This window comes from Mytilus californianus, unplaced genomic scaffold (assembly GCF_021869535.1).
Source record: "Mytilus californianus isolate M0D057914Y unplaced genomic scaffold, xbMytCali1.0.p SCAF_8, whole genome shotgun sequence".
Lineage (NCBI taxonomy): Eukaryota > Metazoa > Mollusca > Bivalvia > Mytilida > Mytilidae > Mytilus > Mytilus californianus.
The window spans coordinates 34023195-34095283 of record NW_026262734.1 but is presented as its reverse complement, the minus strand read 5'-3'; the positions used below and the strand labels follow the sequence as shown (position 1 = coordinate 34095283).

The window sequence follows — 72089 nt, the reverse complement described above, 5'->3', positions numbered from 1 at the left end:
CGACTATATGATAAACGATTGTCGCTTCTAGTTTTGTTAGGTACTTGTGAATTTTGCAAATACTTGAACAATTTCAATAAATGTCATTATTTGAAGTGTTTACGTTCAAGTTGGTATGAAGTATAATACTTTAAGCAATTCTAATTGTTGTGTAGCATTATGAATTTAAAAATAGACCTGGTTAGATTGATATATTTCTTGTGTTTAATAAACGCCTCTCTGTAATGCAAACATATCACAAAATGACAAATAACTTGAAAAAGAATAAGAGAAACAAATTTTAAAGAGACTGATTATATTTACTCATATATAGAAAATAATACGTGAGTAACTTATTATACAAAAAAAAAATTGCATAGCTGGTATTCGTTAACTCACTTAGATTGTAACTTAAACTCTGAATATAATGGATACTGCTTCAGAAATGGTGAGTGTTCCTCGTCGATTTCAGAAAGACTGTAGTTTTTTCTTTTGTCTTTTTTAACGTTTTATCTTGTTTTGTTAGAAAGATGGTTATTTCGTCCTCTATCGACTTCTTATGATTAGAAAAATCAATAAATTGTCCTATTCGTAGAAACGCTCCAAAATAACGCTTTGCAATTTCATTAGCCTGCAGAAGGTCGTAATTAACAATGATTATTTCCCTGTTCAGGTCATGTGAATAATTGTGCCAGGCATGTTTCCATTCTTTTTCATTCCAACGAATTTGTCCCTGGTACTCTTCACTCAAAATGATGATAAAGATTCGAGTACTTGACATCACTTGTATCATTTCCTGTTCGCGGGCTATTCCTGGTTCACTATCTCTGCAGGGCCAAAACACCTTAAGCATTTTATGCTCTTCTAGATTTGGGAGTAGATTCGATGTCAGCCACAGACAAATCTTTTCATCTTCTTCATTGCACGCAATATATCCGTCGTAACAAAATGACAAAGGATAAGAAGTCTCCCTAAAATATTTTATGAATTTTCGACCAATTATAAAAATCTCCAATCGAAAGAAAAATAGTATTACCGAAAGTAAAACGACAATTAAGAACGAAGCGATGATCATTGTACTTATCCATAGGAAATTTGTATCCGGTATTCTACACCCAAGGTCTTTCTTTGTCATAATTGATATGGAAATTAATTGTCCATGAATCCGGCACATTACTTGTATATTGTTTCTACATTTTGAATCATTCTTTGGAAGCCATTGTTGTAACCAAATATCTTTACATGTGCATTGCATTATTATAGTGTCCAGATAAATGTTGCAAGGGTTAAGTTCCCCAATATATCTGTGTAACGAATAAATATTGTTTCCTCTTAAATCTATTTCCGCTGTCCTTAAACGAAACAAATGTGAGCGTGGTAATACATGAATTTTGTTGTTTGAAACATTTGATAAACGTATACGGTCATAGTAATCTTCTTGTCTGAAATGAATTTGTAGATTTTGTAAGTAGTTATTTAATCAATCAACCTCTAACACTTTGTAATCAGGGAGTATGCTTGGAAACGTTGTAAGATTCGACGCAGAACACTCAATCACAGTCCTATTTCTAATAGCTGGTTGATATATACAGCGGCATTTAGGAGGACATTGTTCTGCTAAAGACAAATTAAAAATTAAACCATCATATCCGCGTTTTTTGATGATTGTAAATATTGATATATCCTTTAAACTTTTCGGGGTAAAACATTTAACGTCGAAGTAATCTCGTGTCATTATATGCGCAAGTCCTTCTGCTGCAATTGCAACTGGATAAATATTACAATCACAATTCCATGTGTTATCTCTACAGTCAAATCCATACGAAAACAATATTCTGATAAATAGAGGGTTTTCAAAGCCTAAGAAACGCAACGTTTTGGCATACAAAAACGATGAAAAGGAATTAAATGACGCATCCACCATTTCTCCATTTCCAAGGGAGGTATTGGTTTTAAATTTCCATGATAGTTCATTTGTAATTGATTTTATTGCATTGTGGAAATAATCTACCATACAAAAATACTGCTGTTTAGATGCCAATCCATTAGTGACATCCATGTGGCTATATATCATATTTGACTTTCGTTTATTGTTTCGTACATACACCAGTCCGTTTTATTTTTCTCATTTGAATTGATTTACATTCGTCAATGTCCTTTTGTTTTGTTGGTTTTTTTTTTTTGTAGCTTGCTTTGTGGTATGGGTTTGCTACTTATTGATGAATTTTACTTACTAACCTTCTACGCCACATGTTTGGTCTATGGAAAAGTCAATGAGCTGAGAAAAAAATGTATTATTTTTTAAATATTGTATTATTTTTTAAATATTGAACTTTGTTCCCACGTAGCAAAAGAGTGTCCAAGTTTGTCAAACACGAAATTTCATCTATACTCTTAATCTTGTTGAAGGAAAAATCAATAATAAACAATCCATTAAAGTTACAAATGTTATTTGGGAGAATTTTAAGATTGCCATATCGCTGATACAGCGAATAAAGTTCATGTTTACCTCCAAGATTCACAATTTTAGAATTATACTGACCTTCTTTGTATAAAATTGATAAATTTGTCAGGTTTTCAATATTTGATTTGGAATTGCAAATACAACAAGACATCTGATGATATGTAAGCCTTTGATTATTACATGTCATAGGACATGTCAAATCAGTTCTGTTAAACAATGAGTTCATGTCATTTTCGACATAATTATACGGCAACCCTTGCACTATTATGTAAAGTAGAAAGATGAATGGTGTCCAGAAAGTGTTAATAGTCATCCTTGCAGACTCACTTCCACATATTTTGAATATTGCTTCCTTTTCAAATAATGAAATGCTACACTGCTTTAATGATGTTAAAGACTTATAATTCACGTGACTTCTTTATACTTTAAAAGATTAAAGATTATACATCTTTAAATATCTTATTTATAATGATACATGCACTCCACTTTCAATAAATAAATTAACTGGACTTTTTATCAATTGTAATAAATTTGATATAAATGTGTATTGAAATCATTAATGAATGATGCTGAACTTTGAAATGATCGTCGTGGATACTAGTTTGACTGATCAATTGTCCGATATATTGATTGCTATTGTTAACCTTGAAAACATTCAAATTCTACAAAATTTCAAACATTGTCACTTCGACGAGATTAAGAAGATCAGGGTAGTGTACTGTAGATAAGGTCTTTATACACCAACTAAACTACCGGTTAACCGGTTAATCACGCCCTGTTACCGGTTAACCGGTTAATCACGCCCTGTATTTGGGGGGGGGGGGGGGGGGGGGGTGGATCGTGTTGTTCAGTGTTTAGTTTTTTATAGCGTGTTTTGTAGACTTTTTTGTTTTTTCGGGTTTTTTCGGGGGGTTTTTTTACGAACTCTTCAACTTGTGCACCTCTACTGTTTGGATGAGTCGGATGTTTGGTGTAGATGTGGCATGGTGTACTGTTCAATATGTTTGGTAATTATAGCAAGGAATGAATTGTCTTTCGATTGTATCGTCTTTTTTGCTTGTTAACAGATTAATACATTCCTTCTGTGTGTATAAGCATCACAACAAGAAGGGCCTTTATAAACAAAAAATAGGTTCATAACGTTTTTTTAAACGAGGGACGTGTAAAATTCATTAAATATAAATATGTTAATCGAGCTGTGACGCGAATTTAAGTTCCGGACCACTTTATCTATTTAATATCATGTGTAGCTAGTTGACGCGTCGATTAATGAATACGGTGTCAATCAGGGTGCAATTAATACATATTATTACTATCCATGAAAATAAGATAAATACCTACACATCATAAATAACGATTTATGAATGATAAGAAAATAATGTACACTATATGAAAATCACCAAAAAACAAAATCTCGTCACATATAACTAATAAGTTTAAATTTATGACAGCCATTGTATAACGTTTTGGAGACGACGTGAAAAGTTACACAAAGCTTTTGCATTTAGTATACGATACAAGTTATATCAAAATTTCAAAAACATTTTAAACACATTTAACAGTTCTTTTTTGTAACTATCATAAAAACACTTTGTACAAACCATGGGTGAAAACAGCCTCTTCCGCTTAAAAGTTGTGTTATTTTCGGATAAGTATCGAATATCAAATTTTGTGTTTAACGTCAAACATGCGAAAACTAATCTGAAATATCTTGAAAGGAATGTCAAAAAAACAATATTTATTTTTCATTCCATTTTTCGTGAGTGCACATCAATCATGACCTTCTGTATGTGCCTGTCCCAAATCTTGAGCCTGTAATTCAGTGATTGCTTGTGTGGCTATATATCATATTTGACTTTCGTTTATTGTTTCGTACATACACCAGTTTGTTTTTTTTTTCTCATTTGAATTGATTTACATTTGTCAATGTCCTTTTGTTTTGTTGTTTTTTTTTTGTAGCTTGCTTTGTGGTATGGGTTTGCTACTTATTGATGAATTTTACTTACTAACCTTCTACGCCACATGTTTGGTCTATGGAAAGTCAATGAGCTGAGAAAATGCGATATAGTTATGACAAAACAATATATTTCAATAACCATAGAACTTGTAAAGAAAAGATTTCATTTTATCTTTCTCATTTCCTTTTTGACACAGTTTTGACTTAAAAAAATACAGAATATACTTATCTCATTAGTCGGAGAATAACCGACACACTAATGACATAAAACTTAAAACGACGAAAAGACAAACAACTGTCTACAAAACCGTGTGTGATTTGAGGTGCTCAGTTAAGATTTGATATATAGGTTCAAATGATTTAGTCATAATTACAAACCTTTATCTGGACTATGTCATCATAAACTCGAGCATATGATTAATACTACACACAATATTGAAATGTTGTGAAAAAAAACCCATCGCTTTTAGTATGTAATATAAAAAAAAATGGAGTTGTCCATCATTGTATTAAAAATGGTACCCGAAAATGTTGTCAATATTTATTTATCAAGATACGATGGGGAGGAACATTCTAACTTTAAAATATATCGTCCTCTTTCATCAAGTGTCTCCTTATGAAGCTCCAGATGAAAGGACATTATCAAAGAGTGATATATATATACTTAAATAAAAATCATAAAGAGTTTTATATTTAAGATGTTAAATTCAGGAAATAAAAACACTAAGCACTTGGGAAGATACTTAATAGTTAAACATAAATCTTTACTAATATATTACTAACGCCTATCTTCGTCATTTTTAGTCTTTTAAGTTTGTAGAGTCATGGCGCATGTTCAAGATATATTACGATTGGTTCATTTGTGGTATATAAAAAAAGTGTGTCTCCGGCTAAAGACGCTTGATATTCCGCAAGATGATTCCCAATCATGTGTTCTTAGGCTACGTTTCGATTATTCTTTCAGTGCAGACGGAAAATCCGACATGGTTTAACTTGCCAGAACATCTTCGTCCATTATTACAACTTCTAAATCCTGAGCAAGCCTCAAAACCAATAGCACAAACTTTGCAGGAAGTGCTACAAGCACAATTTCAACGAAATGATTTAAGATGCAGTTCATTTTCGCGTAGCATACGTTATTGCATTTGCACTACATATCAGAAATTAGATGACATAGATGTGTTATTTGTTGAGATGGATACCAGTAACAAGAGCATACTGATAGTAGGTTGGACGTCTTATCATTCATACTATCACATATACACCATTAATAATGATTTACATAGTTTTCCGAGTAATATTTGTGATTTTCCAAAAATTGTTCTGATAGATTTATCATTCAATAAAATTAAAGACATCGATCTTGTATCATGCATTACATTCTTAGATACATTTATACTACATCATAACCTGGTGGAATACCTTAGTAATACAACATTTCTTCACTTGAAATTTATTCGTGTGATTGACTTGTCTCACAACCGACTGAAATATATCGAGCCTGGATTTTTAATTAACGTGAATGGAAGTTTGTTCGAATTTGATGTGTCTTACAATTTTCTTACTACCCTTGATATTACAAACATATTATGGACACAAATCATATTTTGTCAAGCAGATTTTTCACATAATTCCATAAATTCTTTTACGAACATACTGAATTGGAAAAGTCAAGACAATTCCACGTTTTCGTTTCACGGAGTACTGGATGGATCGTTTAATAACTTGACATACTTTTCAATGTTTAATGAAAATGGTCTTAACCTGAAACATGCAGGAAAATTAAATAATTGGGCGGTATACGCAAAAGGTAATCGTTGGATTTGCGACTGTAAAGTATACCCGTTTGTCAAATCAATTGAACTTGTTGTTCCATTGATCCATCAGTTGCACTTTTACATGACTTGTGATTCGCCACACCAGCTTAAACATAAAACTTTTTTTGACATCGTAGCTGCTTCTGAGCTTGATCAATTAATTTGTAACCTGTCATTAGCTGAACGTTGTCCTCCAAAATGTCGCTGTTTCTATCAACCTGCTTTAGAGAATAGAACAGTAGTTGATTGTTCTGGGTCTAGACTAACAAGATTTTATTCAGTTCTTCCTTTATATGGACATTTGGAAATTGATTTTTCAAATAATAGCTTAAGAAATTTGAAATTGATTGAACGGAGTCAGTTAGATAATTTTAAACGTATAAGAAAATTTGATCTTTCAAACAACAACATTGAAATACTTTCAAATATAGTGCTTTATAGGTTTAGAAAACTACAACTAGTAAACATGACAGGCAATGCTATTAAAAGGATTCCACGTTCTTTACAGATGTTGAAACCATGTCAGATTTCATTGGGACAAATTATTATGAAATGCACGTGCGAAGATGTTTGGTTGAAAATATGGTTACCGTTAGAATACCAAAACTGCGCGAACAGCACACAGGTTGTATGCAATAATGATGGACTGCTTCGTTCTATTAATGAAATAGAAAGAGAAGATCTTGGCTGCTCAGCGTCAGTTATAAATATTTCATTGGTAAACAGTTCGATCTGCGCAGCATTTTTTGCAGTAATCACATGTGCAATAATTATATACAAGCTTAGGTTTGAACTATTCATATTAACAAGAACAGTTATAACTTTCTTCAGGAAACCGTTATCACCAACCTCGGTAATACACGACATATACATTTCTTCCAATGAAGACGATGAACTTATTCGTAAATGGTTGTTATCTTCGTTAGTTCCTTGTCTTGAGAAAAAAGGTTTCGATGTGTTTTTATTTTTCAGGGACAGTTCAATCGGAGAACCTCGGGAACAAGAGACGATTGACGTCATTTCAAAAAGTCGCAATTTTATAATACTTCTCAGTGACGATACAAACGGAACTCAACAATGGAATAAGAGGGAGTGGAAATATGCCTGGAATTATTACAAGTGGGACTTAAGCCGCGAATTAATCATAATAAATTACGATTTGCTTACATATGATGATGTTGTCAAACATTTCTTCAGAGGATTTTTCACTCTGAGGAAAGTCATAGATTTCTCTAATTTTAACAACAAAATAGAGGAAGATATCGTTGCGCTGTTGAAATAACGACATATTTTGTTACAGACGATTAACTGTTCTATTTATATATTTATAAATCGTTTCGATAAAAGTAAATTTAAAGATTTCATGCGTTATTGTAATGTTGTTTTTATATTTTAAAACATCTAATATCTCTTGTAACGCCGTTAATTATATAATAATATTAGATCAATTATATTATTTATAAATAGCATAAAAAGACATTTACCATAATGATGTTTTTGTAATTTTAAAAAGGAGACAATAAACCCTGACCCTTCACTTTATGGAATACTTTTATATGTAATTTTATACCAGTTCCTATTTCAAGTTATCCATGTCAGGATTTGTCTCCGTCTTCATCGATTCCGAGAGGAATACTTTGATATATATTTTTATTACGAAATTCAGCAATCAATTAACGTTTTTACGAATGATCGGTTTAATGGTGTTATATGGATATTTGACATTATTTTTCGAACAATTCTGTTTTTAGACTTATCGTTGTTTTCGATATTTCATGTAATTATCGTGAATACTGTTATTTAAGAGTTACAGAAGTTGTTAACAGGTTGATAATAACGCATGGGTTGTTTAATATATACCTTCTTAGTTACGTCTTGCCGATCTGATGAGTCTATTCATTTCTAACTGATTTTCAGGGTTTGTTCTTTTATTGTGCTGTTTCGATTCCTCACTAGTAATTCCTATGTTAAGGAAAAGATTAAGCGCTCACAAACAGATTTTTCGCGCTACATTACCTGTCAAAAAATCAAAGGCCTGTACTTCAGTGACTGGCATTGGTTGATGTCTTTCATAATTGGTTTTCGTTCATTGTTATAGAATAGATCACACCGGTTATTTTCGTGGTTCTGTTTTTGTAATGTCGGAGTCTTTTATAACTTTTTAATCGGTATATGTATAGAACATTGTTGAATGTAGAACGTTGATCTACAATTGCATACACCAATTTCATCAAGTCTCTGATTGATAGTTGTCTCATTGAAATTCGTACGACCTAAATGTATCTCCTTATACTTTTATATAATGAGTTGATGTTGGACGAAAGAAGTTGTTTCACATAAACGTGTTAAGCCAAGTTAGATGAAAACATGTAATAATGTATAAGCCAACTATTTTTCATTCCTTACATATGTCGCTTGTCTGGTAGACTTATATAGCAAACCATGAAAATAATCGTTTACAGTAATTGCAGCATCAGTGGAAGCACTCCTGTCATTCAAAACGATAATGGATATATAGTAATCAGATTTGGTTGTTATTCTTCTTATTCACTAACTTACTTTGGGGCGTTTATATGGTCTGTCGATATACAATGTTTTAGAGGCTTGTATAATTGGCCATACCGGGAAAATCTTTCCAAATGAACAAGATTGATTGTTGTTTATCTAATGTTCGGTTAAGATTGATACATTAACGTGTTAATGAAAATATTTCATGCATATTACGGAGGAGAACAAATTGAATAATACATCAAATAATTAAGCTGTGTAAAGTTGGTTCACTTAGGTGAATAACTGAAAACTTGGGCTGTCATTGGATAAAGGTGAATAATATTTGCATTACTACATGCATCTACAGAATTCAGACATTGAAGTTACATGAATTATTTAGGTTATTAATACATATACTGAACGTGTCAATGTACATGTATGTATAAAGATGCAGCTGGAAAGTATTATAATAAATAGTTGTAATGCAATAACTGTTCACATCTTCATCTTCAATCATCAACTTTTCCCCTATTCATTAAAATTAAAAATGCTGAAACCAACTGCTACGCTTTCCTACATGTGAACTATGGATGGAACGACGTGTGTACGAGCAGCATTTTTCATTTAGGGACGGAAGTGTAATCATTCTCACTAATTGAGAAATCAAAAACAAACCGATTGTCATTAAGACCAAACATACAGTACGAATAAATGAAATTCACTGTCAAAAATATACAATATTCCTGATTCGAAAAATGAAATTTATTTGTCTATGTTTTAGAACCTGAAACACAACATGTACTTCGACATATCATATTGAAAAGTCATTTATGCGTACCCATAATGTAATCATATTTAGCCACTCCCAACCTCATAATATCAGTTCTACAACTACATGGATCTAAGGAAAATTGAAAAAGATCAGTATAGAATTCAATACATTCTAACAAATAATAAAACTTTGTCAACATATTTTCAACACAATAAAACAAATTTGCACTATCTAAATATCATATAGTCGGTAAAGCAAATATGATCTGAAATTATAGAGCTAGTTCAATGATGTTTTTTTTCATAAACGGTTAAGGAATCTTAAACGGGCATTAGCTATGATTTCAAAAAAATATTCAAATATGATTTTTTTTTCTGTTTCAAACATTTATAAAAACGAAATATAGAAATAATATTTAGCTATGAGCTGTCAGTTTGGTTTAATTTCGTAAAAAAAAAGCTAAACAAAAATCGCTGATGTATTTTTTATTAGAAAAATCTTCTTTATACGATTGCACGTGGTTGTCTGTATATTTATATCTACGTGTATGCTTATATCGGGTTATTTGACTATTGACAGTCTTCGAAGGTCATCTCGATGGATAATTAGACATTGTTAGATAGGTCACCGTACGGCCTTCAACAATGAGCAAAACCCATACACATAGTCAGCTATAAAAGTTCCCGAAATGACAAATGTTAAACAAATAAAACGAGAAAACTAACAGCCTGATGTATGTAAACAAACAATGAACGAAATACAAATATGATATACAGCAACAAACGACAACCACTGAATTACAGGATTCTGACTTGGGACAGGCACATACAGAATGGGGCCGGGTAAAACATGTTAGCGGGCGCCCCACGCTCCCCTAACCTGGGACAGTGGTGTAACAGTACAACATATGAACAAACTATTAAAATCAACAACTGACATCTACCTAAGTTCTTTGGTTTTCTTTGTAAGTTGCAGTTGAATAAATCTGAATTATCGCTATGACTTAATTGTTATCGGTCGATAGAATCGTCAAACAAGACCGAAGAATATATACCCTCAAAACCTAAAGTATACGAACAAATCATATGCTACATTTATTTTTTAGATTTGTTAGTGGAAAATACTACACGTTTTTATTATCTTATTAAAGGGTGCTATGAGATATCCTTGTGTTCCTTCTGTGTTCCGATCCATATATTGGTAGATGCAAAATTGTGATTATTTCCTATATAATTAAACATTGTTAAATAAGTGATATGTGATTCTTAAGATAAATACATGGAGCTGTTATACTGTGGATTTAAGAAATTAAAGATCGTAAAACTTCTTTTGTTTTTGTTTTGGAGATATCAAAGGAGATAGTTAACCTCTTTGCAGATTCTTACTCTTTTCATGTACCTAGTCTCATTCTCTTAGGAGTAACTTACTCTGCTATTACATCTTGTCTCACTCTGCTTGGAGTTAATTACTCTTGATAACCTCGTCTCACTCTGTTTTGAGTTGCTTATTCTGTTGATGAATCTCGTCTCACTCTGTTTGAGTTACTTACTCTGTTGATGAACTTCGTCTCACTCTGTTTTGAGTTGCTTACTCTGTTGATGAACTTCGTCTCACTCTGTTTTGAGTTACTTACTCTGTTGATGATCCTCGTCTCACTCTGTTTTGAGTTACTTACTCTGTTGATGTACCTCGTCTCACTATGTTTTGAGTTACTTACTCTGTTGATAAACCTCGTCTTCTTTGTTTTGAGTTACTTACTCTGTTCATGTACCTCGTCTTACTCTGTTTTGTGTTACTTACTCTGTTGATGAACTTCTTCTCACTCTGTTTTGAGTTGCTTACTCTGTTGATGAACTTCGTCTCACTCTGTTTTGAGTTACTTACTCTGTTGATGATCCTCGTCTCACTCTGTTTTGAGTTACTTACTCTGTTGATGTACCTCGTCTCACTATGTTTTGAGTTACTTACTCTGTTGATAAACCTCGTCTTACTATGTTTTGAGTTACTTACTCTGTTCATGTACCTCGTCTTACTCTGTTTTGTGTTACTTACTCTGTTGATGTACCTAGTCTCATTCTGTTTTAAGACACCCATTCTGTTGAAGCTTCTAGTAATATCCTGTTTGGAGATACTTATTCTATTAATGCATTTAGTCTCATTCTGTTTGGAGACACTTAGTCTGCCGATGCACTTTATCTCATTCTGATTGGAGACAACCATTCTGTTGATGCACCTAGCCTCATTCCGTTTGGAGATACTTATTCTGTTGATGTTCCGAGTCTCATTCTATATGGAGACACTTAGGCTTTTGATGCACCTAGTCTCATTCTGATTGAAGACACTCATTATATTGATGCACCTAGTCTCATTTTGTTTGGAGATTTTTATTATGTTGATGTATCTAGTCTCATTCTGTTTGGAGATACTTATTTTGTTGATGCACCTAGTCTCATTTTGTTTGGAGATATTTATTCTGTTGATGTTCCTAGTCTCATTCTATTTAGAGACACTTAGGCTTTTGATGCACCTAGTCTCATTCTGATTGGAGACACTTAGGCTTTTGATGCACCTAGTCTCATTCTGATTAGAGACACTCATTATATTGATGCACCTAATCTCATTTTGTTTGGAGATATTTATTATATTGATGCATGTAGTATCCTTCCGTTGGTTTCTGTTGATGAACCTAGTTTCATTCTGTTGATGTATCTAGTCTCACTTCTTTTGAAGATACTTACTCATGTTCAGTTATAGATAATATATGGCAGGACTTAGAATATGGAAACACGCTTGTTGTTTACTAAGACAATTCATACAGCGTCGAGATATAACTAACTACTACATGTAAGTTTTACGGCGATTGCCCAGCAACCTTTTTGCATACTAAAACTTAAAAGGTTATATTTCAGTTAATTTCTAGAGTAGTATCAAACTAATGCTGTAATGAATATAACAAAACTCTTTATATGGGCTTTTGAAGAACTGTTAGAATTGTAACACTTCAAAAATGACCTGTACATGTCAGTTTATTTGACAGACAGTGTTCGACTGTTTAGAGTATTAGGTAATATAACTAGCATAGATACACCATTAAAAGTTCCTCATCAGATAAAAGATCAAAAACAATATTGCACATTTCGTAACTTCTTCCCACTATAAAAATACATTACATTCGAACAGTTCGTAGAGATAGTGCATAACTGGTATAGTTTTCAAATTTTCAGCCAATTTTAAATGTTGAGTATGTATTGCATAAATGTTTGATGCATCAATTTGATTTGGTGCAAATACAGTAACGGACAAGAGTAATTATTGATAAAAAAAAATATAGCTGTAATTCATACCTGACGATATGTCTTCAGGTTTTGAGTTTTTAATTGTGGGTTTAAATTTTCATTATGCCTGATGTAACAATCTCATTTCGAGCAAATACAGTGATAGATAATACAAATATATGACTGCTGAGGTTGATACTTACTGATGTTTATTTAAAGACTTTTAATGATGTCTTATAGCTCTTTTGTAATGAGCCGAAATTGCATATGAAATATTCAGGAGATTATGTTTCATTAGTTTAGTCGAAAATACCTCCTTATTTTAAAGATCAGTCTGTACCAATAATTTCTTATACCTATACCAAACCAATTGCAACTAAAATTTTTAATTACAAACACGTGTTGCAGGATATCAACATTGACGACTTCAAGTCTAAACCTCCTGATTGCACCTGTGCTAGTTCCAATTTCACATATAATCCGGCTGGCCACGTTATTACCGGAGACCTCAACATTGTCAATAACACTTCCCTGCGAAATTTGTTATCCAAAGGTCCGAAATATCGTGAGCCTAAATCCATCAATTGGAAATACAACTTCAAAACACTGATGGATTCAGTCGAGGATTATGCCAGGCAATGGGCTAAACGTGAGAAAGAAGACGTAGATACTCTTTCCAAATGGATTAAGGCTGTGAGGTCGTTGATACAAATCCGAATTAGGAAACTAAATGGGTTTATCAATACCCACGCTACGTCAATTTTTAAAGACCCAAATGTTGCAAAACACTTGTCCTACTTCCATGACAAATATGTTGTTGTCCCCGCAGATAAAGCCCCAAACAACATCGTTTTTGTGTGTAAATATCATTACATAAACTGCTTGATAAATGAATTAGGTATTGAAAATTCACTTGGAAACTCAACATATACCCTCACGACACTTACCAAAGAGGAAATCCTGGATAATCATAGATCTGTTCTATGTTCCTTTGGAATTTCAACCAAAGATGAAGAACTGGATCTTCCTTCACTGTATTGGATACCTAAACTACATAAGTGTCCTTATAAACAACGGTATATTGCTGGGTCTTCCAAGTGCTCCACGAAACCTCATTCTAAATTATTAACATCTATTTTATCAGCAATCAAAGCGGGGCTCCAAAGTTATTGTGAAACTGCCTATTCAAGAGGTGGCGTGAATCAGATGTGGATACTAAAAAATTCCAAAGAATGTTTAGAGTACATACAATCGAAGACTCTCTCATCTTGCAATGGTATTAAAACATTTGACTTTTCTACACTTTACACAAGTATTCCCCATTCCAAACTAAAAGACAAATTGAAAGAGTTGGTATAACTTTGTTTCATTAAAAAGAATGGCAAACGTAGATACAAGTATCTTGTCTTGGGGAGGGATAAATCCTACTTTGTAAAGAATCACTCTGATTCAAACACAAAATTTTCTGAAACTGACATTATCAAGATGCTTGATTTCTTGATTGACAACATATTTGTTACGTTTGGAGGACGCGTTTTTCAACAGACTGTCGGAATTCCAATGGGAACCAATTGTGCCCCTCTTCTTGCCGACTTGTTTCTTTATTATTATGAGGCAGACTTCATACAGGATCTCTTTAGGAAGAAAGATAAAAAGTTAGCAATATCCTTTAACTTTACGTTCCGCTATATAGATGATGTTCTCTCACTAAATAATACAAAATTTGGTGACTATGTTGAACGAATCTATTCCATCGAACTAGAGATAAAGGATACTACAGATACAGTTAAGTCTGCCTCATATCTTGACTTACATCTAGAAATTGACAATGAGGGTCAGTTGAAAACAAAACTTTATGACAAAAGAGATGATTTCAGCTTCCCAATTGTGAACTTTCCATTTCTATGTAGCAACATTCCAGCAGCGCCTGCATACGGAGTACATATCTTGCAATTGATACAATATTCCCGGGCTTGTATTTCCTATCATGATTTCCTTGATAGAGGATTGCTGCTCACAAGAAAGCTATTAAACCAAGAGTTCCAAATGGTAAAGTTGAATCATCCCTTCGTAAATTTTACGGACGCCATCACGAGTTGGTTGACCGTTATGAAATAACCGTTTTACAGATGATATCGGATATGTTCCTTATGTCGTAACTACAATACCCTTCCTTTTTCACGAATGTGACCTACCGAATTAGACTATCTACCGGATTTGTAATAACATAAGCAACACGACGGGTGCCACATGCGGAGCAGGATCTGCTTACCCTTCCGGAGCACATGAAATCACCCCCAGTTTTTGGTGGGGTTCGTGTTCCTTAGTCTTTAGTTTTCTATGTTGTGTCATCTGTACTATTATTTGTCTGTTTTGTCTTTTCATTTTTGGCCATGGCGTTGTCAGTTTGTTTTCGATCTATGAGTTTAACTGTCCCTCTGGTATCTTTCGTCCCTCTTTCATGATATTCAGTTAGAGTAAGGGTTAACGTAGAAATATTTATCAAAGGGTTCGTTATAATTATATTTTTTATGTAAATTTCAAGTTATCAATTCAAAATTCCTTGATTATTTGTCTTTTCAATAAATTAATTTGGATTTTTTTTTCTGATTTGTTGTCAAAAAATTGTATTTTATTTCTTGTTAAATAAACAACTTTATGTATCCTCTAATTGCCTCTGGACTTGTTTACATAGAATGTACAAATTTCATGAGGTCACTCACTTTTTATCTGTGCACATTACTTGGTGATAAAATACAGACTAGATATCTTTGAAGTCAGTAATATTTTTTTTTGTATTCATTCTACATAATCCTTAAATGAGTGATAAGAAAGAAACAATTGAATTAAGTGATCCTCAGGTAAATACTATTAAAAATTTGTTTGTGCATATTTATTGAGAAATTTAAATTCTTGATGACTCTGCTGTTACTATTTAAAAAGGCGGGAATGCACGAGATCCATAGATGACGATAGAACAGAGCACTCAAACAGGCAATACTGAGCAAGATGAAAACAATGATCTACCTGGATGAAAGAAGATTCTATGACCAGGGACCACAGAACGATATGACTGGCATAATAGAGAAATTATGCCAAAATGTGTTGTGACACTTGTTCGTTATTGGTTTTCAAATCCTGGTGGGTTTCCGTACATGGGACACATATGGGAATAATTTGTTTTATTCTGCTGCAGGATTTTTATTAATTTAACTGAAAGTCCTTTGATCTGTTTATACCACAAATTTGGAGGAAAATAATTGTGACCAGATAAAATATAATATTATGGCTGTAATGCATATTCATGTATTTATATGAATTATGAAAGAAAAATATATAGAATATAGGGATTACTTAGGGATGGAATAATATGAACACAACAGGTAAGGTGTTTATTGCTACTTTGCACATAGATGCATCGCAACATTGTTTTCCTGTGGAAACAAAAAAGAAACAATGTTTGGATCCGCCAAGCTATCATCAAAGTATATTTCAAATGAAAAATACCTCTGCTTCATGGTTTATTTGAATAAAACAGTATAGAATTAGTTTCTTTTCTTTTTTTTTTAGTTTATCCTGCAACAGATTAGTATACAGTTCAGTTCTAGGTTATGTGATAATTGTTTTATGAAAATCACCTTTTTAACAAGGATATTCCCAAAAATATGTCCCTGACATGAATGTGGCAAAGAAATGTAAATTCCCCACTATTTCATTCATTGGCTGCTATTTATATCCTTTCTTCGGCCTTTAACGTTATAACACAAAATTTTATTTTCAATACTTTTCCGAAAAAATAACACATCTTTCAAATGGAAAGAGATAATTCTATCACTGGGGTTTTCCTAAGTGTTTTTTTTTTAATTTATAAGCATCTAAGGCAATCCATGAAATGAACGCTGAAAGTTATAAACACTATATAAATAACACATAGCTGAGAGGGTGATAGAGCAGATTGTTACCCCGAGAAAACATTGTCAACCGCGGCGAAGCCAAGAGTGACAATGCTTTTTCGAGGGGTACAAATCTGCTCTATCACCCTCTCAGCTATGTGTTATTTAATTTATTATACTGAATGTCCTATCATTATTGTCAGTTATAGATTAATTTTATTGTAAAAGTATTTTCTATGACGTCACGTACATGACAACGTTACGGGTAAAAAAACAACAAAAGTGATGCAAGATGTTTTTTTTTTATTTTGACAGTCAACTAATATAATCTGAGCCAAAACGTAGAACTTAAGCATTGTATTTAATTACTTGATGTAAATTCAATTCATTGTCCTTTAAATTATCGATTTTTGATTGGTTTGGACGAGAGGGTGACATTCAAAAAAATTGTCACCTGCTCAGCCATGTGATAGAGTAAATTAACACCCTCGTATTAGCCAATCAAAATATGGCATTTTAACGTGAAGTATAAAATATCATACAATTAGTGGTAAATAAAGCTGTAGACAATTTTCATGTCAATACAAATGCTTCGAGAAAACAATCTGTCGTCGATTTTTATCTTTCAATTTCGAAAAAACATTCTTGAAGTAGGACAAAATCGATTGCAAAAGAATAAATAAACTCATCATAGTACAAAATGGGGTTACATGTGTTAATTTTTTATGCTAGAAATATAAACCTAATTTTTTTAATGCTTAACATCCATTTTCTTATGTTGACGCTAAATTACATTGCAATGTATTCGTACTGCAACATTGTTGATCAGCCTTTCCCGTCGTACATCAAAACGATATACGAATTACTGTCATAAACGAATTATTGATGGTAGAAAAGTTTAACATTTTTATTTGATTTTAATTTGATGCCCTCGCAGTAAATTTTGCGTGCATAAATATAGAACATGTTCGTTTTCATTTGCATAGCCGTTCAAATTTACGTCGCCAATTTGATGATGTTATAGGTTTTTTGCGAATTTTGATTGCTTATCAGTAGCAACGTTGTAAAAATAACGAGTACAAATTAGACGCATTATTATCTGCCCTTGACTCTGTCTCGTATGCCCTTCACAAATCTAACCATCATGCGAGTTTTCCATTAGGTTGGCTATATAAACACACCGGAGGAAAAACAAAGTGTTTTTCAAACTGTATGCATATGATTGATATTATAGATATTAATTGGGTCAAATTTTGAACACAAAGACGGGGAAAAAAATCAGTTTTATTGTTACAATCTTTAGGTGACAGACAATTTGTAATAAATCAAGATACTGTTTCGTGTGTATGGGTGGGTTGTGATTCCTATCAACAATATAACTCGAAGCTTGGAATTTATTTAGGGGTTGTCCGGGAATTGTTTATGTTTCTTGTACCAAGCAGTCAATGTCAGCATGGTCATCTCGTGATCAGAGTCAAGATAAGCTATCATTGGTTATTTATAATCTAATTGACAAATGCTGATTAAGTGCATAATAGTTTTCACGTGTAACTGTATGTGCGAGTATTCTCGCAATTACATGGAATGCTACCGAATGCCATATCTGTTTACTAAACAAAGTGAAGGTTCTAAATTCCCGAAAACCAACAGCCCTTGATAAGTTAAAATGTATATATATATTGATGAGTATTTTCTTCTTTGATTGTGCATTACTTATCTATTACTTATCTTTATTAAATTATTATCAACGGTGGTAATATTTATTCATAACCATTAATAGAAAATGATGTCATCTGTAGCGAAAGTTTTGTCTACTGCACATGTGAACATTACACAAATTCAAACCAGCGTAAAAGGATCTATAGGCGGTGTTATTGACTTCGATTAATCATTGTAGCAAATAGCAAAAACATGGCAGAAATAGAGAGATTAGCGAAAATCGTAAAGACAATTAATTCATAGATCACTTTAAACCCGTGTAGTAAGTTCTAAACGGCCCCGTCGTGAATTATGGTGAACCAATACAAACGAGAAAAACCATATGCCCGAGTTCAGCTAAATTAATAACGAAAAATAAATATGCCAGACAGCAACCAGCGACACATCACTTATTGACTCATAAGCTCGGCATGTAGCACTACAAACTACTAACAAATAAAGAAAAGACACAAAGTGCCGATCTAATAGTACTAGCAGGCACTGACCATGCTGACAGTCTGATCAAAGCAAATTACAAATGATAGATTAGTCATATTTTCCCAGACTACAATAATTTAAGTTAAGAAGTGATATCGCCATAATGAGAACATGTTCTGGTATGTCTTATCAACTGACTTTCGCAAAGACAATGTTACAAAACTACAGAAAGACTAAAAATTTGACAAAATGGAAACTGAAATTATTTCTCAGGATTAACTTAGTTTTCAGTTGTGTATAACAAGATAAGATATTTACATGCGAAAATATTATAGATTTTTTATGCTGACGGATAAATTATTCATCTTATACATAAACATATCTTCCTCATTCATCAAGTGGGTGCTTACGATGCAAGGATCAAAAAGATAAAAGGTAATTTACATATAATATATTACTGAGCATAAGTTATGAATTATCACTAAGGAATGATGTACTTGAAAGCACTTGCGAAGATACTAAAGAGATATATATATAAATATTTTCTTATATATGTAGATCATTTAATCCTATACTCATCCTCTTACAAATGTACAAGTGTTCGAGATAAAAAATAATCATATATCATAATTGCCATAAAAACAATTAAGTCGGTGTCATGTTTTATATGATGATTCGGATAAATATGTTTTGGGGATTCATTTTGGTGATTCTTTTTGTGCATACGGATCAATATCCGAAATTAGATAATTTACCTCAATATTTAATTCCATTATTATATCCTGATCCAGACTAAAAACCTATAGCGAACATTTTACAAGAAGCACAATTCCAACGAAATAATTTATTGTGTAGCTCATTGTCTCGTTATGTAGCAGATTGCATTTGCACTACCTATCAGAAGTTAGATAGCATCGGCATGCTATCTATTGACACAAAGACTGGCTACAAAAGTGAAGCAATTGTTAGATCGACGTTGCGTCATTCACAATATTACATAGAAAGCCGTCATAATAACTTGCAGGTTTTTCCGAGTAATATTAGTATTTGTGAATTTCCAGATATTGCACAAATGCATTTGTCCTACAACAAAATCAAGGAGAGCGATCTTGTGTCATGCATGACATTCTTAGATACATTAAAACTGCAACATAACCTAGTGGAATACTTGAGAAATGAAACATTTCTTCACATGAGAATCCTTCGTGTAATTGACTTGTCTCATAACAGACTGATTTATCCAACCTGGATTTCTAATTAACGTGAATGGAAGTTTGTTTGAATTTGATATTTCAAACAGTTATCTTACTACGCTTGATATTACAAACATATCATGGAAACAGATCATATTTTGTAAGGCAGATTTTTCACATAACTCCATAAGCTCTATAACGAACAAATTAAATATGAAAGTCAAGGAAATTCGGAGTTTTCTTTTTTCGGATCGCTGGATGGATCATATAATAATCTAACATACTTTTCATCTTTTAACGAAAGTGGACTGAGCGTTAAACGTATAGGAAAATTATATGGCCGGCGGATATATGCATTTGGAAATCGGTGGATTTGCAATTGTAAGATATATCCATTTGCAAAGTCATCTGAAATGGTTGTGAGAGTTTTCATACAATTAGTTTTTTTTATGACTTGTGATTCTCCCAGACACCTAAAGAAGAGAACATTGTTCGACATCAAAGTTAATTCCGAGCTTGATTATTTGATTTGTAACTTGTCATTAGCTGCACGTTGTCCACCACAATGCCATTGTTTCTATCAGCCTGCTATAGGCAACAGAACAGTTGTTGATTGTTCTGGATCTGGATTAACCAGATTTCCTTCAGTTCTACCTAAGTATGCAAATCTTCATATTGATTTCTCTAATAATAAGATAAGAAATTTAAAAAGAAATTGAACAGTTCAGGTTGGTTTTTTATAAACACATAAAGAAACAACCAAATTTGAATATTTTCAAATATCGTACTTTATAGGTATAGAAAAATACAACTGGTCAATATGACAAGCAATGAAATAAAACGGATTCCACGTTCTCTACAGATGCTGAAGCCATGTCAGATTTTATTTGGTAAAATTATTATGATATATACATGCGAGGATTCTTGGTTGAACATATGGTTACCGCTACACTACCAAAAATATGCGAACAGTACTCATGTTTTGTGCAATAATAATGGACTACTTCGTTCTATTACTGAAATAGAAAAGAAGATCTTGGATGTTCAGCGTCACTTACTTCATTGGTAAACAATTTGATAAGCGTTGCATTTTTTGTAGTTAATACATGTGCAATGATTATATACAAGCTTCGGTTTGAGTTGCTTATATTAACAAGATCTTGTATAAACTTCGTCAGGAAGCAGTTATTGCCTGACTCTGTAATTCACGACATAAATATTTCTTCCAATGAAGATGATGAACTAATTCGTAAATAGTTGTTAACTTCTCTAGTTCCTTGCCTTGAGAAGAAATGTTTCGATGTGTTTCTATTTTTCAGGGACAGTGCAATCGGAAAACCTCGGGAACAAGAGACGATTGACGTCAGATGAAAAAGTTGCAACTTCATAAATCTTCTTAGTGACGATACACAAGGAAATCAACAATGGAATAAGAGAGAATGGAAATATGCATGGAATTATTACATGTGGGACTTTAGTCGAGAATTAATCATTCTAAATTATGATTTGCTTACATATGATGATGTTGTCAAACATTTCTTCAGAGGATTTTTTCACTCTGAGGAAAGTCAAAGATTTCTCTAATTTTAACAAAAACTTTAAAGAAGATATAGTTGCGCTGTTGAAATAACGACAGGCTTTGTGACAGACAAATAACTGTTTTATTTATAACCATAAGCACACGTCTCGATAAAAAAGATTAAATATTGTATGTGTTATTACATTTTAAATTTTAAATTGTTTAATACATTACATGTTATATTTCGTTTTATGGCATTCATTTTATAATAATATCAGATCAATTTTATTATTTGTTTATTGCATAAAAACCCATTATGCCGTTGTTGTGATATCTCATAAAGGAGACAATAAGTCCTGGCGCTGCACTGTATAGAATAAATTTGTATGAGATACTATGCTGTTTGAAGTAACTACCAATGAAGCTATTTCACATACCAGATCCTATTCCAAGTTATCACCATCGAAACTCGATTTGTCAACAGCGATTCCGAGATGCAAGATTTGAATTATATTTCCCTTACAAAATTACGAAAAATTTTTATGTTTTGTGATGTATTATGAATATTTAACATTTATGTTTTCTAACATTGCCTTCAGTCTTTTTGTAGACATGTCAGTATATTCTTATTTTCATGGTATTTTCTTTTGCAGTGCTGTTTCATCACTGCTCTAGGTTAAAGGAAGAACTAAAGCCTCACAAAAACGCTTAGTCGTATTACATTCTGTATGAAACGGTCCAAAGTCAAATGTTTGTAGTTCAGTGACTGTCATTAGTTGCTGTCCTTCGTATATTGTTTTCGTTTAGAACGCCTTCTGTTTTCTTGTTTGGATTGTTTTTGATTTTTGTAATGTCGAGGCCATTTATAGCTTACTTCATGATGTGAGTTTTGCTCATTGGTAAAAGCCGTACGGTGATCTATAGTTGCATACGTCCATGTCAGTTGGTCTCTGGTTGATAGTTGTCTCATTGAGAATCATACTAGCTAAATGTAACTCCTTATATTTTTATATAATGAGTTGATGGTGGTCGGAGGAGCATGTTAACATAAATGTGTTAACCCAAGTTTAGCTGATAAAAAACTTATAATGTGTTAACAATCCATTTCAGATTCATTACATATGTCGCTTGCCTTGTTGACTATTATAGCAAACCATAAAAATAAAAACATCACATTGATTGTGGCATCAAACGTCCATGTCGTTCAAAAAGATAATGGATATACATTAATCGGACATGGTTGTTAATCACTTACCTACTTGAAGTTTATATTTTCTGTCAATCTAAAATATGAATTCTTCAATAGGTGTAAGTGCTGCAGAAATGTTTAAAAAGCCTGTATACTTCGAAAAATATATCGAAATTAGTTTTGATGTGTAATGTGACGATACTAAGACACCTCAACAAATGACTAAGGTTGTTTATTATGTAAAGTTCTGTTTAATAAGATTGATAAATTGACGTGTTGATGCAAATATTTCATGTTTATTCCTGACGAGAACAAATTGAACAATACATCAAATAATTAAGTTCTGCAAAGTTGTTAGACAAGAGTCATTGACGGAAAACTCGGACTGTCATTTGGTAAAAGGGCTGCAGTTATGCCTCACAACAGGCACTCTACATACTATAGAAAGAAAGTTCTTGAAAGAGTGTTTTAACAACAGAGAGTGGGTTCCAAATCATTTTTCTGGCCGAAAATTGTTGCGTATTTATACATCATAGATAGTCAAATGAACCCTCCACTTCAGCATCGGGTTGTATCCGAGACAAAAAAAACGCCCAGGTAACTCTACATTTAATCACCTGATAATCCTGGAGGTCGGTGGAATAAGATAAAATGAAAGCATTTATACATGGAACTTTTAAAAGTCGAGACCTTTTCTTATAAAATTATTATTTGAATGCGTATATTGAGGGAAGGATTCTGCACTTCTTGTTTTGGCTCAGAGTTTTAAGGAAATATGGCGCCAGATAGCTTTTTAGATTCAGATAAGCTGTTTTGAACAATTGCTAGCAACGTATCTGTAACTTAAGTAGATGATCTGAAACTTCATATCAATTTTAGCAAAGAAAAGACAACAACATTTATGAAGTCTAATGAAGGTTATGTTGTCATCGATTTTGAATGTGTTAGATATTTTTCACTTTATAGATGAAGGATAATTACACTAGACTACTTTGGAAGTTTTGCAATTATACATATCAATAAAGAGGCATCGGAAAAGTATACTCGTGGAAGTTGTAATGTAATAACTGTTCACATCTTTATCTGCAATCATACAATATATATATTCCTCCTAAAAAAAAATAAAAATGATGAAAACAACATCTATGGCTTTGTACATGTAAACTATGGACGTGTGATAGACCAGGATATTTTTCAAACGGGGAAAGAGGTGTTTGTTTTCTCACTAAATGTCACAAAGGAAAAAACAAACCGATTTCATTAAGATGATTCATGTGTATACAAAACAGGTATAGATACTAGTAAATGAAATTCACTGGAAGAAATATACAATATCCCTGATCGGAAAAAAAATTGTCTACATTTTAGGAACTAACATTACATGTAAAAATGAATGATTTTTAATGAATTTCCATAATCTAATCAGGTTTAGAAAATTTCAATCGACTAACGTCAATTGAAATTCCCAATCTCCTAAGGTTATTTCTACCATAATAGAGATTAAAAGACAGCTGAATAACATAATGGAATCATATTAAGTTGACAAAAACGGCATAGAGAATATGATCTGCTTTATAAAATTTTTACCTTTGTTTAAACAAATTCTCAAATATAGGATAAATCAAATGTAAAAAACCCGTTTCAGTGTTAACGACATATATTCTATTATTATCTTCATCATGAACCAGGGTTATGTCAAAGAACGTCTTGTCCTTTTTCTAAGAAAAAAAAGTTCATTGGAAGATACCAAGACCTTGTTGATAGTTTGTATCAACTTCACAATTAATACATGATGGTCTTGAGGTATAGATTCCAGGAATTGACGTTGTTTATCATCTTAATTACGTGTTATAGTGTTCTTGTATGTTGTCTTTGTATATTAATAACATTTACTGTTTAGTCCATTTTTTGGTAATATCCTTTTGGCGTGGCTCGGTATTTATACATCCCGCTATTGTGTTATTGTGCTATGGTCATTTTTTGTATTCTTGTCTTTCATTTTTGCTTATGTGCTTTGTCAATATGCCATTTTGTTTTTCTTTGTGAGGACATAGTTGTTTGTTTTTATGGTGATTAAGATAATAACACAATGTTGACTGCTGTACCCCTATTTTTGACATTTTCCCCTATTATGTCTGTTTGTTTTTGTTCACACATTGTTGTCAATATAATGGAATTTTATGCGACTGTCTTACAAGTGAGAGATTTAGCTAGCTATAAAACCAGGTTTAATCAACCATTTTCTACATAAGGAAATGCCTGTACCAAGTCAGGAATATGACAGTTGTTTTCCATTCGTTTAATGTGTTTGAGCTTTTGATTTTGCCATCTGATAAGGGACTTTTCGTTTTGAATTTTCCTTGGAGTTCGGTATTTTTGTTATTTTACTTTTTACATGTAAGCATCAGATCAAAAGTTCCCAAAGCCAATACAATCCTTTGTTACGGATAAAACCGAATGAGCTTAAACATTACAGTAACCTGTTTAAGAGCAACTTTCCAGAGAGGCTTTAGAACCTCAGCTTTAATACAATGACTTTTTTTTTATCAAATATCAAGCTATTTTATCTTTGTCATCTATATAATGATAACGGCTACTGTGTAGTAATTTCAAACGAATAATTTCATCTGCAGCGGAAATATTAGTTTAATGAATAAAGTTTAATTGATTTGGCAGCAACTGCATTCGTTGTACAAGTGTCACATTTTTCTTTAGAATAATTAACCGCTCAGTCCCTCCTGCAAAATTGTTTTTTACATAAATGATGTCATTTATTTCTCATAATCTTTACAAGAACACGATAACAACAATAAGCGTCAGTATATGATTCAGTTTACAACTTTAACTGATAAAGTTTCTTGGCGTTTATTACGTAGAGCAGAGTTGTTTCGATTTGATTAAATCCACAAAATATCACTGCTGTATTTGTATATCAAACGTTGTACGTGTCCAGATTGAATAAAACCTGAAATGAAACAAATTTATGCAGAATATATATTTAAATGTATAAATGGAACTGTTCAATTAAAAACTTCAATTAAGTGAAGAGAAACGTACTTTATGAATAGGCAAACATTGAAGGAAATAGACATTTCTCAATATTTTTTACAAGAAAAGAATACAATGGGTAAATTCAACAGTAACAAATTAAAATTAACAAATGGAATTCGAATATACACCTTAACCTTTGATACTTTAAAAGATAAAAAAAAAAAACAAGTGCGCACCTTAATCATTGAAGTCGTCGTCTATGCTTTTGTCTAAGGCTTCATTGTTCGTGTCGACAATAACTAACCATAATTTGTTTCAATTCTTTATTTTTTTGGTAAATAATTAAATACACACAATTAAGCAGATTAATATGCATCTTTTTATGTTAACTTTATTCTTTTACTTCATATTTTACTGTGTTATTCTAAATGATGTTCGTTTAAAAGAAAGGAAGTCCTTTTAACTTTCATGTTTATATTGATGTTGACGTTATGTTAGAAGACGTGGTCGTACTATTAACTCTGAATTTTGAACTAACGTTAATTAACTGCAAATATTCTATAGACTGATTCTTTCTTGTACTTTTTGTTATCTGACAAAAATTCTCGTATAACATATGTATGCTAGAGCTAGGTCATTATTTATTCGATACTTTATTCTATAAATAATTATCTGCCAATTTTCTAATCTTAGAGAATTTGACAGAATAAGTCAGTTGATTTCTATTAAATTTTGAAATAAGCTAACTGTCGTTAATTTTTATTTGTCGTTCCTATTTTTACCTTAGTTATAAGAAATGGATGACTAAACGACCTTACCATGAGGTATCAGCAGCTGTTCATTACTGAAGATAACCATCATTAAAGTGTGTTTTGTCAATTGTAGAGGTGAACATTGTTCAACATCGGCTTTGTTTCGTTTTCACCGTGTTTCAATTTCGCCGTTTAAGACTATAAAGAACTATGGGTGATTCATTAATCGTCCCCTAATGAAAATAACGTAATGTTGGATGGATGGACAGATGGCTGTTAAACGTCCACTGTCAAATTAAATGCATATTCAGGACGTAAATATGTTAGTTCGATATGAATATCAACGCTCTAATGCACTATACCGACACGCTAAACCGATTTTTTTACGTGCTAGTTCAAAAAACAACAGTCCGCAGGATGACATGTAATCCAACCTGCACAAATTATTCATATTCCGAGCTGACTGGTCTTTGCATTCACTTCCTAATGCCGCTCGCTTATCAGAAAAGAAGCAAATACCTATTTTACAGTCTTTGTTTTGACCCGGTCGGGGTTCGAACCCATTACCTCCAGCACTCAGGGCGAACACGCTACCACGAGACCACCGAGGCTTTTAACGATGTGTCATTGGTCGCGAATTTTAATTGTGTAATGAGTTCACAGCATTTTGGTATACGAATTCGAAATATTACCCCGTTATATTCAGATGCGGTGAATAATATTGTCGTATGTTCATACTGTCTTGTCTCACTTCTTTTGAATTCAAGGGAGAATGGTTGCTTTGACATATGTATTTGAAATATCACCTCAGTATGTCAATAATAATACACTATGAAAATACTTACACTTTCAGAGTTGCCATATTTCTATGATACTACCCCTGTCGTTAATGACAAGTATCTCGTTAGTTATACTGTCACAAGCAATGCCTAACGGATTCTGTAAATTTCCAATTATTACATTGGCTTTTTTTCGAATTATGTTTTAATCTCATGATTAGTCCATTTGTTTTGTCACTGTAGTATAATTGATCATCCTTGTCAATAGTAATACCTCTAATATCACAGCTTCCATTCGCCTTCTCCGCTAAAACAACTTCCTTTTGATAACTTTTTGAATCTAACTTACAAGTTTGCTTATTATCAGACACATACACATCGCCTTTACTATTAACACAAATGATATTTGCGTGAAAGCCTATACTTTTTATTTTCTTACTCGATCCATTTACCTTTGAAAGAACAAGTTTTTTCTTATCAACTGTATATATAACGTCATTGGGATATGAAACACAATCTGAAAACGACTTTAAGATATGTTGTTCCCTTGTTGTTGTCATGTTGACAAGACTAAGGCCATTTTTACCCATTGCCACTAGGAATGTTTTATCATCAACGCCATATACATCTTCAGGGAAATCACCCAAATCAATGCGCCCTTTACTTTTTCTATTGACATTGTAAGTCAATACAGCGCGTTCATTACCTACCATTATAATATATCTCTTCGGGGTCCAACAGCTCTTATATATTCTACTATCCTCCCCAAATCAAATTCTTTGCAATCGAAACCATAGAGACGATATGCTGCCGTTTGTAATCGGACTGAATTTTGTAACCCTGTATATCTTCTTGAATCTAACTTATTTCGCTCCTTTACCTCAAGCTTAACTTCTAATGTCTTAAATACTTTTTTCAGATCATCAATTGTCTTTCCTCCGGAAAACGACAAATTGAAATTCTTAAGTCCTTCTTGAAACGTTTCAAAAAAAGAGTCATCTTCACCTTGTATGCGATTGATGTTTTTCGCTGCAATGAAAGTGCAACATTCGGAAGCATGTTCTATTAGTAAACGAAGAGTGTTCTCCAATGATGATAGCATGTTGGATCTCTGTTGGATAGTATTTATGTGTTTAGTCATTTGAGTTCTACATTGCTCGTAAGAACGGTCTAGCTGATTTCCAATTTTAATTTCTAATTCATTTAAATACTCATTTATATCCTTACGGAAATCGCTTATCTGAGTTTTTATTAGATTTAGTCTGAAAATTTGAATCGGTTAAATTTAGTTCCTGCTCGTCTATTAATTGCAGATAATTTTCCGTCCAATCAGTAATTTTTTATTCCAAATTAGTAATTAGTTCTGATGAACCATGATGGCATCCTTTTGCAGCTATCTTAATACGCTGGACTTAATTTGATTTTTTGCCATGCACAATGGGCAATAAATTTCATCGTGGGATTTGCAGTGCCAGAAAGAATTTTTAGAGCATTTGTTGTCACATGTGCAAGGTACTGTTAAAACAAATTTATCCAAATTTTCTGCTTCTGACATTGGAATGATGTTACTGTACTTTTGTTCTTCAATGGGTCGAGATTTAAAGTGAAAGGTTGACATCATTTTACACTCAACTATTGTTAGCGATTGATGTAATTGCTGTTATACTTTCTCTTCTCTACTTATTCAGTTATTTTTTTTCACAGGTAAACCCGCCTCAAATAATATAATTATATTACTACAAACTATGTATGCATTCGTTGCTGTCTTTCATCTGAGAGTTATTAGAAATTTATATTCGACGACAACAAAATGTAAACCCAATTGCAATGAAGACCGATAGTTACAACATAAACATGACTCTGTATTCTGTTATGACCACTATATGCCTTAATAAAACCGACTGATATTCATTCACCGCTATAAAAAATATATAAATGATATGAAGTCTTATCAACAGGTTAAGTATGGACTTTAACACCCTCTCTGTAACATCGAGCATTCTCTTTTATCTATAATTCATAATTATTTATTGTACTTTAGTATCCATAATATTTTATACCGTTTAAATCAGATTATCTATATCACGATGCTCTTGGTTGTCGCATTCTATTCTCATATGTTGTCGTCATTTTCAAATCTATTATGTTGTTGCTAAATTTTTGCATCTTGTATTAATTAGGGCAGTTTTTATTTTTCATTTATCATATTCGTATACTTTACATCTTCTCTTAATCAAATATAAACTCGTCATATATATCAGGATTAAACTTTTGTACGCGAGACGCGCGCCGTGTCCACAAAAGACACACAAGCGGCACCAAAGGCCAACTAAATTATACGATGTTTGCCACGATTATAACTTATTCTAATACGAAGTGCTTCTTTTGCTTTGTAAACAACAGCGTGATAAAATTCTCGATATATCTGTACTTGGCGTAGACTCAGAAAGGAGTAGGCCCAGTAAGACCCCTTTTTGGCCCCACAATATAGCAGTTTTACAAAATTGTTAAAATGTAAATTTTTAGCTATTTATTGGAAAGAGAAATACTTCTGTTACATAAATATGTGCTGTTTTTGACAATACAATGCACATGTATCGGGTACTAGCATCATTAAGTCATGCTAAATTACTGAAATCTTCGAAATTTTCACATTTTGGTTACTTTTTAGACGGTTTCTGTCTGAAATGGAAGTGGCCACATTTGTGTTCATTCTTAATATTTAAATGTAAGTTGTATTTGATGATAATAAATAACATATTTAAAGGTTGAGAATGAACACGGATGCGGCCACTTTCATTTTTGACAAAAACCATCTGAAAAGTGACATATTATGGCATATTTGATAGATTTTTCATATGCAAGCTTGAATTTGAGCGTCTTTAATGACTAAATTAGTTCAAATCTTTCACATAAACTAATTGAATCGACTGAAGTAGACACTTAAGTGTTTAAAAAGTGTCCAAAATCTTTCATCAGCTGGACCTGAATTTTGAGGCCAAAATCGGCCCTTATCGGATCTACTCCTTTAAATGTTAAGGTGATACCAAAAACCTTGACTAAAAATAATTTGGCTCGTTTAATTTTCATAAAATTTTGACAAAATATTTACTTTTACCCTTTGACAAAAATATAAAAGTTTCAAAAACACTTGAACCACACACTTTGTCGTAAATATTTCATTCGATATATAGCAGTTTGACAGACACTAATTTTGATCATTGAGAAGCTTAGTATTTCCTTAACAATCGAACGTGATTAAAACGTTCGGTTGATTTTCACAGAGTTTTCTCCCTGTAGTGTTAAGTATCAACTTAAAGGCTGTTTCAATTTACTTCGCACGTTTATCCACATGTATTGTAACCTATGTACAAACTCAAGATCGATTTTGCTGTATAATAATTGAAATTAAAACTAAAGAACCGTTTTTCACATTATTATGCATAAAAAAATGAATTTATGGGAGCATGGTAAAATGTATAAAATCAAACTAGAATAAAATTCCGCGGAATTCCATGAATGATCTTGGCGCAGTAACGTCATGTCAAAACAAGACGTCATTCGAATGAAAACAGTTACTCTCAAGCTGAAGGTCTTTTCGTTACGTGAACGCTACAAATTCGTATAATATCGCATTAAAATTGTGTTGAGAGGTATGCGTTGTTTTATTTTCTATTTCATTGCATTATTCACACATATATATAGAATATTATAATTTCGTGCGTATTTTAAACTAGAGGCCATCTAACTAGCCATCGAGATGACCTGCGAGGACTGCTGACGGTCTAACGACTTGATATAAACAAGAATATAAATAGACCGATAAGCATTTGCTATTGTGTAATGACGATAATTCTAGGTCTATTTGATCTCATGTTTTAGATTTGTTTGCATTTTTAAAGTAAATTATCGTTTTACCTGTATTTAAATGATTTTTGTGTGACGAATCAGGCACCGAAATGGTTTCTCCTTGTGGCTCCCTTCTTTCACTTTCAATGTTGACATTCCTTTCTTTTTAAACTGAACATGTTTAGCACATACATTACCGGGAATCAAAGTAAAGGTAGCATTCATACGGATTCAAGTGGATTGAATTATTGACTTGCAAGCCAATAATATATCTGCAATTGGTCTTTTTTTCAAATTTGGACATAATAATTGAAATAATCAAATAGCGAATTATTGTTTTAATATTCCACTTTTTTAAATGTTTAAAATCACACATATCACATTTTAGACATCGTATATAAATTTTGTAAGTATGTGATATTGTATGTACCAGCTGTGCATAAGGGTGTTATTTACTAGTGTTAACCATCCCGGGATAAGGTATCGGTACTTGATGTATTTTTTCAACTAACAAATGACACATTTTAAAAAAATATAGAAAAATGAAATAAAAATCGATCATCCTTGTTACATTTGTTTTAAATAAATAAAAAATGAACTTAAATGAGTATCTTATATAAATATAAGAAGATGTGGTATGAGTGCCAATGAGACAACTCTCCATCCAAGTCACAATTTGTACAAGTAAACCATTATAGGTCAAAGTACGGCCTTCAACATGGAGCCTTGGCTCACACCGAACAGCAAGTTATAAGGGGCCCCAAAAATTACTAGTGTAAAACCATTCAAACAGGAAAACCAACGGTCTAGTCTATATAAAAAACGAGAAACGAGAAACACTTATAAACCACATCAACAAACGACAACTACTGAACATCAGGTTCCTGACTTAGGACAGGTGCAAACAAATGGAGCGGGTTTAAACGTTTTAATAGGCGCTAACCTTCACCCTATCTGAAACAATAGTGTAACATCACAACATAGAAAGACACACTATAAAATATCAATTGAAATGGCTTAACTGTGAACATACACTGAACGAATAAATTTGATCTATGACATAATGTAAATACAAAATTAATAAAACAAGGGTGTTAGATTTAAAACAATATCAGAAAGATAACCATAACCTTGGACAAAATGCCGCCAAATAAAAAAACGTACACACGTAAATAAAAATAATTTTGTTGTAAGGTATACATGGATCACGGAAATAATTTTTTACAAAATAAAAAATTTGGTTGTTCCTAGTACGAGAACAAAAGTGAAAATTTATCGTCATAGTAAACACTTATCAAAGGTGGTTTATATTAAAAAATAGTGAGACTAGATATAACACTGAATAAGTAAACATTAAATAACAAAAATACTTTACAAATTGTATCAACAGGTCAAATTAACACGAAAATACGATTTGAGACTACTCGCGGTTACTGAAAGCTTGTTAAAAGCAAAAAACAATTAATAATAAAAAAAATCATGCATCAGAGACTAAAATCAACTAAAACACATCGCAGGGATTTAGTGTTTTCACGTCATGGACAGTCAAGGAAGACATGACTTGTGCAATCCCAAAATGAAAGTATCGACAGGCAGTAGAATAGTAAGGAGTTAACCTGTTAATAAATATGTATAATGTAATATATAGATAGAGTAATCTCTATATAGAAAATAAACGTGGATGTGTATTTATACATCCCAAAAAACCGTTTGAAAAGAATACAAATTTAGTTATGGTTTAATTTGCTGATGACAAAATCGATATTTGTGCCAATGTAAACTATATTCAAAGGTCTAATTACAACAATGGTAAGATAACCTTTACTTATAAGTTTGTTTAAAGGTTCGATGAGTTATCATGGATCACATAGTGATTACCGTGCTTTTAGTACAATATTACCGTAAAATTTAGGATGTGAAATACCGTATTTAATCAGTTTTCTACAGGTACAGCCAAATTTACTAATCAAATCTGTGTATCTATGAAAGAATTTAGTAAAAGTTTTAATCAATTTATGGTAACGAAATCCCTGACTTAATAATTTACCAGTAATGCATTGATTACAATCGTTAAAATCTATGACATCAATACACACACGTAAATTTTAGTATGGAGTTTCCCTTTAAAAATTGAAATCTAGATAACTACGGTTTTTGGTGTGGTTCGTGTAACTCAGTCTTACCTTTTATGTGTTTTTGTTTTGTTTTTTTTTAAAACAACTACATAGATTACCTTAGATGTATTTGGCAAAACCTTGCGGAATTGTAGGTTCTCAAAGCTCCACAACTTCGTACTTTTTTTTACCTATTTTACTTTTTTGATTCGAGCGTCACTGATGAGTCTTTCGATGAAACGCACTAATGGCGTACCAAATTTTAATGAGTTTATTTACAAATGTTAACATTGCAAAAATCTATGAACGATGATAAACAGGTACAGCCAAGAAGGGCCTTATTTACAATTTTGTTATGTACTTGTTAATTTTAACAGCTATGGATTTCATTATTTCAAATATTTACATGCAATATAATAACTCACTTTACGCAATTTAAACTTTTTTGGAGTACTTAACCATTTAAAAATAGACCAGGAAGTCTTCCTGTTGCACTGAACCTATTTATCATTTGGAAAAAACCCAAGTTTAATGCAAACATTAAATTAAAAAACATGTCTCCTGAAACAGAATTGGAGAAAGAACTTTTAGAAAAAGGTTTATAATTATTGATACATATCATATGATATATCAAGGATAAATTTATACAACATCAAATGTATATCTGCTATGTCTTACATCGAAACTCTGAATATAAAGGATATTGTTTAAGAAATGGGAATTTTTCGTCATCTATTTGGGAATGAGAACATTTTTTTCTAGCGAGTTTTTTTGACTTTTTATCTTGTTTTGTAAATAAGGAGGCTATTTCGTCCTCTATAGACTTCTTGTGATTAGAAAAATCAATAAATTGTCCAATTCGGAGAAAGGCTCCCAAATATTGCTTTGCGATTTCATTTGCTTCCAGTAGATCGTAATTAACAATAATAATTTCCCTGTTCAGATCATGTGTATAATTGTGCCAGGCATGTTTCCATTCTCTTTCATTCCAACGAACAGGTCCTTTATACTCTTCACTCAAAATGATGATAAAGGTTTGAGTATGGGACATCACATGTATCATTTCCTCTTCGCGAGGTACTCCTATTTCACTATCTCTGCAGGGCCAAAACACCCTTAGCATGTTGGTCACCTCTAGAGTAGGCAGTAAATGCGTTTTCAGCCACAGACGAATCTTTTCATCTTCTTCATCGCACGCAATATATACATCGTAAAACAATGTCAAAGGATAAGAAGTTCCCCTGAAATATTTTATGAATTTCCGTCCAATTATAAATATCTCGAATCGAAAGGAAAATATACTTGCTGACACTAAAACGACAGTAATGAACGCTACAACGATAACTGTACTTATCCATATAACATTAGTATCCGGTATTCTACATCCAAGGTATTTCTTTGTCATATTCTGTATGGGAATTAATTGTCCTTTGAAACGACACAACACTTGTACATTTTTGTTACATTTAGAGTCACTCTTCGGAAGCCATTGTTGCAACCAAATATCTTTACATGTGCATTGCATTATTATAGTGTCCAGATAAATGTTGCAAGGGTTAAGTTCCCCAATAGATCTGTGTAATGAATAAATATTGTTTCCTCTTAAATCTATGTCCGCTGTCCTTAAACGAAACAAATGTAAGGGTGGTAATACATGAATTTTGTTGTTTGAAACGTTTAATAAACTTATACGGTCATAGTAATCTTCATGTCCGAACTGAATTTGCAGATTTTGTAAGTAGTTATTTGATAAATCAACCTCTAACACTTTGTAATGAGGGAGTACGCTTGGAAACTGTGTAAGATTCGATGAAGAACACTCAATCACAGTCCTATTTCTGATAGCTGGTTGATATATACAGCGGCATCTAGGCGGACATTTTTCTGCTAAAGACAAATTACAAATTAAACCATCATATCGGCGTTCTTTGATGATTGTAAATATCGACATATCCTTTAAACTATATGGGGTAAAACATTTAACGTCGAAGTAATCTCGCGTCATTGTAGGCGCAAGGCGTTCTGCTGCAATTGCAAATGGATAAATATTACAATCACAATTCCATTTATTATCTCTACCGTCAAATCCATAAGAAAACAATCTTCCAATAAATAGAGGGTTTTCAAAGCCGAGGAAACGCAATGCTTTGGCATTAAAAAACGATGAAAGTGAATTATTTGACGCATCCACCATTCCTCCATTTCCAAGGGATGTATTGGTTCTAAATTTCCATGATAGTTCATTTGTTATTGATTTTATTGCATTGTGGGAGTAATCTACTAGACAAAAATACTGTTGTTTAGATGCCAACGCATTTGTGACATCCAGAGTTGACATATTGTTGAAGGCTAAGCTTAGATAAAATAAACTTCCGTTCATGTTTAAGAGAAATCCAGGGTCCATTGAATTGATTTTATTAAATGATAAATCAATTATACGAATGAACTTCATTTGCAAAAATGTGTTATTTTTTAAATAGTGAACATTGTTCCCGCGTAGCAAAAGAGTATCCAAGTTTGTCAAACACAAAATTTCATCTATGCTCTTAATCTTGTTGAAAGAAAAATCAATAATAAACAATCCATTAAAGTTACAAATGTTAATGGGTAAAAATGTTAGATTGCCATATCGATGGTACAGCGAATAAAGTTCATGTTTATTTCCAGGATTCACAATTGTAGAATTATACTGACCTTCTTTGTATACAACTGATAAATTTGTCAAGTTTTCAATATCCGAGTTGGAATTGCAAATACAACAAGACATCTGATCAAATGTAAACCTTTGATTGTTACATGTCATTGGACATGTCAGATCAGTTCTGTTAAACAATGAATTCATGTCTTCTTCAACATAATTATACGACAACCCTTGAATTATAAGGTAATGTAGAAAGATGAATATTGTCCGTAAAGTTTTAATAGTCATCCTTGCAGAGTCACTTCCACATATTTTGAATATTGCTTCCTTTTCAAATAATGAATTGCTACACTGTTTTAATGATGTTAAAGATTATAATTCACGTGACATTTGTACACTTAAAATGGTGAAAGATTATAAATCTTTAAATATTTAACTTATAATGATACACGCACTTTATTTCAACTCAGCCACGCTCGATTAAAAAAGTTAAATAGGCAAAATAAATAATGAAGTTGTATTTTTGTCAGCTAAATTTTTCTTTTAAACTGATGACATGAGAAGAAAATACTCCAAGGATTCCAGTTCATTTGCAAAATTTCTAACACAAGGTTTGCGATAAAGGTCGTGTATTCAGAAAACATAAAAACATAATATAACTGAATGTTTTGAACAATTATGGAATAAACCAAAACTGAATAAATGATAATAATATGCAAAGGTGGGGAATAATACCGCCACCCTCCATAAACAATTTACAAAATGTATAAACAAACAAATATTGTACAATAAAAGATTGAAATCATCATCATATGAAATTCAAAATTTGTAATTTAAAAAATAATACCTATAACTATAAATCTGTTTAAGAATCAAGAGAGTAGATGGGTGGGAAATTAAAAAATCTTCACTTTTCTTGAGAAAAACAAAAATGGCGTCCGCTAGCATTCAGTACAATTGCAAGAATGCTGGCTTATCTAAACATAATTGAAGAAATGACATGCACCTAATCCTCAATTATCAATTAAATATCATTAAACAATCATACAAGTAATTAATCTTGACCCTGATTGTGAGATGACCATACTGACCTTAACTGCCTGTAATCAAAAACGTACATAATTCACAGACAACCCCATGCAAATTTACAGTTTCATTTTACTCGTGATAAGAATCATTATCTGACAAAAATGTTTTTATATACCATAAAATGTTTTTTTTTTGTCAGCCAAATTTTTCTTTCTCCACCCAAGAAACCTTGAAGATAAATCTTATAAACGCTTAATTGATTTATATAAATAAATGCTTGATTTCTTAACGTCCAATTGCAATCATTTCATTCAATTTAAGGACGACCTTAAAATGACAAAGAGAAAAAATAATATGTGTATAATATAAAGCATTACTCAATGTCTCGATATTAAGGTTATAAGATTAGAACACAGCAGAGCAAGCCATGATGACCTCTACCTTTAAATGTTTGACACATGCCAATGTTAGGCAAACTCATTTGATCCCTTCCTACATTTCCATAGCATAATAAATAACAATTACAACTTAAACAACTTCTTATTGTATTCAACCTATAAAAGGTTATAAAATATATTAAGATAAAAACAAACCATATACCTTGATGTCATATATTTTTTGTACGGTATGCAGAATGTAAAACAAAAATATTAATTGAAGACAAAATACATATGCATATAGTTTGTACATGCAGATATGAGATAAGCAAAACAGATGTAAAGAACAAAACAATAATTTGTAACTTTCAAAACAAATTAATAAAGTGATAGAGCAAGCTCTGTTGACCTCTATCCATAGTCACATAAAAAAGAGTGATTTGCTGGTATTCTTACAACCTAACTTAACTACTAGAATGCAGAGCAAGCCCTGTTGACATCTACTAAGAAAACTAAATTTGGGCAAAGCAAGCGTATTGATTTGAATGTGTGCAGTCAGAGATCACACACCATTTCTTTCGTGTATTCTAAAAGTATATTAGATTTAAGAAGTAATTTTTAGAGAAAAACCTATTTTGCACATTACAAGTACTATGAAAACCTATTCTTTCTTCTGAAAGTCGAATATTGAAATAGAGGATTCAAAATCTTTTAAGTAATATACAGGTTAGATCATTACTTCCAAGGATTTTACGGACGTCACACTAGTTGGTTGACTGTAATCAAATATGGATATCACAGATTACCGCTGATATGTTATTATTAATGTTTTCAACTGTTAACTGTTCAACCGTTGGAAGGAGCGAATATCGAGTTCCAAAAAACCTTACCGATAAACAGGACCTGTTATCAATTTTAATAGATTCGATATAAATGTGTATTGAAGTTTTTAATAAATGTTGCTGAATTCTGAAATGATCGTCGTGGTTACTAGTTTGACTGATCAATTGTCCAATATATTGTTTGCTCTTGAAAGAATTGAAAACATTGCAAATCTACAAAATTAATTATCAAAAAGTTAATCTGTCTATCAGCTATGGGCTAGATCTTCAGTAAACATAATTAGTATAAATGTCTTTTGAACAACTGTAAGCTTATTGAATTTTACGACTTACCTAATTATTCATTTCGTTATTTCTGAATTTTAAATTGCGTAGACCAACATGTGTATATGTAACCTCCGTCTCCAAAATCTTTGTCATACTTAAACGAAATGCCGACTCAAAATTTGTTAAATGCAAATCATGTGAATAAAAAAATTGATGTATACTGGGTGGTACGAGTAACAGTCTTAATCATCTCAAATATATACACTCTACAGATTTTCTGATACACCAGAGAAGATGAAACAATTATCAGTTTCAAATACTTTTAACTCCTCTCTATCTGAAGTTATGACACACGTCATAGTAATTATAGTAGTATTAAATCATTAAAAGAAACTCAGCAGAAATGCTCAAGGCTCAAGTTGGTTGACCGTTATGGAATAACCGTTTCACAGATGATATCGGATATGTTCCTTATGTCGTAACTACAATCCCCTTCCCTTTTCACGAATATGACCTACCGAATTAGACTATTTACCGGGTTTGTAATAATATGGCAACACTACGGGTGCCACATGTGGAGCAGGATCTGCTTACCCTTCGAGAGCACCTGATAACACCCCCAGCTTTTGGTGGGGTTCGTGTTGCTTATTTTTAGTTTTCTATGTTGTGTATTGTGTTCTATTATTTGTCTGTTTGTCTTTTTTCATTTTTAGCCATGGCGTTGTCAGTTTATTTTCGATCTGTGAGTTTGACTGTCCCTCTGGTATCTTTCGCCCCTCTTTTATTGTTTGTTTTTCGTTTCTATTTTACCTTGGATATGTAAAACGGATGACTTACCCACCTTACGATAAGATTTCATTCCTGAAGATATGCATCTTGCTTTGAACTAAGCCAACATTGGGTCAATAGTCCACATAATACAATGGAACCCTACCCAAACACATTATTCCGACTCCTATTTAACCAGTCTTTGTTCTCACTCACTTCACTCCTTTCAAAGTCTTCGGTTTAATCAATGAAGTTCCGCACATAATGCAAACACGCTATCACAAGACAACTGAGGCGGTGACGTCATATCATTGGTCGCATATTATTTAAAATTTTCATTATATGTTGGTGTACGCTTTTGAAAATTTTACTCAGAGTTCATTATGTTGAGATATCGAGAATACCACCTTCGTATTTCCTGTCCAACTACTTGTGGACTGAAATTATGGCTGCTTCTCTATTTGTATTTATAGAAATACTATAGAATTGACCTATGTGTTGAACATCTGCATTTAAAATATCAACCTATGTATGTTAGTTTGCCAATAATAATGCAATATGAAAGTACTTACATTTTCAAAGTTGCCATATTTCTATGTTACTTCCCCTGTCGGTTATGACAAGTATCTGGTTAGATGTTTTGTCGCATGCAATGCTTAACGGATTCTTTAAATTTTCAATGATTACATTCGCTGTTTTTGAATTGAGTTTTAATCTCATGATTGCACCATTAGTTGTGTCACTGTAGTATATTCGATCATCCTTGTCAATAGTAATTCCTCGAATATCACAAGTTCCATTTCCCTTCTGTGCTAAAACAACTTCCTTTCGATAATTTACTGAATCTAACTTAGAAATTTGCTTATTGTCAGACACATACACTTCGCCTTTACTATCAACACAAATACTATTTGCGTGAAAGCCTAAACCTTCTTCTTTTATAATCCATCCATTCAGATTTGAAAGAACAAGTTTTTTCTTATGAACTGTATAAATAACTTCATTGTGATATGCAACACATTTTGAATTAGAATTTAGAATATGTTGTACCGTTTTTGTTGCCAAGTTGACAAGACTAACACCCTTTTTACCCATTGCCACTAGAAACGTTGTATCGTCAATAGCAGATACATCTACCGGAAAATCACTTAAATCAATGCGCTCTTTGCTTTTGCTAATTATATTGTAAGTCCATACTGCGCGTTTATTTCCGATCATAATAACCACTTTCTGTGGAGTCAGACAGCTCTTATATATTTTACCATCCTTTCCCAAATCAAACTCTGTGGAATTGTAACCATGCAGACGAGACGCAGTCGTTCGTAATCGGACTGAAATTTGTAACCCTGAAAACCTGCTTGAGTCTATCATATTTCTTTGCTCTTCTACTTCAAGCTTAACCTCTCCCAATGTCGTAAAAACTTTATTTATGTCATTTTTTTCCTCCTTGAGAAACGACAATTTGAAAAGCTTGAGAAAGTCTTGAAACGTTTCAAAGACAGATTCTTCTTCACATTGTTTGCGATCGATGTTCTTTGCTGCAATGAAAGTACGACATTCGGAAGAATTTGTGATAAGTAAATGGAGAGTGTTTTCCAATGATGATAGCATATTGCATCTTTCTAGGATAGCCTGTATGTTTTTAGAAATTTGAGCCCTACATTGCTCGTAATAACGGTCTAGCTGATTTCCAATCTTATCTTCTAATTCATTTAAATACTCATTCATATCCTTACAGAAATCGTAAACTTGAGCTTTGATTTGATATTTCTGAAAATTTAAATCAGTTAAATTCAGTTCTTGTTCTTCTATTAATTGCAGATAATTCGTCTTCAAAGTACCAAGTCTTAATTCCAAATCAGTAATTAAAACTGATGTCCTATGCTGGCATCCTGTCGCAGCGTTGGCAATACTCTGGACATCGGAGCAACTTTTATGAATCGATGGCGCGCACAACTTGCAGTAGATTTTATCGTGGGATTTGCAGTGCAAGAAAGAATTCTTAGGGCATTTGTCAGTACATGTGCAAGGTCCTGTAATGACAGATTTATCCACTTTTCCTGCTTCTGACATTGGAATGATGACATGAAATTTTCCGAAATGTTTTTCTTTACATTCGATACAAATTAATTCTGAACAGTCAAAGCACCAAAATTCTATTGTATTCTTGTTTTCTGCACTAGGACAAGACCCACACAACTGTTTAGGTGATTCTGTCATAGCCATTTTAGAATCTGTTTGGCAATAAAGTGTTGTCCTTGTCAAATTTAAATCCTGTTCAAATAAGGAAAATTTGTTATGCTGCTATGTATTTGTACTATTCATAAATATCTAGTATCATCCCGATGTTAAACTGGGATGCAGCTTACTCTTCCTGGAAAACTTTTCATTAAAGTAAATTTTCTATTATCAGTTTTAACCGTTTGGAGAAATAAATCAGTAATTTATCAATCAATGAACCAACAAAAGATATTCACTAGATTAAATTGCTCATCTATGGATGCAAAATTGCAGGTCAAAAATTTGAAGCTAAATTGCAGGTAGTCATAGCATTCTTTTATAGTATAGTGTTATTTTTGTTATTCAACTCATGATTTTGCAGGAACTTTGTATAATTTAGTGTTGAACTTATTTGTTGCTTTTCGTTATAATTTTTGGGGCCCTTTATAGCTTGCTGTTCGTTGTGAGCCAAGGCTCCGTGTTGAAGACCGTACTTTAACATATTATTGTTTACTTTTACAAATTGTGACTTGGATGGAGAGTTGTCTCATTGGCACGCATACCACATTTTCTTATATCTACATGATGAATATGGCGGGATTCAACATGTTTGTGAGTGCTCAATCCTCCCCTTTAGCTAAGACAGTGGTGTAACAGCACAACATAAGACCAAACTATAAAACTCATTTGAAAAAGGCTTTACTTTTGTTCAGCCTGGTCAAGATTATAAAGGACAGGATAACATCGAAAACAAACAAATAGTCTTTTTGTTATTTCTGATTACTTTTAAGTCTCTGTTGATATACTATATCAGGATCAGGAATTGCATACCTGTAATAAGAAGAAAAGGATACGTGCAAAAATAGACTTTTAGGGTATAAGGACATCATTCGTAAATATAACTCAACATGCAGACATCTTATACGTTCGGGTATTTCACATCCAATCTTTTATGGTAAGATTCTTAACAAAGCACAAAAATGTCAGTATTCACCTCAAAAGCTAACAAAACCTTTAAACAGACTTATTAAGAAGGGATATAGTTACGATACTGTTGTCAGGTCATTAAAGATTGCATATTTTGGCTTTAATATTGATTCACTTATAGGGTCTTTGCATCGGAATTAAACATATTTATTCTAAAACCAGTTGTTGGCATGACACGGGTTATGTTCTTCTCATATATTTTATGATGGTATAATACTAAACCCCTAACAGGAGGTATTGTGCCTAATATTCATATGATGAAGACAAAAATCTTTCAATCAGTTTAATTGAGGTCTGGAACTGGCATGTCAGTAACTGCTAGTAGTCTGTTGTTATTTATGTATTATTGTCATTTTGTTTATTTTTTTTTTGTTTCCTATTCTGACATCGGACTTCTCTTAAACTGAGTTTTACTGTGCGTACTGTTGTACGTTTGTTTTTTTCTACATTGGCTAGAGGTATAGGGGGAGGGTTGAGATCTCAAAAAACATGTTTAACCCCGCCGCATTTTTGCGCCTGTCCCAAGTCAGGAGCCTCTGGCCTTTGTTAGTCTTGTATTAATTTTAATTTTAGTTTCTTGTGTATAATTTGGAGTTTAGTATGACATCCATTATCACTGAACTAGTATACATATTTGTTTAGGGACCAGCTGAAGGACGCCTCCGGGTGCGGGAGTTTCTCGCTGCATTGAAGACCCATTGGTGGCCTTCGGCTGTTGTCTGCTCTATGGTCGGGTTGTTGTCTCTTTGACACATTCCCCATTTCCATTCACAATTTTTTTTTGCATACCTTTAAATATTTGAAATGTTTAAAAGTTCATATATCATTTTAGACTTATCTATAGTTGAAGTTATCTTGGGTGTTGTGTTACCTTCTCATCTTCTCTTATTTAGTCACTTTTTAGAGGTAAACCTGCCCTGTAGCATCAAATTATATATTATATTATTATTCACTATATACGATTTCATTGCTGTCTTTTATCTGAGAGTAAAATAGAAGATTATTTTCGAAGACAACAAAATTCACATTATATTTCCATATACGGACCGACAGTTACAACATATAAATAACTCTTGTATTATTTAATGAACACTATATGTCTTAATTAACTTTGCGGTATAAAACCTCCCGACATTAGTCCACCGATATTAAAATGTAAATTGTAAATTTTCTAAAACATTAACGCTCTTTCTGTATTAGAATGATCAAAGAACATTCTTTTTATCTTATATTTATTCATAATGCATTCATCATGTTCTTTGTACTTCAATTTCCATAATAACGTATACCGTTTTAATCCGTTTTCTATGTCATGAGACTTTTTGTAGTCACATGTCATATATTGTTGTCGGCATGGCAATTTTTGATATTCCCTTAGGTTGTATAAAATCAAATATATTCTCGCTAAATTTTGTCATCTTGTATTGTATGGAGCAGATTTTGTTTTAATTTGCAAGTCATTTTCGTAAACTTAACATCGATTTTAAATAAAATTGCGACGGTTATAATATTTTATTATTATTTATCTAGCGGGGAATCTTTGTATTTGCATTATCCACTTATAAATAATCACGGGCTCACAAGTATGGTTATCTCATTCAAATGTGTAACGGAAACAAATCCAGACATTATATCTTTGTCATATTCCTTTTGTTTGGAAATCAAAGATGGATAATATAAAGTAAGTTCAAGACAAAGCAATAATAACAAAACTCTACACTTAGTACTTACACCTTGGTTAAATATTTGACGTATATCCCTCAAAGCATTTAGTGCATATAAGGACTATATTGGAAACAAAAAATAAAGCTGATAGGAAAGCCTCGGTTTGATGATGATAGTTGTTTTTCTTTTGTTCCTTTGGTTGATATAGTCGAGTGTTTTATCAGGTTTTATGGACTTCCTGTTTGACCCTAACAACGTTTTAACTCACAACCTCTCGCACTCGAGGCGAGCATACTACCACGTGACCAACGATGATGTCAGACTGTTATCTTGTGTGTATATATGTCTTTGTACTGATATTAATACGATTGGTTCATATACGGAAGTTATATATTTAACATAATCCATCTTTATCTTTATCAAGGACCAGGACAAGATACGATACAATCTACGTCGTGTATTGAAATAAGTAATAATTTCACGTAAACATGATAAAAAAAATGTATTTTTATATTATTCTTCCAAACTTTTCCTATACCAACATTTATGCCTGTCTGCATTGTTAATTGAATTTGGGGGTAGACATAAGAAAGCATTTGACTCGTTTACATAATTACTTGTTTTATGTGTAGATTTGATTTATTGGGGTTGATTATAAATTAAGTTGCTATTGTACCATTTGTCACTGATGATTTCATCGATATAGTTCTTTAATATTGATATGATTGAAGGCTTTGGCGGTGTCGTTCTAAGCACATTTGGTTAAAAAAACTTTTTTAAAGGAGCATTAGCTATGAATTCATGTTCAGCGATTTCACTTAAATTTTCCAATTTTTTTTTGTATACTTAATGATTTATTTTAATACAAGATGTTCATTTAAGGTTGCGTGAATACGGATTCAAATGAATTGAAATATTGAAATGTAGGCAATTAATATATTTGCGAAGTTTTTTTTCTAAATTCTGACATGAAAATTGAAATCATTTTACAACTAATAGCGAACTATTGTTTCAATATTCCCCTCAGATAAATGTTTGAAAAAAACAAAAATATCATAATTTCACCATGTTATATAATTTTTGTTAAGTATTTAATATTGAATGTTCATGTATATTATTAACAAATGTGAATAGATACTATTTACCAATGTGAACAAGACAGGAATAAATTAACCGTACTTGATGTTTCTTCAACTCACAAATTAGCAGATTTCTAACAAATATGAACAATATGCATAAATATGAGAACAAATGTTTCATCAATTAAACAATCATTTTCTACTATTTTATGCACTCGAATTGATATTTAATGGCCATATTATTAACTTACTATTTGAAAGAATTGTCAATCACTCCATTTTAACATATTTAATAAATGATGATATGTCATATCAACAATATACCGAATAACCCTAGAAGGTTAGATTAGGGCAAATAACACAGCTTCGCACGAACTGATAAAGACGTATCATGTACATGTAATTGTATTGAGTAATTAAACAGTATCTATTGACAGAAAAACAAATCTCAATTCACAATGTCAATTGTCGAAAACTGCAAATAGTGATACCATTTCTGCTAAGCATAGACTAATTGCAATAATTATAAGTTAAAACAAATAACATCAAATGAATAGAAAATAAAACTGTCATATTCCTGGCTTGATACAAGCATTTTCTTATGTAGAAAATTGTGTATTAACCCTGGTTTTATAGCTGGCTAAACCTCTCACTTGTCGCACAAAATTATTTTATATTTACAATAATGTGTAAACAAGAAAAACAGACATAATAGGTAAAAACGTCAAAATAGGGGTACAACAGTCAACATTGGGATTTAATGTCAATCACTCTAAAACAAACAAATATGTAAACAAAGAAAAAGGAAATAGCAAAAAGACAGAGCACACAAGCGTTCTATGAAAGACTTCAACAAAATGACCATAGCACAATAACACAATAGCGGGATTCATAAGAACCGAGCCACGCCAAAAGGATATTACAAAAAATAGACTACACAGTAAAGGTTAATAATTTACAAATATAAATAAAAGAACAAATACTTAACATATTTGAAATCATAAACGACAACATATTTATCCAGTTTTAACAAGAAATTCGTGTTTCAATGAATACTTCTTGTTCTAATGGGCATTGTAATTTCATATTAATGTAAAGCAGAATTAAACACAAAATCTTCTTAAAGATAAATAGAGAAAACTTCTGAATTGTGATTTCTTAAATTTATTCCGAATACTTCGAAACCGTCAGCTACATGTATATATATTCGGCATAAAACCATGTATTGTTGATGACCTCTTTATGATTTTGTAGGTTTTTTTTTTATCTGTCAGATTGACATTACCGAACATTTATTAATATATTAACCCCTAACAATTGGGTTTTTCATTTTTAACTGTAAACAATATAGCGTAAACATGATATTCTTGCATGAACGTGAATAGAAGTAGCGTTATTCGTCGGTTAACATTTTTAAAATGCATAGGTTGGCTATAACCGTTCACATTATGTACGTACCTCGAGTAACGTACGTATGTCATTTAATTGGAAATATCTTCTATACGCATGATACGGAACTGTATGTACCGATTATCAGCTAGGTTGTTTGAATACTTATATCGCCAAATATCAGCGGCGAGTATACGAACCAATATAAAGGGTATTGTCGAGTGAGCACAGCGAACGAATTTAAAAAAGCTTTAGATTGTGTCGAGCAGCTGATATTTACAATATAAATATGCACAAAACTAGATAATTAATTTACCAGTATCAGGCTTTATTTCCTTAGTTTGCATGATAGAAACCATTGTTTTGTTTGTTTCACTAGCACAACGGAAAATGTTTTGAAAAGTTCGGGTCAACATCGGTTCATAATTATTACATCGCTGATATGTCCGGGTCGAAGTTACAAAGGCCAGATTAACGTATTTGAAATCCAAATGCGTCATATGCAATTTTATTAAAAGCTGAGCAGAGTGATATAGAAATAGAGACGACCGATAAGGGGTTTTCGGAATGTTAAATGTTCTTTCTAGTAACGGTTGATTGAGTTTCAACCTATGTCTTCAAATCAATCGAATAATGATCCAGCTGGCATGGTATGTTAGACATCCAAGCTGTCTCGTTAGATGGTCGAAGAGGAAATGATATATGTCATGTCCAATACCCAAACCTTTATCATCATTTTCAGTGAAAAAAAACAACATGTACATTGGACCTATTCGTTTAAATGAAAAAATCGGAAACATGCCTGGCACATTTATACACATATTCTTGCCTTTTTATCTAAATTTGGGTTTTTGATGTCAAATTACAATAACCGGTAAAAATGCTTTTGTGAGACCTCGAACTTGAGAGAATTATCCGGTTTCCCTCATTTAATTATTGCTAACCAATAAAAATCACCAAAGAAATAATTGTGCTTTGATACTGTCTGTAATCAAAGGGAGACAATTCAATCTCAATCTCAATGTGTTTCAATCACAGGAAAGATAAATCTTTTTATATGAGGAGGTATCTCATTAACTATATTCTATTTTTTAAAACATCTTCTAGTTATTTTTCTTGCGTACCCTTGTTTTATAATAAGTTCCTCACTTTGGGACCGCAAAGTAAACTTTATAAAAATCCTTAATTTTGATTTGCTATGTTAACTTTGTGGATGTTTTTTAAAGATTCATTATAGAGTAATAAGGGGGCCATCAAATAAATAGGTAAGAATGACAATTAGTGACATTGAAACATTCAAAATTCAATTGAGTGAATGAAAGTCTGATTCTTTTTCAATTTATGCTATAGAAGATTTTAAAAGTGACTATGAATTTATTGCAAGAATATTATTCAAAGAGTATATTTTTATTATCTTGACATTAAATTTTGTGACGAGATAGTTTGTATTGTTCTTGTGTGCGTTGAGGACATATATATAGTTGACAGTAAAAAATACGCATGCGAGTTTAAAACGAGTTGTGTTAAAAAAAATGGCCATTATCAAAGCAAAAGTTCTGACTCGTAAATTTTGCATATAGGAAACAAATCAGCCCATGGTAGTATAATATGATTTGTGACCAAATGATGGGTTGTTAATGGGTGCGAGTCATTGTGACACTGATAAAGGGGTGGACAGAATAATTGGAACTCTGGAATGAGAGGGCTGGAAGTGGGAATTGGGTGGATGGAAGCTGGAGTCAGGGTGGTGTTAACCGTGAGGAAAGGGTTGTTAAAACAGGGATAATTCATGCTTGACGAAATAGGAGTGCAGAGGAACAGAATACGGAGTGAAGTAAGAGTTTGGGGAGGAAACTGGGAATCAATGCACCCTTTCCACCCCTCTTTGATAGCAATAAAAGAAAAGGGGACGGGGTCATGTATGTAGCAGGAGCAATTTTGCAGATTTGGGGACCACAGCTTGTTCTAGTTTGTGTGAACTGACATTTAATGAGACGATGGATGCCTAATGTAAAAGCGCTATCTTATTAAAAAAAAAAACAAAAAAAAAACAGTGAAAACAATAAATAACTTATTCAATGTGTACAACTTTTATCGTGTAGACCAGAAGTAATGAAATAGAGCATTGAATGATTCCAACTATTATTTTGTTTAAGAAGCATTAAGCTCAATGTCAACATTTCATGTTTGGACTGCACTTTAGTCTAACTTTGTATCAATTCAATGACAATTCCATATGTTAAATCCAAACCAATTATATAAAATTATTAAGTCTTATAAATGATTTGCATAGATGAAAATACTAAACTTTAGAACATAAATAAATGTCTTTAACAAATGAATTTAAAATAGCAATATCTATTTAATTTAACAAATATGTACTGAATAAGCATCATGTAATCGTTAAATAAAGAAACAAGAAATTTATATTTTTAAACAAGGTATTCTGTTACGCCTTTCCACAATTTATATAGTTCGTTTGATTATATTCCTAATCTGTTTATGTGTTCCAGTTTAGGAGGATTATTCATCTTTAACCTTATAAGAGCTTGTTAGAACTTTAAACATCGTATCATCGTTACCTTTCCCTTTCTTACACGTATCTCGAACTGAATATTGCAAGGTCATTCCAGAACTGGAGAAGTACAAACGTCATCTAGGACACAATTCGTGGCTAACCACAGAGTGAGTTACATTTATAACTTTGTATTTGATGCCTTCAAATGGTTCTTCACATAATTGAACTCTTTATCCGTGATATACTGGAAACTTCACCTTTAATAACTGCAGCTTTATTTCGCGTTCTATGGACTTTGCTATTGTCTACACTTGACATTCATACTTTATAACATTAAATGAACACATTGTAAAATTGTATTTTATTTTATATTTTCAGCTTTTCACCATTTGTTTAGATTGGTTTGCGAAAAAATTGTCAGCACCTGATAGTCTTATTGCTTGAGCCCAATCGTGGTTATACTTAATGGTCAGGCCATTACAGTAAAAAGTCTACAACTTGCCTGTTGTGTCTCACAGATACCGCCACTCAACGTCAGTTCTACAGCTACAACCTGCCTGCAAGAACGCGTCATCCCTTGACGTACAGTAAATTGACGACAACCTGTCTACACATATCCAGACAAGGAACTGCAACGTAGTATTGTTACAACTGTTACAACAACATTACGCAACACAGCTTGTGTGTACCAGGCAGCAAACCGCCAACGTTAATCTTACTATCCGTTAGTTGATTAGGAAACATGGATTCTGATCACGCAGAACGCCAAGATGACCCCGAGCGTCAAGAAACAAAACTCCAAACAGAAGCGGAGCTGAAAATAGATGCTGGACAGCCTGTGTACAATCTGTCGAATGTAGAGGAAAATCCCGAGACTAGGCGAGTACGTGACCTCACGGAAAAAGGCCAGGGAGCATACACAGAAAAACGTGACAAGTTCAGTCAGGAACTAGAGGCTCTCTGGTCTGATATAGAATCCCAGTTATTGGAAGTCACCATGCCACCTAACGAGCTCCAGCAACTCTTAACAGCACAGGACAAACTTGTAAAAGCCTGTACTAACTATCGTAGGCTCACAGATGAATACCTGAAATTTCTGAAAAGGACCAGAACATTGGACAGTCTAAAGGACATAGACGCATGTAATCTCACGTTGGATATTCGACTGTCCAAAGTGGACCTGGCAATAGAAACATTGCACGAACATCGCATCGCCCTGACCAAGGCTAAATCTTCTAAAACAAAGACCTCAAAGAGTAAGAACACCTCGCATAGTGGGAGCTCAAACGTCTCTGACATGTCAAGCCTAGCACGGAGAAAGCGTGCCAAGGCAGAGTCCGCTAGATCAAGGATAGCCTTTGCCGAGCAACAAGCTGCCCTCCTAAAGCAGGAGGCCGTATTAGAGGAACAGATCCTATACAGACAAACAGAAATCAAGGCCAAAATAGAACAAGAAGCCATCCGTGCAAAGCAAGAGGCCACACGTAGAAAAGCCGAAGCGGAACAAGAGGCCGCACGTAGAAAAGTCGAAGCGGAACAAGAGGCCGCACGTAGAAAAGCCGAAGCGGAACAAGAGGCCACACGTAGAATTGCTGAGGCTGCTCACCTGAAAGCTCGAATTGAACAGGAGGAGGAGCACATCAAAGCTGAAAAAGAACAGGAGGCCGTTTGCAGGAAAACTCAAATGGAACAGGAAGCAGCACGTGCGGTCCCAGAAAAATCCGAACTTAAGGCTGCTATGAACATTCTCGAAGCAAAAAGAGAAGCTGCAGCCGCAGAAGCCGAGGCTTGTATCCTGGAATACAACGGCACACAAGCAGTTAGCGATCTCCCTGACGAAACGGAAGACCCTCTCCAGCGTGTGCAAGATTTCGTCAATAAACATCCTGTACCAACTACTGTAAAGGAAGTAACAGGACCTCAAAAGATAAGACAAAGTCTTGTTAAGATTGAGCTGAGTCATGAAGCACCAGCGTTCGTGCCATTCGTGGCACTGAACTTGCCATCACAAACACCTGAGGTCTTGCCTACACATGCTAAGTCACCAGAAGTTAATGTATTCCCAGATCTGGGAACAATAACTGGCATAGGAAAACAGGGCGTTTCAGAAAAGATCCCTGTCTTACAACAAAAACAAGGCGTTATAGAAGAGATCCCTGTCTTACAACAAAAACAAGGCGTAATAGAATAGAACCCTGTTGCATACCAGCAACAAATCAATCCTACGTCGGAGATAACCAGATTTCTCCTACGCAAGGACCTGTTGTTCTCTCGGCTAACAAGCTTCAACGTGCTGGCAGAATCCTTCCATACATGGAAAGCCAGCTTTAAAAACGTCGTAGACGAATTACAAGTTTCGGACTCGGAACAGATAGACTTACTGATTAAGTGGCTAGGGCCAGAGTCTGCCAAACATGCCTTGAGTATAAGGACATCAAATGCCAACAACCCAACAAGAGGCCTACAGAGGTTATCGCAGAGACTGGATGAGCGATATGGTGCTCCAGAAATGTTGGAGGCCTCTCTCACAAGCAAACTTGTCAATTTTCCTACCTTGACGAACAAAGATAGCGCACGTCTTTATGACTTGTCTGATATTCTATCAGAAATAGAATATCACAAGGAAAATCCCAAGCTGGGATGTTTGCTTGCTTATTTCGACTCTTCGTCCGGGATAAATCCTATTGTGGAAAAACTGCCATACGGACTCCAAGAAAAGTGGATAACAAGGGCTTCAAGATACAAGACTAAATATGAAGTTGCCTTTTCACCTTTCACAGAATTCTCTGCCTTCATCAGAGAAATTAGCAAAATTAAGAACGATCCTGGGTTCATTTTTGGGTCAAGAGTCACACCAAGTACAAAAGGTGCTGCGCCAAATTTCACACCTCAAACATATTCTAAAGTCAATGTTCATAAGACAGCAGTTGAACAGCAACCTGGAGACAGCAGTGAACAACAAAGTCTTTGCATTTTGCATAATACAAAGCATACCTTAAACGAATGCCGCGCGTTCCGTGCCAAATCAATCGAGGAACGCAAGAAACTGTTGAGGCAAAACAATCTTTGTTACAAATGCTGTGATTCGACTATGCACAGAAGTCGTGATTGCAACGCAAGTATCAGTTGCAATGAATGCGGAAGTAAACAACACACCACCACATTACATACAAATCGAGTGTACCAACCCAAAGGTGCACCGCCTTCACCGCATAGATCAGTCGACGGCGGGGAGCTAATTGATACAGCCTACGGCGGGGAGCAACTTGAGTTAGCTGAAACCAAGCTAACCTCTGTAAGTTCAACTTGCACAGATATCTGCAAAGATGGCAACAGTAGTAAATCTTGTGCCAAGATACTCCCTGTGAATGTCTTTCACAAAAATAATCAGGACAAAGTAATTCGCATGTATGCAATTATTGACGACCAAAGCAACCGGTCTCTCGCCGCTCCTGAATTCTTCAGCCTATTCAACGTACAGGAAGAAACAAAAGACTATATGTTATCCACATGCTCCGGCAGCAAGGTTACTTCCGGAAAACGAGGAAACGGCTTTGTCGTAAAGTCTGTACAAGACAATACTAGATTCAATCTGCCTGAACTGATTGAATGCGATACCATTCCCAATAATCGGAACGAAATTGCTACAACTGAGGATATGTTGCAATATCAACACTTGCAAGAACTACAAAAAAATATTCTCCCGATTGATGGAAAATGCAAAATCCTATTGCTCATTGGAAGAGACCTAATAGAGGCACATCACGTCCTTGATCAACGTCTAGGACCACCAAAGGTTCCATTTGCGCAAAAGTTAAACCTGGGTTGGATTATCGTTGGTGAAATACGCTCCGATAAGCAACATGTTCACCTTGAACTCACTACAAAGGAAACAAATCCAACTTGCAGTATTGTGAAACCACATACAAAGAAATTACCCGAGTGTAATAAAACCAACACCCAGTCAAATGGAATTCGAACTGATTCGTTTAAACAATATCCCCGTTTACATGGGCAACCAAAAACGAAATCAGCGACTTCGATCGTCAAATTTGCAGAAGCCGAAAAGTTCATTTCGGAAGCAACATCACCAAAAGTGAATGCCGACAAAGAAAAGTACATCCGAAAACATTCAATTCCCAAGGAAAGCTTCAATTTGCCTTTGTATACGCAAGGACAAGAGGAAAGTAGAATAGACAATTCGGACTTAAGTCACAGAGAAAAGGAACATGGCAACCGCTGGTCTACTGTATGCCGTGAACGTAAAGGAAAGCGTCCGTTTCGCAAGACGTCCTCGTTGGATCGCATATCTGTGTCGAAAGAAGATTCTTCCATCAGAACTACAGCCATGGAATTGGATCTTAGATTGCCGTGATCTCGTCGGAAACACCGCCTTGTCTAGGATAGAGGCTGTGAAATACCCAGCCTCCCGTTGCATTACTTCCAAGTTCCTATAAGTGGAACTTTGGACTGTTGTTATATATTTAACATTTTATTTGTTTTAATTATGGAATAGTGATATCAGATAGACATCAGACGGGGAGTATTCTGTTACGCCTTTCCTCAATTTATATAGTTCGTTTGATTATATTCTTAATCTGTTTATGTGTTCCAGTTTAGGAGGATTATTCATCTTTAACCTTATAAGAGCTTGTTAGAACTTTAAACATCGTATCATCGTTACCTTTCCCTTTCTTACACGTATCTCGAACTGAATATTGCAAGGTCATTCCAGAACTGGAGAAGTACAAACGTCATCTAGGACACAATTCGTGGCTAACCACAGAGTGAGTTACATTTATAACTTTGTATTTGATGCCTTCAAATCGTTCTTCACATAATTGAACTCTTTATCCGTGATATACTGGAAACTTCACCTTTAATAACTGCAGCTTTATTTCGCGTTCTATGGACTTTGCTATTGTCTACACTTGACATTCATACTTTATAACATTAAATGAACACATTGTAAAATTGTATTTTATTTTATATTTTCAGCTTTTTACCATTTGTTTAGATTGGTTTGAGAATAAATTGTCAGCACCTGATAGTCTTATTGCTTGAGCCCAATCGTGGTTATACTTAATGGTCAGGCCATTACACAAGGGAAATAACATAATAATCCTGTCTGCCACATGTACATATGTAAGAAACAATTTGTTTTTGTAAAATATTACTATAAAAAAAATAACCCACACACACAGAAGCTAACATGTTTTTTAGTTGAAACAACTTAATTGTTTATTAACAACTGCCAAACTGTACCAGAAACAGACACTGTTTTTTGAACAAACTATATCACTACGAACGACAACTCGAACTAGTATTTTACTTTTATTTGTTGAAAATATAAACAAAAATTGATTTTAAAAAAGCGGTAATATGCAGTAATTAATAAAAATCTGAATGTCGTAGTAAAAATCATCAGGAATTTGATCTGCTTTGGCGCCCGGAATTGCCGATAAGTGAACTTGTTCAAAATCATGTTTTCATGGGAAGTGATGAATTGTCCTTGCCAAAATAACTATTTATTCAGGTATTCTAACATTGCTAACATATGTTGATACCACGATAATACATTGATAATACTGTCTTTTTAAATATACCTTATTGTCAAAGAATGCAGCACTAGTGTCTTCATCGATGGCCAAAGAAAAAATGGTGATGATAAAGCATGCAATTCCGGAAATTGACCGTCTCCAAAAATATTAAATTCTAAAATTGATTTATCGGCCTTTTCGCGCCAGACGACTATTGAAAAGGCTACGATATTCTGAACAGGGAAATTATCAATCTTAATTGCGATCTCTTGGGTCGAAATGAAATTGCAAAGCAATATCTCTGAGCCTATGTACGAATTGGACAATTTATTGATTTTTCGAAGAAGTCGATAGAGGACGAAATAGCATCCTTATTTACAAACAAAGATGAAATGTTAAAAAAGTACGATCAACAAAACTTTTCTGATTCTCAAATAGGTGTGGCAAACTTCACATTTCTGAAACAGTATTCTATTTATTAAAAGTTTCGATGTAAGAAATAGCAGATATGAAGGTGATATTGTTTTATTTGTTATTAATGGCTATAAATACATAGTTATAAATCTTTTTTTAAAGTTTTTCCTCCAATTCTGCTTGAGCAGAATTATAGCTTCTTATTTGGTGATATGCTTGCACTAAGCTTTAGTTTCAAATAATAAATACGTTCAGTCATATATCAGGGTACCAGGAAGACTTCCTGTTTTTTTTTAAGATGTTAATTAATGCACAAAACTTTCGTTTCTAGTGAGGTCTTACATTGCAAAGCAGCTTTAATGTAAACATTTGAAATAATTTCATTAATTGCAATTTTATTTGTAGTTTTATTATAAAGAAGTACGCAAAATTATTATGAATTGATGTACCTGTTTATCATAGTTTTATACATTTTTGTAGTGTAGTGTGTGAAATAGATAAACTCATCATGGATACCACGATTGAAAATTATTACGCCAGAAGTGCGTTTCGTCAACAAAAGTCTGATCAGTGACGCTTACATGAAAAAAGATCAAAAGATCAAATAAGGTACGGAATTGAAGAGCAATGAGGATGTCCAACCACAAAGAAAATACTTTTTGCCATAAACATAATAAAATAGAAAATGCCATTTTATTCCATTATTGTGTGATTAATCTTTTAAAAAAAGCCAAAGGATAAAAAGGGGATTCAAACTCAAATAAATTAAAAACAATCTGACAACGCCATAGCAAACACGAAGTAATGACAAAAAAGGGTAAACAGTAAAAAAACCAAAGACAATATAAAGACTGCGCACCACGAACGACAAAAAAAAACGAGGGTGGTCTCAGTTGGTCCTTAAAGATAAGCAGATTCGGCGCCACATGTGAAACATATCGTGTTGCTCATGGAAGTTCGACTTCAACATTAGGAGGCACTATAACATTCGGTTAATATTTTGAGATTTAATCAGTAAATTTTTAAATAAAAAAGGCAGAATATATCAAGAATTAGAAGCTTCTGTAGTCACAAGTCTGAAATTAGGTAGTTGAATGCAAGTTACGAAAAATTAAAAAACTGAAGATTAAAAATAAACACGACGGGTGCCACATTTGAAGTAGATCTGCTTACCATTTCGGAGCACCTGAAATCACCCTCAGTGTTTGGTGGGGTTTGTGTTGCTACAAGTTTAGTTTTTTATGTTGTTTTGTTTTGTCGTTCATCCTTTTTCTTTTTTTTTACAGACCGTACAAGACATATAAGGATAGTCAAGGTCGTTAATAAACACAACGCAGTATTTTCAATGGCACTGTCAGTTTGTTTTTGTCTTGTGAATCTTCCTTTGTTATCTTTCGCCTCTCTTTTACTTAAATTGTAGTTTCTTTGACGTCAAAACTATATTCTTCTTTGCATGCAAAATACATTGCCATATGATTAAAGATTCTGACAAATTATAACATATTGAATCCCAATTAATAGGCAATTTCACTATTTTGACGATTATTATGATATCATAAGAGCAAATAATTATAAATAAATACAATATTTATAGAATGCATTATATAATAACAACAATTACTCTAAGCGCTTCACATTTAGAAATAAATACATCACAAAAGTACAAAAAAACATAAATAACGATTATTGTGAATCATTCTTGGCCCGATTCATTGAATATATTCGTTTTTCACTATTTTCATTTTTTAATCATACTTTATGTGAGCTACATGTGAATAGTAGATGTTTTTTCACTAATTATCGATATGGATGCAAACTATTAGAAATTTTGCAATGTGTTGGTAGTGAGTGAACGCGTAATAGTTTTTTTTTCCAGTGTATCATTCATAGAAATTTGCAAAAAAATGTATGTATATTTTCGTACATTTATGTCAATGTTTACCCAAAAATACCAGATTCAGGTGGTGAATTATCATCATGGCTATTGAAACAAAATGAAAGATGACTATAATATCTTTAGTTATTAGACCAAGACAATATGTCACGCGAAACAAAACATAGACGCTATGTATTTGGGAACGTTTTTTTTATGGTTAAGTGTAAAATTTAGTCAAAGTTCATCATAACACTTCTGGAGATAGGAACACTATCCTTTAATACGGTCCTAAAAATGTGCAAATGGACTCGCAAAACCATTAAAATTAAGAAATGGAAATGCCATATGATGAGACATAAGATATGTTCTATACAGATATGGGAATTTAAACTGAAATCAGTATGTCTTTCAAAAGTACTTATTTGAAGACGTCCACCTATGTACCAATAGGGAGATGTTGTATATAATTGTCAATGAGACAACTATCCATCTGAGTCCAAAAAACACGAATGTAAACAACAGTAGGTAACAATACGGCGTTCACTATTCATAATAAGCAAAACGAACAAAACCAATACTGTTAAAGGGATAGTAGCTACGATTTTGACAAAATTATGACCAAGTTTTAAAGCTGCTGAAATCAAAGATATGTACTTTAAATTAACAATAAGATCGGTGGAATGTTTATATAATGTACAGAAGTGTTAATAATTGATAATTAATATCGTGTAGCGTGCCTTTTCATCTCATTAATTATGCATCGGGTTTACTTCCCGAACTTTGCCGACACAGCGAGTGAGATGACTAAAGATATAAATAAATATGAACATGTGCTTTTGTTTTCTTACGTATTTGACAATTTCTTTAGATTAAACGTACACATTTGAAACCTTTTATCAAATTATGTAAACAACAAAATATACTTCGCAAACCGTCGTAATGTCGACTGCTTATATAATGACTTTATCTGCGTGACGGGTGTTTGTAAATGATTCTAATGACCGATCTCATCGCCGTTATTTATTTTCAATTTACAATAACTTGTCTGCACCTCTTTACTGTTTCTTTTTCTCGCAGAAACTGTAAACACACGTTCCATTTCGGCGATAACGTTCCTCTGTTAGACATTTTCCCTTCGAGGGACAACTTGCGATTGCGCATTGGGAACTGCTGAGTTAAGGTCAACATAGGTCATATGAATAAGGGTTGGCTTAACATCGAATTTTTGTCTATAGACAAAAAATAAATTCAGGTGTAAAACGTTAAAAAGCTTCTAAATGCTAATTGGAAAGTAAACAGTGATGGTTTTATTCATTCTAAATAAACCTTTTGTACAAAATCCGGCATATAGATTAGAACAATAATTTTAATAAAAATCGTAGCTACTATCCGTTTAAGTCAACTAAAACAGGTTTCGACAAGACAAATTTAAAAAGATTGAACCCCCCCCCCAAAAAAAAATAATAACGAGGATTGATGACAAAAGAATAAACAAAAACAAATATAAGGCAGACACACACAAAAACCGAGTCAAGAATGACAGAAAGCTGGTTCTATTGCCTCAAAAAAAAAAGTAACTTCTATAGTTGTTAAATTTTTTTGAGATGCATCAAATTTAAGAAAACTTCCATCAATTTGTATTAGAAATCCTGGTTCTATGTGTCTTAAAAGAAAACAAATGCATTGATCCATAACAAAAAGTAAGCATTCGAGGTTGACACGATCATAATGTTAGTATAAATTGATTAAGTTTTACCACAATTGAATGTTTTGAAAAGCATATTTATCATTGTGTGCTTTTTAAAATGAAGAAATTTGAGATATATAAGGATACATTTTACCTGAAGCATAAAAAAATCCAGTTTTAAAAAACTTATCCCTTTTTTTTCTCACAAAACTATCTCGGAGCTTTTTCATTCGGTCTGTTGAAATGCTCATTATATCTGGTTTACATCTCTTTTATTAACAGTATTAAACTTCAAATTAAACTCATACAACAGTTTGATTAATAACAATGGCAAATGAGAAGTTTGTAATATCACTCGAAGATTTGAATATGTTCTTAATTGGTCAGACAATACTTGGTCTTGTTTTATGAACATTTAAAACCCTTGGCTACGCATCGGGATTTATATCCATTAAAATGTCATATTTCTGGTACTCTGAGTATGCTACATTGTAGATAATGTTATATTAAAATAGTATTTAATTGACTTAATATACAATAAGAAGTGGAATCTTTCAAAGTACCTATTTAATAAATTATACATATTAACATTAACATTTGTGCTGAAAATGTGATGTTTTTGCATGTCGGATTTATTGCATCGTTACTATGGCAATGGAACGTCTGATTTTCACATAAACTTTAAATAATTTCGGTAATAATTTAATATTATGTTATCATAAATATGAAGGATATATTAAAAATATTGGTTCATAACTTTGAGTAAAGTTCATCGTTTTTGCCAAATCACAAACAGATGTTAAACGATGTGATTCTTTTCACATTCTAAATTAGTTTATGGAGTAATTTAAATATAAAGTTTTGTTATTAAAATAATGTTATCAATAAGTTCATCGAAAAATCAATACACTAATATTGATTACGGACCTTGACCTATATAGTTTTATAATTTAATAAGGTCTCTCAAAATATCAACACACTCCTTATTGAGAAACTGACACGTTTGAGGCCCGTAGTTTCAATCTGTTCAGCAGAAAAGTAAAATTGCTCTGTTAAAGAATCTCAGTTTTATGAAGCTCTCTAAGTTGATCCAGCAAGTCTTACTCTGATCCGTTCGGAGATATTTTACTCATCTTTTCTTTCTCACTTCGGATATGTTTACTCTGTTGCTGAACCTATTCTACGTTTCTCATACCGACTAAGTCTCATTCTGTTTGGAAATTCTTTGTATTCTGATGCAGAAAGAAACTGACAATCTTGATTCACCTCGCTCTCATTCTGTGTATCACTAAACAAACTTATTCTTCTGATTCATCCAGTCTCATTCTGTTTGAAGATACTTATTCTGTTGATGTCCCTTGTATCATTCTGTTTAGAGATACTAATTCTGTTGATGTCCCTTGTATCATTCTGTTTGTAGATACGTATTCTGTTGATGTCCCTAGTTTCATTTTGTTCGGAGTTACTCATTCTATTGATACACCAAATATCATTCTGTTTTGAGATACTTATTCTATATATACATTGTCTCATTCGTTGGAGCCACTCATTCTATTGATACACCTAGTTTCACTCTGTTTGGAGATACACATTCTATTGATACAACAAATATCATTCTGTTTTTAGATACTTATTCTATTGATACAGCTAATTAATTGTCTCTTTCTGTTTGGAGATACTCATTCTATTGATATACCTATTCTCATTCTGTTTTTAAATAATCATTATATTAACGTATGTACACCTAATTGATTCTTTCCGTTTGGAGATACTTTACAAATCGATACCACCAGTCTTAATCTGTTAGGAGATAGGTATTCAATTGAAACACCTAGTCTCATTCTGTTTAGAGATACTTATTTTTTTATGTGTCTAGTCGCATTCTGTTTGGAGACAATTATTTTTTGTTTTTTTGTTTTTTTTGTTTTACTAGTTTCAATCTATTTGGAGACACATATTCTGTAGTAACACATAGTTTCATTCTGTTTGGAGAACTCATTTATGTGTGATGTCCTAATTTGATTTCGAGCAAATGCAGTGATAAACAATACAAATATATGACTGCTGTGGTTTATACATGTTTTTTTTTTTGTTTAAAGACTGTTAATGATGTATTAGAGTTTATCATATTTAAACACGATGATGCAATTTGACTGTGTATGTAAACCTATATTTTACTTCGGTAATCAAATATTCAAATGGAGTACAAATGTACAAAATTAAATGTAGATTTAAAGTTAATTAATTTATTCTTTTATTCCTCTGTGTTACACTTGGTCAAGCATAACGCTTGAGGTGATCGTTTTATTTTACAGTGTAATTTATATTTTAAAACATATGTTTAATGTATGCTCCTATCTTGAAACCTGAATAACCAACATCGTATCGAATTGGAGACTCGAAAAGACCTTGACATTCAGAAAATAAACGTTTGTTTGAACTATGTTATTTTTTCTTTGTGTTAAAATAAGACATATGTTTGATTTGAACAAGGATGAAAAAATAATTTTGAATTTCTGACAGCTAACAGCATACATAAATCACATCACGAATAAAGTTAGCGTTCATTCATTGAAAAATGTCAGAATTGAGCCTTGCGCTTTTGATGGTGGTATTATGTCATAATGGTTATTCAAGTGAATCTTTGGACGAACAACTTGGAGTGTTATTCAATAGATCAGATTTACGTTGTCCTAAGGAATGCGAATCCCAAAATTTTCTTACCACAATGAGATTTGAAGATAGTATGGAATGCTAAACATGTAGGGCTCAACTATTATGGATAGTTGAAGGGAATTTGAATGGAAAACTAAATGTTACTAAAGTTGGACATTTTGATGTCTTGTTTGTTGAAAATGATATGAATTAAAAGTTACAGACCATGATGTTCATTTCTATTACTTAATTTACGGAAATCTTACTGACATTTCGACTTCGGTCTGCAATTTTAGTACAATTGTTTACATCGACTTGTCATTCAATCAAATAACTGATATCCGATATATATTATGCTTGTCTATGCTAGATACATTACTATTGGCAGGAAACAAAATACAATGAAACATCCGCGTAGAATTGATGTTTCCTTCAACCAAATCATCAAATTGGAACCGAAGTTTTTCTTACATATGGCAGGAAGTATGTTTCATTTTGATATATCGTTTAACAATATGACAAAAATCGATGTCACAAACATAGTTTGGACGAGACAAAGATACTTCTGCAATGTTAACTTCTCTCATAATGCTCTGAACGACGTTACAAATCTCTCAAACTTTTCATTTCAACAGGATATCACATTTGGACATGGGAGATATCTTGACTTCACATATAAGAACTTTAGTAATTTTTTCAATTAAAAAAAAAATAGGTTTTAATGACATAAAATTATTTGGAAAACTTTCAAAAATACAGTTTCGACATTAGGCATAATAACTGGTTATGCGATTGCAAGTTTTATCCGTTTGTCTCGCAGGCTACTATTGCGTTGATATTTTACATGCAGGTCATGTCAATTTCAAATGAAACAGCCCACCACAGTTTAAGAATAAAATTATTAAAAACTTCTTGCACTATCCAGATTTACTTATCTGCAATATTTCAATGTCTGCAAGATGTCCTCACACAAATGTCATTGCTTTTATCACCCAAGTCAGAACAAAACTGTTGTCAATTGTCATACCAAATTATCGTCGAAAAAATTTCCTTTGTTATTACCAGAATACAAGAACTTGGCATTAGACTTTTCTAAGAATTTAATTTCTGATCTAGATAACCAGTTTGAAAGAACAAAGAATTACAACTTCCGAATAAAAGAAATCAATTTTGAAGGAAACAATTTCGGTAGTATTTCGGAATTTGTTGTGTCTCAGCTAAAAAGTATTACGATGATTAATATGAAGCATAACCCGATAACAAGTATTGATATGTCCCTAAGAAACTTACGGCCTTGCAATGTTCAGTTAGGAAGACTTGATCTTGTTTGTACATGTAACGATCTTTTGTTCAAGAGTTGGCTACCGTCATCAACAATGCCTTGCTATAATAACACACGGATATTCTGTAAGACCGAAACCGGTTACAAATCTATTACTCAGGTTACAAAAAGCGAGCTAGCATGTACAGAAGATTATCATCTTAATTGGTTAAGCTTATGTATTGGAATCATAGTAAGCCTTGTCGTGATTTTCACATTTACGGACAATAATTTTTATATTGAAATCTATATTCTCTGGCGACGCTTTTGGAGACAAATAAGCAGACCAGTTTCTAGAAACTCCTTGAAATATGATATTTACATTTCGTGATGTTTCTAATAGGTATATACAAGCTTTTATGAAAGCTAGTATTTGCATTGATTTTTCTAAATATAGGAAGGATATGGGATCGACTTTAAATTCTGTGCTAGGACTTTCTTCTCCGAGTTATGAGTTTAGATATCATCGGTTTCAGAACAGTCGGGATACAGCTACGATTTATTTACAAACTTGATGTCGGTATCAATTGATTTTCAAATATTAATTTTTTTACAGTTCTTTTAACAGTTTTTGTACATGGAAAATTAAAGATAATCAGTTTTTTCTATGAAGAACAGGATGATCGAGTATTATTATGTGTATATATAAAATCGAATATAGCAAAGTGCTTTTGACCAATCAAACTGTAAAATTTGGTGTTCATCAATTGTGAAGAATGAATGTAAACATGTTCTCTAAGGTATAAGAATATTATTTTGGCCTATTCACAGGTTTAATAAAGAACTTATACAAATGAGTCACAACTGCCAGAAGCACATTTATCAAATTGACAGGATTATTATTGAAAGTTCAATTTAGAAGAAAAGAAAACAGAAAAGAAATATGTTCGATGTTTACGTGTGAAATATAATTGTGATCATTTAGATAATTAGGTGAATTTATTTAGAACTTCTTATATTAAATTTAACTTTAATTTTTAGATAATACGCTTACCAAAAATCCAATTATTGTATCCGCAGTATCTTTTTGTTGTTAAATTTAAGTTAATTAAGTAGTATTTGATGTAAATGCTGAAATAAAGTTGGTTTTGGAATGCACTACAGTTGTAAATCTTTTTTTTTTTATTTATAATTTGAACTGTAAATAAACAAAAAGATAAGTTACACTCATACTCACAATTGAGAAACTTATACAAATTCTACCATTTCATTGTACCATTGTGTCAACTAAAGTCTAAAACACAATTTATCACAATTTCCAAAACTACAAGAACGTTTTCACTTCATTTAGACTAATATATAATTAAGATACCTAAGAAAGGAGCAATCCATTAATTAAAAACATTGCACTGACAATGGAACAAATTCTTGAATAAAACCACCATTTGAGCCTTGAGTAATTTACGATATTTTAAGTTTGTAAGAAAAAGATTATGCGTTTCTTGATGATAAGTACTCGTTGACGCTAGTACTTTCTCATCCCGAGAGAGATCATCATTCTCTTAAATATACATAGGGTCATTTATAAGTCAGATAACAATCAATCTGTGGTTTTGAACTAAGAAGAGTAATTAAATCCGCGTGTATTATGGTACTAGGTTGAAACTACCCATTTTAATTTTTAGATACAATTTTATCGACTTTCTACGTTTATTTTGCGGATTAAATCTTAAAAATGCGACGTTTCAATTTGTACGGTTTTGCTAACTGATTAACAAATCTAACCATCATGTGGTATATCATTGGTTAGGTTAGCTGATTAAATGATAAGGGTTGCATACAAAGTTTGATTTTCTTTGCCTCTGATTGGTGTTATAAATACAATTTTTACATGAACAACATATTTAATTGTTTAACACCATGAGTACAGAAACTCAATTCAGTCCATAGTAGTTGACAGATGGTTCTCAACTTTTGTTACATATCCATTTTACTCGGAATATATAAAATGCTTGAACAAATTAATTCCGGCATTTAACATTGTACGTAAAAGCCTGTTTCTATTCCTAATTCATTTTCTACACACAATGAACATTATGAACTTTGTGAGTTCTTATCATTTTACCCTTCGGCATTATCAACTAAAATATTTATATCATACTCATTTTGTTGTCTTCTTTCATTTTAATTCAATTAAAGATTAAATCGTTTCTCGTGTAAGCAAAAACACCAAAGTATGAATTACTCTGATATTTTGATTAGTCTCCAGGTTAAATTAATGATTGTTAAAAATTGATAAACTAATATGTGTAAGATATATATATAAAAAAAAGTAAAGTAATGTGTTTGTAAAGAAATATGAGATAGAACACTTATTCGAATGTGAGCCTTTTTGTTTTACCGGTAACAATATTACAAAGGTACATGTGATTTTTTGTAAATATACGGATATTAATATGGACTTTAAATGAAAAAAAGGACAAGTTCAAAAACCTACAACTTTTGAGACAAGCGGTCAAGGTTGTCGCTTCCAAATACATCTTTTTATTGATTTAGTGATCATTTTAATCAGTGACCTTTCTTATATTTAAGAGGTGTCATTGTGACTCTTTTAAATACTAAAAATTGCTGGAAACACTATTATATTCCCAATATTTATTTTCGTTTTATCAAGGTCTTTGTCATATCTATTAATCATATTTTAGATATCAACGTTAAGCGATACAATAATGTCCAGAGACAGAGCCACCTAATATTGCTTCAATGATCTTTTGAATTTTTAAACAAAGATACAAATATGCAGTTAAGTTTGAACAAACATTGTCACAAAACTTAAAAGGGGCATAGAACTCGGTATAATGTATTTTATGTGGTGACTTTCATTGGCATTAATAAACATTTTTAGAAAAAGATAGCTTTTGTAACTTCTTCATATTAGTTGTTTGTCTATATCCGTTTTTCGAAGTTCAAATCCTTTTATGTACCATCTCTGTACGATAAATTTTTGAGTTTATAATTTGTAATGATTCAATTTTTTTTGCCTGGGAAATAAGGTTTCGTTCTTGTTATATGTCTTATAATTAAACTCATCATAGATACCAGGATTAAAATTTTATATTTACGCCAGAAGCGCGTTTCGTCTACAAAAGACTCATCAGTGACGCTCAAATAAAAAAATGTTAAAAAGGCCAAATAAAGTACACAGTTGAAGAGTATTGAGAACCTAAAAGTTTTGCCAAATACAGCTAAGGTAATCTATTCCTGAGGTAGAAAAGCCTTAGTATTTCTAAAATTCAAAGTTTTGTTTACAGTTAATTTATAATTATGAACATATCAATGATAACTCAAGTCAACACAGAAGTGCTGACTACTGGGCTGGTGATACCCTCGGGGAATTAAAACTCCACCAGCAGTGGCATCGACCCAGTGGTTGTAAATAAACTCATCATAGATACCAGGATTGAAATTTTATATTTACGCCAGACGCGCGTTTCGTCTATAAAAGACTCATCAGTGACGCTCGAATCAAAAAATGATAAAAAGGCCAAATAAAGTACGAAGTTGAAGAGCATTGAGGACCAACAATTCCTTAAAGTTTTGCAAAATACAGCTAAGGTAATCTATTCCTGAGATAGAAAAGCTTTAGTGTTTCAAAAATTCAAAGTTTTGTTAGCAGTTAATTTATAATTATGAACATATCAATGATAACTCAAGTCAACACAGAAGTGCTGACTACTGGGCTGGTGATACCCTCGGGGAATTAAAACTCCACCAGCAGTGGCATCGACCCAGTGGTTGTAAATAAACTCATCATAGATACCAGGATTGAAATTTTATATTTACGCCAGACGCGCGTTTCGTCTATAAAAGACTCATCAGTGACGCTCGAATCAAAAAATGATAAAAAGGCCAAATAAAGTACGAAGTTGAAGCGCATTGAGGACCAACAATTCCTTAAAGTTTTGCAAAATACAGCTAAGGTAATCTATTCCTGAGATAGAAAAGCTTTAGTGTTTCAAAAATTCAAAGTTTTGTTAGCAGTTAATTTATAATTATGAACATATCAATGATAACTCAAGTCAACACAGAAGTGCTGACTACTGGGCTGGTGATACTATCGGGGAACTAAAACTCCACCAGCAGTGGCATCGACCCAGTGGTTGTTTATTCTGAATTTATATATAATTTAAATGTTTTGAATTTCTGATCATGACGTTACTGCTTTTTGTAACATTTTGATGTCATTGATATCAGTTGATTAACACTTTGAATGCAGAAAAGGCAGATAATATTCCGTTTTATGACAATGAAAACCTTTTGGCAGAATCATTTGTATTTTATGATAATGTTATCGTATCATTAATGTAATATGATATGATTTATTTGATTGAACTAAACTGACTGTGATTTATAATTTGTATTTGATTTTGTTTTGTTTTGTTTTGTTTTTATTTGTATTTTGCTTATTGATGGTGGTGGTATAACTTTTTAATCTATGCATACTATTTATTTAGTGTTGAATTATTACATAATCGTTCTCATTGTCTGTATGGTATTATGATAAATAATCTGTACATAAAATCTGGAACTGAATAATTCGACCTCATTGAAACCGTATTCATGTGACCTTCAATTTAGCCTTTTAACTAGAGATGGATTACGCATGAATTGTGCGTGATGGTTTTTAAAAGGAAAAGAATGTCAACATTTAAAGTGAAACAAAGGTAAATCTTTTGATTGGCTGACTCGATCCACAAAGACTCATTCTTATACAGGTAAAAACGATAAATAACTTATATTTTTCACCTATAATATGAAACCAAACTGACATAGAAAAATCCAATTGCACGAGGTCACTATTTATTTATATAGTTATGTTCATTTGACCGTCGGCAGTTTTCGAAGGTCACCTCTATATTAAATTAGATGGCGTCTGGACTACAATACACACGAAATTGTGACATATGTTATCTAGTATATGCATTGTTTACTGTTTATTTCAGACTTTTTGTAATTTGGATATGTGTTTTAGTATGTTATAAATCAAATATGAGAATTTGAGTCAAATCCGTGAATATGATTTTGACAGCTATACCCTTTGAATTTACCTAAATTTTGTTTGATCAACTTTTGGTTCATTTTTTTTCTCTTCTTTTCATTTTGATTTGCTCGTACCAAATAGTTCAAGGCACCAAAATGTCGCAATAAGATTGGGATGCACATACGTTATTTATTTTAATTTTACATGAACTAAAGAAACTTAGATACATATATGTTTGTTTATATTTCTGACGCCTTTTATCGTCAAAGAATTTGTCTAATTCAGTTGGTTTATTTTAAAAACCATAATTGAAAACTCATATTTTCTCACACATCATTAAATTTCAGAGGGGCAATTTGTTTAAAGTATAACTCACATTTACAATATTAAATGCATTTTCTTCTTTTAACAATGTTTTATAATTTATGAAAATCTAACCATTATAATATCAATTGTGTTTGTAGGATGAGGCACTACACGCAGTGACCATATTTTTTTGTATCAATATGTAAATAGATATAACTCTGTATCATTATCCATGTATAGTGTTTGTCTCTTACGTGTTTTTTTTTTTTTTTTTGCAAGCAATGGCATTGTCAGTTTCTTTCGACTCATGTGTTTGAACATCACTTTGGTATTTTTGGTGTCTTTTTTAAGGATGGTCGCTACTCACGCCTTTTAAAAGACTGCTAAAAATGATAGTATATATATATATTTAAATGGAAAAAGATAATTATATTATTCATCTTTTTCCTACGTGTTCTTTTTTTTATTATTATTTTATTTTTACAATCATTTGAGTCAGTCAGTGAAATGAAAGATACAAGTGATAAACGCCTTAAAATATCATACCAATAGCTGTATGATGCCACTTCTGTTTTGTAAAAACAATGAAGATTCCTGATGATAATCATCTTTGAATGTCCATCACTTATCTTATTATTGAATTATTGAATTGTTTAATGATGCTGGTAATATTCATTTACATAATGTCATCTGTTACATTTGTTTGTCCGCTGCACATGTGAACATGATACAAATTGATACCATCGTAAATAAATTCATCGTATACAGTATATGCTGGATTTTAAATTGTGCACGCAAGTCACTCTGTTTGTCTACAAAATACTTATCAGTGAAGCTCAAATAAAAAAGTTCAAAAGCCAAATAAAGTAGAAGTATACCAATTTCATTCTCACATTTATGAATATTGAAGACTTTGCGATTTTTCAATGCAGTAATAAAAAAACAGAAATAGAGGGTTGAACGACAACCGTGATGGAAAGAAAATCACAGATCACTTTAAAACCCCATGTAGTAAGCTATAAAAAGCCCGGTCATGAAATAATGAGGATTTATTCAAAGACATAAATCTAACGGCCAAAATTAACAAAAACAAGTGATAGACAGCTACCAGACACATCACACATTGACGCATAATCTCGGCATGTAGCACTTATAAAGTCTAACAAAAAGTAGTACTCGCATGCAATGAAAGCCACATCAAGCAAGTTACAAATGATAAAGTTAGCATCTCTATACAGACTACATTAATTTGAGTAAACATTTTAAAACTTTGCTAGTATTATCCCAATAATAAAAACATGCTTTGGTACATCTCATCAATTGGCATTCGTAGACTACATGTTATAATACAACAGAAAGACTAAGCATTTAAACAAATGGACACTGAAATCATTTCTGAGTATCTGAAAAATAAAATAACAAAAATACCGAACTCCGAGGAAAATTCTAAGCGGAAAGTTCCTAGCAAATGACAAAGTCATAAGCTTGAAGACATCAAACGAATGGATAACAACTGTCGAAATCCTTATATGTTGTGATGGATCTTATCTATAACAAGATAAGAAATCTGTATTCGATAATATTATAGATTTTCTTTTCTTCATACTTGATGTTGATGGACATAGTATCCATCTTATACATAACCTTCCCTTCCATCAACGTAAATAAGGAAGATGCAAGGATCAAAAGGATGTTTGGTAACTTACATCTTAAATAAATTTATCATTTGAGGAAAAACATTCTTATAAGCACTTTAGAAAATACTTGAGAGACCTGTATGAATATCAGCTTATAAATGAAGATCACTTCAGCCTATCTTCATCCTCTCACAAGTGTACAGGAGATAGTATTAAAGATATAAATGAATCATATATCATAACTGCCGTAAAACAATTAAGTTGGTGTCTTGTTTTATATGAGCATTTGGATAAATATGCTTTTTGAACTCATTTTCGGATTTTTTTTTGTACAAACGGATCAATATCCGAAAATAGATTATTTGCCTCACTATCTATTTTCATTAAAGAATTATCCTGATCAAGACTCAAAACCAATGGCAAACATTTTACAGGAAGCGTTACAAACACAATTTCAAAGAAATGATTTAACGTGTAGCTCATTATCTCGTAAGGTAACAAATTGTATTTGCACCACCTATCAGATGTTTGACGACATCGGCAAGCTATCTATTGAAAAAAAGACTGGTGAACAAAGTTATGAAAGTGTAGCTGTTGTAAGACCGACGTTGCGTCATTCACTTTATTACATAGTAAGTCGTCATAACAATTTGCAAAGTTTTCCAAGTAATATCTGTGAATTTCCGGAAATTGCACATTTGGATTTGTCCTACAACAAAATTACGTACGTTAATCTTGTGCCATGTATTACATTCTTAGATACATTTATACTGCAACGTAACCTAGTTGAATACCTGAGCAATACAACATTTATGCACTTGAGATTCATTCGAGTAATTGACTTATCTCATAACAGACTGAAATTTATCGAACCTGGATTTTTAATTAACGTGAATGGAAGTTTGTTTGTATTTGATGTTTCATACAATTATCTTACTACGCTTGATTTAACAAATATATTATGGAAACAAATAATCTTTTGTAAGGCAAATTTTTCACATAACTTCATAAGCTCTATAACAAACGAAATAAATTGGAAAAGTCAAGATAATTCCGAGTTTTCTTATTTTGGATTACTGGATGGGTTGTATAACAATTTATCATACTTTTCAATTTTTAATGACAATGGACTTAACGTTAAACATGCAGGAAAATTACTTGGCTGGTGGATATTTGTGACGGGAAATCAGTGGATTTGCGATTGTAAAGTTTACCCTTTTGCTAAGATATCTAAAATGCAGGTAAAAAGCTTTCACAGAATGAATTTTTATATGACTTGTGATTCTCCTGGACACATGAAGAAGAGGAAATTGTTCGACATCATCAAAAATTCTGAACTTGATCAATTAATTTGTAACTTGTCATTAGTTGATTGTTGTCCGCGACAATGCCATTGTTTTTATCAGCCTGCTATAGACAACAGAACAGTTGTTGATTGTTCTGGAACTGGATTAAGAAAATTTCCTTCAGTCCTGCCCTTGTACGACCATCTTCATATAGATTTCACAAACAATAGCATAAGAAATTTAGAAAGGATAGAACAGTTTGGGTTGAATTTTTTTAAAAGGATAAAGAAACTTGATCTTTCAAATAACCAAATTATAACCATTTCAGATCTAGTTCTAGATCTTTTTAGAAAAATACATCTGGTCAATATGACAAGCAATGCAGTTCAACGGATTCCAAGGTCATTACAGATGCTGAAGCCATGCCATATTGCTTTAGGAAAAATCATTATGAAATGTAAATGCGAGGATCTTTGGCTGAAAATATAGTTACCGTTACAATACCAAAGCTGTGTCAAAAACACACAGATTGTATGCGAACATAATAGACTACTACGTCCTATTACTGACATGGAAGAAGTAGATCTTGGATGTTCTGAGACAAATAACAATGCTTCGTTGTTAAACATTTCGATATGCTCAGCATTTGCTGCAGTGATCATGATTGCATCGATTGTATTCAAGTTTCGATTTGAATTGTTTATACTAACAAGATCTTTTTACAACTTTTTAAAGAAGCCAGTAGTGCCAAATTGTATAAAACACGACATATATATTTCTGCAAATGAGGATGATCCACTAGTTCGAAAATGGTTGTTAACTTCCTTGGTTCCTTATCTTGAGATAAAAGGGTTTGATGCGTTTTTATTTTTTAAGGGACATTGCATTCGGAGCTCCTCGGGAACAAGAGACGATTGACGTCATGTCCAAAAGTCGTAATTTTATAATACTGCTTAGTGACATTACCAATGGAACTCAAGAATGGAATAAGAAAGAATGGAAATATGCTTGGAATTATTACAAGTGTGACTTTAGTCGGAACCTTATTGTCATCAATTACGATTTCGTAAAATGCGATGATACTGTAAAAAAGTTCTTTCGGGGTTTTTTTACTCTAAGAAATGTCATTAACTTCTCGAATTTTGATAATAAAATTGAAGAAGATATTTTAACATTACTGAAATAAGATAAGTCTTTGTTACTGACGAATTACCGTTCTTTTCCTGCCAAAAGAATTGATGGAATAAAATAAATTAAAACGCTTTCTTAAAACTTTCTTGTATTTCATGTATAGTCTCTATGAAACAAGTGAGGTAAAAGATACCAAAGGTATATTTGTCAAAAACGAAATGGCAATTTCTTGGCAAAAAAAAACAACTTACGAACAAACGACAATCACCATTTTACAAAACACGATATCAAAATCCAAAGACTG

General features: G+C 32.6%; 2 protein-coding genes across 2 annotated transcripts; one reads left to right on the top strand and one right to left on the bottom strand.

Moving 5' to 3' along the window:
- Positions 1-31378: 31378 nt before the first annotated feature.
- LOC127711771 (uncharacterized) lies at positions 31379-36249 on the bottom strand. The gene has a single exon (XM_052217894.1). It carries the CDS (start codon positions 36096-36098, stop codon positions 33837-33839), a length of 2262 nt encoding a protein of 753 aa, XP_052073854.1. The 5' UTR covers positions 36099-36249; the 3' UTR covers positions 31379-33836.
- Positions 36250-49693: 13444 nt separating this feature from the next.
- Positions 49694-51142, top strand: LOC127711995 (plectin-like). The gene has a single exon (XM_052218152.1). The coding sequence runs from the start codon at positions 49694-49696 to the stop codon at positions 51140-51142; it is 1449 nt and encodes a 482-aa protein (XP_052074112.1).
- Positions 51143-72089: the final 20947 nt, after the last annotated feature.

Excerpts from the sequence above, each read along its gene's own strand:
- LOC127711771 (XM_052217894.1), bottom strand. The coding sequence starts at position 36,098 with ATGACTATTAAAACTTTACGGACAATATTCATCTTTCTACATTACCTT.
- LOC127711995 (XM_052218152.1), top strand. The coding sequence starts at position 49,694 with ATGGATTCTGATCACGCAGAACGCCAAGATGACCCCGAGCGTCAAGAA.